At 65.4% G+C, this 68076-nt stretch overlaps 1 protein-coding gene and 1 long non-coding RNA gene across 9 annotated transcripts; one reads left to right on the forward strand and one right to left on the reverse strand.

The window, feature by feature from the left end:
• Positions 1-416: 416 nt before the first annotated feature.
• On the reverse strand, positions 417-57862 carry CACNA1H (calcium voltage-gated channel subunit alpha1 H). Of its 8 annotated transcripts, none has more exons than XM_047781021.1 (35): positions 57744-57857; positions 57130-57458; positions 24709-24820; positions 24465-24598; positions 23949-24046; positions 21418-21577; positions 20829-21147; positions 20623-20715; positions 18866-19637; positions 17491-17930; positions 15921-16072; positions 14764-14949; positions 14024-14141; positions 13693-13848; positions 13483-13573; positions 13118-13326; positions 11401-11817; positions 10897-10997; positions 10614-10737; positions 10469-10537; positions 10185-10369; positions 9856-9982; positions 9516-9641; positions 9195-9284; positions 8739-8970; positions 8191-8208; positions 6950-7101; positions 6122-6231; positions 5828-5961; positions 5561-5631; positions 4193-4271; positions 3419-3540; positions 2858-3281; positions 2646-2773; positions 417-2077 (listed from the first exon to the last, which is right to left on the reverse strand). In XM_047781021.1, exons 2-35 carry the CDS (start codon positions 57438-57440, stop codon positions 1094-1096), a joined length of 7044 nt encoding a protein of 2347 aa, XP_047636977.1. In that variant the 5' UTR covers positions 57441-57458; positions 57744-57857; the 3' UTR covers positions 417-1093. The 8 variants fall into 8 exon arrangements, 7 of the variants coding, with proteins under 7 accessions (XP_047636977.1, XP_047636979.1, XP_047636976.1 ...); XM_047781023.1 differs by having other exon boundaries at positions 8778-8970; positions 24465-24613; XM_047781020.1 differs by having other exon boundaries at positions 24465-24613.
• LOC125127655 (uncharacterized) lies at positions 35501-40099 on the forward strand. Its single transcript, XR_007135016.1, has 2 exons — positions 35501-35891; positions 36428-40099. It is a non-coding gene; the product is annotated as an uncharacterized LOC125127655 (long non-coding RNA).
• Positions 57863-68076: the final 10214 nt, after the last annotated feature.

Consider the following 68076-nt stretch of genomic DNA (forward strand, 5'->3'; position numbering starts at 1 on the left):
TGGCTGCCCACGCTCCTGGTGGGGAGTCTGTCCCCTGCTCCGCGGGCTCCCATCCCTCCCGGGAGCCTGGGCATAAACTCTTTCCTGTGTGGGATCAGACCTCATTTCTCCAGCACATGAATGATGCCACGTGGTTCCAGCTGCCATGGGAGGCAGGCTTCCTACCCGCCACCTGCCCCAGCCGGGGACGCACAGGCAGGAGGGGGTGGGCTCTGTGGAGCCCCTCGGCCCTGGCAGTGGTGGTGCCATCACCAGCTCGACCCTCACCAACGCCTCAGACTTGCTGCCCTCCCGTGCAGGGGACCGAGTCGGATGCTGGAAATCCAACATGTTTCTTAAATAAGTTAATATTTATTTGGCTCTGCTTTGCCCCCTCTCCTCCCCTTGACTTGAGAAGCCGCATTTTCTACATCAGATTATTGCAACGTTTCACCTGAATTTATAAAAGAAATGACATGAAACAGGGGCATCTGCTGAAACTCTCGGCCCCGGCCCAAAGGCCATGGGGGGCGTCTTATTGCCTGGTCCCTGGTGCCTGGCCATGGCCCAGGGACCAGAGTCAGGGTTGTTGTCTGGGACGCTGACGGGGGCAGAGCGGTGGGGGGTGGGGGGAGATGAGGCAACAAGAGGAGGTGGAGACAGACGAGGAGAATTCAGACTGTGAGCGACGTGAAGCGTGGCCTCTGTGGCCTTGGGGACGGAGCCGCCACCCAGAGGGCACACGTGGCCCCAAGCGTGTTCCCTAAAAAACTTAGTGGATGTGAGGGTAGGGCTCTGCCGGGTGACCTCCTGCCTCCTCTGCTCGTTTTCTGGTCCTTGTCCCTCAGATGCAGCTTTGTTACTGGACTGCTGACCGGGCCCCCGGCACGGCCTCGGACCACGGCAGTCACCTCGGAAAATCCCAAACCTGAACCGCGGGATGGAGGCTTCGCCCAGGGTAACATCTGCCCCATCTCCCTGGGCCGACGTCCTCCTGGCTCCTCTGCCTGCGGGGGGGCCCGAGCCGGGGCCCACGCACAGCCCCACTTGGTGCTGCCACCCCGCTGGGCGCACCTCACCCCAGTGCCAAGGCCTGTGGGCGCTGCACCCCGAGCTACACGGGCTTGTCTACACTGTCGCCTGGAGCAGGGGCTGGGGGGGGCCCTTTCTTCGGGGGGCTCTGTGGGACTGTGAGGTGCAGCCCCTCCCCCTCCTCTGGGGGGTCTCCCGAGAGCACTGAGGGCTCCATCTGCTGGGGTTCGGGAGGCACCATGGCACCAGGACAGGGTCTGGGTTCTGGGGTGACCCCATGGCTGCCATCTGACAACGGGTCCCCACCAGGAGCCCCCACGTCCAGTGGCTCAAAGGCAAAGCTCGGGATGGTCAGGTGGTCTGTGCGGCAGGGGGCCTGGCCCCACCGCTCCCCCTTGGCGGCAGCGTCCAGCCCTGCACTGTCCAGGGGCTCCAGGGGGTCCCTGTGCGGCGCGGCCTCGCAGGACGGGGTTCTTCGCCGGAGGGTGGTGCTGCCGCCCTCAGCCGCGGGGGGCCGGGCTGTGCCCTCGTCCTCTGCGGGGGGCTCAACAGAGATGCAGGGGGGGCTCATCTTCTTCTTCCTGCGTGCGCCCAGGGCCAGCTCAGCCTCCGGGGCCCGAGCCTTCACCCCCCCCGCCTCTGGGAGGCCATCCCCGCAGCCCTGCTCCACTGAGGGCCGCCTCTGCTCGTCCGCCCGGCCCGGCTGGTCCAGGAAGCCCTGGGCATCGACACTGTAGAGCCGGTGGAAGTCTGGCTCGTGGGCCGCGGGAGAGGCCATGGGGCCGCGGGCGGAGCTGGTGATGTGGCTGACCTCCTCGTCGGCTGGGTCCGGGGCCTCAGCCTCCTCCCTGCCTGGGGCCGGTGGCCGGCTGGAGATGCAGTGCTGCCCAAAAGTGTGCTTGCGGATGCGGACACTGGCAGGCCGCGGGGAACGGGGTGGGGAGCGCAAGGAGGCCCCCAGGGTCGCCTGCTTCCCGGGGGTCTTCCTGCCAGGCTCTCCCCAACCGGGATTGCTGTCCCCGGGGCTGCCAACCTGCCCCTCCAGGGACTGGGTGGCCAGGGCCTCCTGCAAAGACACAGGTCAGGTGAGCCCAAGCAGCAGCCAGGACACAGGGACCCCGTCCCTACCCTGATCTAGGGTGGGCTCCTGACCCCAAGACTGAGACAGGACTGTGAGATGCTAGTATGGGGGGGGCGCATGGCCAGGGTTGGTCACACTGGGGAGAAGCTGTGAGGAGCAGAGAGTTGGGGCCTGACCTCCTGTGGGCAGAACCTGTCACAGGGCCCTGGAGACCCTGCCCTGGAACCTGCCATGGAGGACTCGGCCACCGCCTGACCCCATGCAACACCAGCCCACTGAGGCACCCGGAGGCAGGAGAAGGGGAAAGGGGCTGAAGCCTCGGGCGGGGGTGGTGTGGGTACAGGCGAGGCTGGCCGGAACCGTTGCTGGGGATGCCTGGGGGTCCGAGGAGGAGACACAGGTTCCCACAGCCAGATGCCGACGGCATGGACTCTGGGTAACCCACCAACATCCCCAGCGTCCCTGTTGCTCATCCTTCAAAAGCCGGGGAGAGCCACGGGGCCCCCAGCCTCAGCTGAGAACCGGGGCGGGGGAGGGGGGGGGCTCCTCCTACCTGTCTGCAGAGCAGCCGGCTGAGACTTGGGGAGCGACCCGCATCCCTTGCAGGGGAGGATGGGGCCGACGGGACCTGGAGGGAGGTGCAGGACTCCGCGGGCGGCGAGTGGATGGAGGTGACTGGGCCTGGGGCAGGAGGGGCCTGAAATGCGCATCTGACCCCTCCGGCTGCCCCGCCTGCCCACATCTGCCCGCCGCCAGGGGCCTTACCTGAGGCGCCCGCGTAGCTCTCCATTTCCACGTCCTGTGGCGGGTGGGGGTGAGCGGCCGCGGCGGGCGCCACTGGCCGGAACATGTAGCTGTCGTTGGGCAGCGACAGCATTCTGGACACGGACACCTTGCGCACGAACAACAGGTTGGAGGGGTCCGGCCCCGCGCCCGGGCTCTGCGGGGCCGCGGGACTGGGGCGGGCGGGCGGCCTCTGCGCCAGCTCCAGCTGGAGTTCGGCGTCCAGCTCGGCATCCTCACGGGCCTCCTTGTTGCTCTCCTCAAGGTGCTTCATGAGCACGGCCACTACCACGTTGACCAGCACGAACTGGGCCACCAGCACAAACGTGACGAAGTAGATGGGCGAGATGGCCGGCAGGTAGCTGAGACAGTGCTTGTCCTCACGGGCGCACTCCCGCAGCGTGTCCTGCAGTGGAGGGCAGCCTCCACCTCAGTCAGCAAGGCCGCCCCCGCCCACCTCCGCCCGGCCCCGCCCATCGCCGCCCTGGCCCCGCCCGCCTGCCCCGCCCCCTCCGCCCCGGGCCCCGCCCCCCGCGGCCGTGCCTTCATGATCCCGTTCCAGTTGTCCCCGGTGGACACGCGGAACAGCGTGAGGAAGGCCATGCCGAAGTTGGAGAAGGTGGCGTGCCTGCTCAGGCCCTCACAGGGGTTGTCCTCACTGCACTCTGCCAGAAGGGACCTGGTCAGCAACCGGCTGGGGCCAGTGCACACCCGGGCCCTGCCCTTCCCCAGGGCTGGGCTCTGGCTCAGCCCAATGGACAGCTCTGCCCGCTCCCCAGGCCCAGCTCTGGGGTCAGCATGCCTTCGGGCTCGAGCTGCCCTGGGCCAGGAGCGGCAGTCATCAGGCCCAGGGTCTGGCACACCAGCTGCCCGGTCCAGTTTAGGGCAGACCCTAAACCGTGACCAGCACCTGAGCACTGCACAGGCAGGCGTGCTGGAAGCCACCGAGCCTTTGGTGACACTGAGCGGGAAGGGAGGGGGCTGCCACGGAAGAGCTGCACAGGCCCCTGCACAGACTAGCCAGAGACTCAGGCTGGGGGGTCCAGGAAAATCCTGGGGACAATTCGAAATTGCAGCAGTATGTCCCCTAGGGCCAGGTGGAGCTCAGGTCAACACCTGCGCGTGCGCACATGCTGTCCTCCTGGCCTGCCACCAACACGTGTGTGTGTCACATTCTGGCACCAGGCTTTTGCGTGTGCCTCCTATGTGGTCACCTCAGTCAAAGGCAGAGCCTGAACCGTCCTGGGGCCAGGTGAGCATGTGGGAAGCTGCACCTTCCGGGACCCAGGGTCCAGGGGGCAGGGCAGCAGCACTCACCAAGCCTCCCGAACAGCTCCACGCCCAGGGCAGCATAGATAAAAAACAGGAGCATGAAAAGCAGACCCAGGTTCCCTACCTACACGAGGAGAGAAGCAGAACGAGGTCAGAGGCCTCAGCCCCCCGGCACCCACGTTCCAGCCCAGCAAGGGGGTCCAACCCGTCCCTCCTGGCCTCGGAGCTCCCGTGGCCCCCAGGACTCTGTGTCCTGCCTGGTGCCCAAGGCCCCTCTGCGGCCCTCTGCCCCTCTTTAGCTCCTCATGCCCTCCTGCGCCCAGGACTCCAGCTCCTCCACTGCCCAGGGCCTGGGAGGCCTCCTGGGGGCTCCGGTAGGCTCCAGGTAGGGCCCGCCTCCAGCCTCAGGGATGCCCACAGCGGGGCGAAGGTGCACGCTCTGCAGCCTGAGCGAGGCCTGGCCTGGCCCCTGCTGAGGTTCTCCTGCCAACTCCTGCCTAGCCTCCCAGCACTGCTCAGGCTCACCCCAGGGTGGGGCGCCTCATCTTCACACACCTCCTGGGGCCCTGAAGTGGCCGCTCCCCCTCTTCCCCAGCACCTGCTCAGACCGCCAGAGGCATCGCACTGGAGCATGGCCAGCTGGTTTCCCACCCTCCCCTACCCCACCTCCCCCTCGGACACTGGGCAGGTAGGACCAAGTGTCAGGAATGCAGCTCAGGGCTGGGGCCCAGAGGGGAGGCTGGAGATGGAGGACACAGAGCCTGGGGCTGAGTGGGAGGCAGCCGGGCGGACAGAAACATGCTGAGCTGGTGGACAGACAGCTGGCCAGGAGGGCTGGATGGAGGATGGACAGACACGTGGGGACAGACACGTGATGGATGGGTGGACAGACAGCTGCGAGGGTGGCTGGGTGGGCACATGGCTGGCCAAGGGTTAGCTCCACGGACAGGTGGACACAGGGCTGGGTTTCTGGGTGGACTGGCGGGGAGCTGGATACTGCACAGGTGGGGCAATGAGTCACTTGAGGAGCCACAAAGGCTGAAAGTGGTGGTGGCGGGGGGGCACAGGACGTGAGCACACAGGGCCTGAAGCAGCTCCCAACGGGAGCGGCCATGGCCAACACTGGAGCCCTGGGTGCGGTCTTCCAAACTCGGACAGGCCCATCTTAGCCGGGGCGCTGCCCTCTGTCCACTTCCCACTGCGTCCAGAGCTGCACCCGGGGAGATGGGCCCTGGTGATGGGTCTTTCCCAGAGACTAGACTGTGGCCCAGAAGGCAGGCGGCCACCCGCCCCCACCCCCCGCTGACAGCGAGCCAGGCCTCCCTGCAGCCCTGTCCTCCTGGGGGCTCAGTGATGCCCACCCTGGGAACAGGGAAGCCGGACCCGGGCCAGGCCCCGGAGCTGCAGACCTACCTGGGGCAGCGCCTGAACCACCGTGTCCAGCAGGGCCCGCATGCCCGTGGCCATCTTGAGCAGCTTCAGCACTAGGGCCGGGAGCCGAGCGTTAGCGGGGGGCTGGGGCTGGTCTGACGCTCCCCGGGCTGGCCAGCCCCAGACCACCCGGCCCCAGGGCCCCCAGCCCCCATCTGCAGCACAGTCCCTGGGGAGCAGGGCGGACCCCAGAGCCCTGTCCGTGGACCCTCCCGACAGCGCCGGACCGGGGCTGGCGGGGCCGCCTACCGCGGGCAATGCGCAGCACACGCATGATGCGGATGATGGTGGGGTTGATGGGCAGGGCCGCGTTCATCTCGATCTCTTCCAGCGTGATGCCCATGATGGACAGCAGGACGATGGCCAGGTCCAGCTGGTTCCACCTGGCCGGCGGGCAGGCACGGCTCAGCGGAGGCCACTGCATCCTCCCCAGCACCCCCCAGCCCTTCAAGCCCAGGGGTCTCCACCCTGTGCCCTGTCACCACAGGGCAGCCTGCGCCTCCCCTCAGCGGGCCACGGCTCTCTCCTGCCCGTGCGACACACCTGTCCTTGAAGAATCTGCGGAACCCAAAGGCCACCAGCTTCAGCGCGGCCTCCACGACGAAGACGATGGTGAACACGTAGTTGCAGTACTTGAGGGCCTCGTCCAGAGACTGGGGGCGAGGGGCAGGCTTGCTGATCGGCGGGCCCCCTGCCCCGCTGCCCCTCCCCACCCCCTGGCTCTCCTCTGCGGACCCGGGTCCCTCGCGGGCAGGGGCAGGTCTCCCTGGGGCCCAGCTATCACTGGGTGGAGGTCTGTGCCAGGCGGGGGGTGGGGGGGGTGCAGGGAGGAGCTGCCTGGATTTACCTCCTGCCCCTCCCTGGACCAGCCCCAGCCCACAGCCCAGGGCGGGGGCGGGGGGAAGGTGGCCCACCAGCTTCAGCCAGAGTCCCAGGCTCTGGTATGCTGGGAAGAAGGGGCGTGGCCCCGCGTCTTTAATGAGATGCTAGAGATGCAAGCGGGGACACCTCCCTCTCTCCACCTGGCTGTCCCTGGACTGTGAAGTTCAGTCTGGGAAGCTGGACTTGGAGACACTCCCCAGCCAGCAGCCAGCATTTCCAGATGGAACCTCTCTTGGGGCTGGGAAGGCCCTTGGGGCAGCCGGCCCTGGGAATTTCCGCCCATTTGAAAGGAAGAACTCTTTGTTCCGACCCCACTTCCAGGTACCCCATAAACATGAGTGAGGGCTCAGACGTGGCTGCAGACCTGGGGCCCCAAGTTCACAGGGTAGTGCCATCCCACTGGGCAAGACCCCAGCCCTGGCCATCCCAGGGGTGTCTCCCTGCTTCTGCCCAGAGGCAGGGGCGGGTGGGTGGGGGGAGGAGCCCCACCTTGGGCTGGTTGTAGTGCTCCATGGACATGGTAATGACATTGACCCCGATGATGAAGGTGATGAAGAGGTCTAGGTAGTGGCTGGTGCACAGGGAGTGGATGGAGCGGCGTGTGAGTGAGTAGTCGGCATAGTAGGGCCGGCGCTGGGCCTCTGTGGGGACAGGGCTCCGGTGAGGGCTGGGCGGGCTGCCTCCTGGGGCTGAAGGGTCGGGGTGCTGAGGGAGGGCCCAGGCTCAGACGGGGGCCTCAGGGGCAGGTTGCCCGCTGACCTCCCTCACGGCGAGGGCCCCAGCCCCAGGGCAGACCCCAGGAGCGGGCCTGGAAGCTGAGACCCCACCTGGGCCCTGCCAGGAGCTCCCATGCCAGGGCCTGTGTGGCAGGCATCAGGGTTCAGAGCCAGCTCACTGATGCAGGGTGGGCAGATGAGAGCTTTCTTTGCAGACAAGGCGGGCAGGGCAGGGCAGCCCACCACATCCACCCATCTCCCCACCTCCCAGGCTGGGCATGAGCTGCCACTCCACTGCCTGCTCCCTGGGGCCTGCCTGATCTCCGGGCCATGTGAGGTGGATGGGCATGACCTGGGGGTGGGGGTGGTGCACCTGCCCCGACCCCCAGCAGGTCTGTCTGCACTAAATGATCCCCGGCCTGCAGTAACCCTTGAGGGCCGATCGCGCCTGCAGAGCTCCCACTGGATGAGGACAGAGCTGCCACCGCTGCACAGGGGACCCACCTCAGCCACAGAGCCCTGTGGGCGGGGACCAGGGAGAGCAGGGGCGGGTGGCAACTGACCCTTCCCTGGGCCCCGCATGCTCCTCAGTCTGGCATGCAGTCACTAGAGAGCCCTGCTCAGCTCTTGCAGTCAAAGGGGCCAATGGCCAGCCGGGCCAGACCAGCATGAAGACACGGAGCAGCCCCCAGCCCGCGGGCGTCCCAGAGTGTGGCAGAGAAGCGGTTGGGCATGCAAGCCGGGCAGAGGGACACACACGAGCTTGGAGACAGCAGCATGGACACCAGGCAGGCAAGCCCACAACCCTGCCTCGCTCCCCCGAGCGCCTGGCGGCCACCCCAGCCATCCCATGCCCACGGTGTGACGGAGCCCAGTGGGTTTGGCGCCTGCCTTCAAAGACCCGCCTTCCCTGTGGCAGTGGCAGTGGCAGAGGGATGGAGGCCGAGCCAGTCTGCAGCCCCGTGCAGCGGCTGGCAGAAGCGGGGCTAAGGCATGCGGGGCAGGGACAGGTACCTGGGTTGGGGAAAGTGCCTGGAAAGACAAGGAGACTGAGCTGGCCTCGGTGGGCGGGGCCAGGAGATCCCACGGGGGCGGGAGGCTCGGCAGCGCTCACAGGAAGCTCTCTTTGCTTCCCAGCTGGGTGGGGTTTTCCTAAGACCCTCTCTCTGTCTCCAGTGGCTTTGCTTCGCCCCTCCCGCCCCCATCCCCCATCGAGGTGTGAGAACTCACAGGGATGAGCCTGCCCATGCAGTGGTGGGGGTGGCTGCAGCCGTGCCCCCTGCCCAGGCCCCTTCTCTGAGGACAAGAAGGGCAGGTATGCAGAGCGGTTGGGCGGGGCCAGGCGGGGGGCCAAGGGCAGTGGGGCTGTGGGGCCCGACCGCTGAGCAGCTGCCTGGGTGCCCGCCGCACAGCCAGAGTGCCAAGGATACCCGGGCTTGGGCCCGCAGCGCCGGGTCTCCGAGCCGCCCCTCAGCGGGTCCCCGGGTCCCCCGCCGCCCTCCCACAGGCGAAAGGGGGCCTCAGGCGGGTGGAGGGGGCTGGGGCGGCGCACAGGTACCGACCCGCCACCGCCACCGCCACGGGCACCAGGGGCGCCTTACTCCTGCGTTTCCTCTCCAGGCGCCGCTGCCGCTTCTCCTCGCGCCGCCGCGCCTCCTCCGCCTCCTGGTGCTGCCGGCACTTGTGGAAGTTCTCGACCACGACGCCCACGAACATGTTGAGCACGAAGAAGCTGACGATGAGCAGGAAGGAGATGAAGTAGAGCAGCATCCAGGGGTTGTGGTTGGGCACCGGCTGCAGCACAGGAACGGCTTGTGGGTGCCTGCCCGCCGGGTGCCCTCCCGGGCGCGGCCCCGCCTGCAGCCGCGCTCTGGCCCCACGTGGACCTCTCCAGAAGTTCTCAGAAGCCAAAAGAGGCCTCTAGAGTGGGGCGCGGGGGAGGGGTTCCCTGAGATGAGCAGAGGACCCAGGAAGAAGAGTCCACTTGGAGGACCAGGGCTGCCCGCCACCCACCGCACCTGCTGGTCTATGCCCACGGCATCCAGCCCGTCGTACATGATGTTCACCCAGCCGTCCTTGGATGAGAGCACGAACAGGGACATCAGCGCCTGCAAGGCCAGAGCACAGGGGTTACGGCTCGCCTGGGAGACCCGCAAAGGACCACACGCCCTGCTCGGACCTGCCCACAGCTCACAGACCCACCCCCGCCTTGCAGACCTGCCCACACGCGCAAGGCTGGGGGCCGCTCCCACCTCTCAGGCGGGGGCAAGGCTAGCTGAGGTCACCTTGCCAGGCCTGCCCCCTATCCCAGCCACTCCCCCAGTCCCAGCCCTGCCCACCTGGCCCAGGTTGTCGAAGTTGTACTTGCGTCGCACCCAGCGGTAGTGCGCGGCCCGGCACTCGGCCTTCGTGGAGATGTTCCTGGTGTCTGCGCCCTCGCAGTAGTAAAACTTCCCCTTGAAGAGCTGACCAGGGCGGGGCGGTCACTCCCCAGAGGGTGGGCGCAGGCCCTACACACCCACCCTCCGGACCCGCCCACAAGGGGCCGCTCTGAGCAGCTGGGTAGAGACCAGGGTCTCTGCCTGCCTGCTTGGGCCTCGGCCCTCCCAGAACTGCCAAACTGCTGACCACAGGCCACTGTCCTATGACAGGACATCCAGAGACAAGCGGGCCACGCACCTGCACCCCCAGGATGCCGAAGATAATGAAGAAGGCACAGCAGATGAGGACAATGTTTCCGATGGGCCTAAGTGACGAGATCAGAGTCTCCACTACCAGCTTGAGGCCCGGGGCGCGGCTGATGACTCTGGACAAGTGGCAGAGGGAACTGTGATGCTGGGCCCGGCCAAGGGGGCAGCGCCCAGAACAAGGGGCCAAAGCGGCACAGACCCCGCCCCCGATTGGCCTCTGGCCCTGGCCCCGCCCCCGCCCCATCTTTCCCCAGGCCCCGCCCCGCCCTCTGGTTCCAGCCCCATCCCCCGGCTCCGCCCCATCCAGGCCCCGCCCACCTCAGGGGCCGAAGAGTCCGCAGCAGGCGCAGCACCCGCAGGATACCCAGGATCTTGGCGCCGCCGGCCGAGGCCACGGCGACGACGATGTCGATCAGGGACACCAGGACGAGCAGCCCGTCCAGCACGTTCCAGCTGCTCTGCAGGTAGGCGTGCTCGCCCGAGACCAGGCCCAGGGCCACCACCTGGGGGTGCGGAAGAGGGGTTGGCGTGGTGCACGGGCGGCGGGGCCGCAAGGCCAGAGCAACGGCCCCTGGGCTGCCCCCGCCCCCGCCCCGCTGTACCTTCACCGTCATTTCGGCCACGAAGATCGCCGTGAAGATGTAGTTGGAGACGCTGAGGAACAGGCGCTCCTGCAAGGGACAGGACAGTGGAAGGGGTCCGCCGCGGCCACGGGACCCACCCCTCCCAGGGAGGAGGGCGCCTCACGGTGCTGCCGGGGTCGATGTCCGGCCTCTCCAGGGCGATGGTGATGCAGTTGAGGAAGATGAAGACCAGAACGACGTGGTCGAACATCTTGTGAGCGATGATCTTCTGGCAGGAGCCGCGGAACCTGGGGGCCAGGGGTGGTGGGTCCGAGGCAGCCCGGGCCAAACCCTCGGAGCCTGTCCCGGAGGTCCCGCGGCGGAGCGCAGCACTCACCACCAGGTAGGGACACGGACCCAGAGGGAGGGGTCGGCTCCCGCAGGTGCCTCCCAGGTGCGCCCCTCACCTGTTCTGTGGGGAGAAGAGGTACAGGGCCCAGGGCTCTCGGCTCTGGCAGCACTCAGGCTTGTAGGGTTCCAGCACTTTCTGCAGCCGGGAGCAGCAGCTCTGGGGGCAGGGAGGAAGGGCCTCAGGGCCCCGCCCAGCAGCCTCTCCTGCCTTCACACCTAGCCCTGTGCACCCACCCAGACACCGAGTGAGGGATCCCAGCTGGGAGCCCCCAGGGCTGGCTGGGTGGCCAGACTTAGAGCCCACCCAGGTGGGCTGGCAGCCCTGCCTCCTCCCACAGACATCCCGGCACTGGCTGAGAACCAGCGCTCAGCCAGAGGCGGGGCTGAATCCACATCTGGAGTTCCTCACGGATCAACTTCGGGCCCACCAGCTGGGTCAGCTCCTGCCCGGCTTGCTCTGCTCCCCTCCCCCTTTGCAGGCCCCCCCCCCCCCAACCTGGGGGCCACCAGCCCACAACCAGAGGAAGGCGAGAGGCAGACGTGGGGTTCACCCTGCTCACATCCTCCACGTCATCGTCAAACTCCGCTGGGTCCTCCTTGTGGCTGTCAACGCGCAGGAAGAACTCGCTGGGCAGGGCCAACACCTGCCCGTTGCAGTCGTGGAGCTTGGTAGGCAGCAGGGTGGCCGGCCGTGGGGGCCGCAAGTCCAGCGTGCTGCGGTGGTCCAGGGACTCAGTGCGCCGCAGGGGCGTGGCACGCGTGGTCAGGGAGGCCCCAGGCCCGGGTCTGCCGTCCTCGGGCTCCTCATCGGTGCTGCCACTGCCCTTGCCCTCGCAGGACAGCAGCGACTCCCGCTCCCCGCACTGGCTCCGGCGCTTGAGGCTGGGTGCGCGGCCCAGGCTGTTCCAGCTGGAGCGCCGGCTGCTCCAGGCACTGTTGGGGCCCCAGTGGGCGCAGGGAGAGCTGCGGAGGCTGGACTGCGGGGAGGGGGCAGGGGTGAGCAGGGGATCCCCCAAGTTAGCCCCAAACACCCTGGTCTCAGGGGCACCCGGCCCAGGGGCTTTCCCATCTGGTTTGTCACCACGGACACCCATGGGTGACACCCATGGTACGCAGGTCATCTTTAAAGAGCAGACAGCCCTGCTAGGGAGATGCCAGCAGCACTGCACCTTCCAGGGATGCCTGGGACACACAGTGGCTTGACAACAAGCTGGAGACACAGCCAGCAAGTGTCAGAGCACTGGGTGGGCATTGGGTGCCTACTCAAAAAGGACCAGAGGGTGGGGAATGGTTATCAGAGGGCCTGGGACCAGCCACACAGATCAGGCATCCTCAAATGCCACAGAGCATCTGACCAGCTCTCCTTGGAGGGCCCCAAGCCTGCCCTTCCCCATTTTCAGTTCCCGGGTCCAGGGGGAGCTGAGCCAGGATCCCTAGCAGCTTGGCTGGGAAGCATCCTGTTGCTCCATTCCTCAGCCCACCCCAGGCTCAGTCCCAAGCCTTTCTGCAAGTTCACAGCCCTGCTTTCCCTCTGCAGTTTGCTCTGGGCCCTTCTGAGAAGTCCAGAAACTGGCTTTGGCTGCGTCTGCTGGGCTGCTATCCTGGGAGTGTGCGGAAACACCCCATGGGCCCGCTCCGCAGGCTGCTGTTGGTTGTGACACCAGACCCTCTACCGGGCGTCGGTCACCTGCTTCACATTCTCGGTTTTTTGTACTTTTATCTGTTCTGTTTTGCCTTCTCACGGACACTCTGGTCTCTACCAGCCCTTGTCTTTGGCTGCAGTTTGGAAGATAAGGCTCCCACCTGATGCTCTATCTGCGTGTTCATACGCTCCCCTAAGAACATTAGCCTTGGGAGTTCCCGTCGTGGCTCAGCAGAAATGAATCTGACCGGCCTCCGTGAGGATGCAGGTTCGATCCCTGGCCTCATTCAGAGGGTTAAGGATCCCGCGTTGCTGTGAGCTGTGGTGTAGGTCATAGATGTGGCTCAGATCTGGTGGCACTGTGGCTGTGGCGTAGGCTGGCAGCAACAGCTCGAATTGGACCCCTAGCCTGGGAACTTCCATATCCCGCGGGTGCAGCCATAAAAAAAGACAAAAAAAAAAAAAAAAAGACCACCAGCGTCTGGCTCCATTTCTAGAAAAAGAAGCAGTGGCTCAGGGATTCGCAGGCTCTGACTGGAGGGCGTGTGGGACCCTCATCTCTGGGGAAGGCCCTAAGGGTTGGTGGGTGGAGCCTGAAGGTGGCCCGAGGCCTCGGTGGGGGAGGGGGGCCCTACCAGAGACTTCTGGTCCCCCAGCTGGGGGTCCACGGAGCTGCTGCTGCCGCGCCGGGAGTCCAGGAGGCCGGGGGTGGCGTCCAGGTGTGAGGAGCTCTTGGGGGTGGGCATGGGTGTGGCTGCCGTGCGCATGATGAGGGGCGGAGGCAGGCTGCCCCGGCCCTGCAGGTGCCCGTTGGGGGTCACTGCCAGCGAGAACATCTTCAGCTCTGGGGCCGAGGAGGGGGGGAGAGGAGGAGGTGGCTCGAGTCTGCAGGGCTCCCCGGAAGGAGAGTCCGCCCGCCCAGGACCGGCCCGGGGGGTCCCGGCTGTCCCTGGACTGGGCGGGCGGTGCCCCTCTGCCCCGCCCCTGCGCGCTCACACACCTGTGGCCCTGAGGTCTCTGAACGTGTCCAAATCCTCCTCCAAGTGGGTGGACATCTTGTCCTCGTCTGTGTCGGACCTGGTGGCGTCGCCCTGTGCCCACGGGACAGAGGGCACACGTGAGAATCTCCCCGAAGCGGCTTGCCCCGGCAGGGACGCCGGGCAGGTGGAGGGTGGAGGCCTGGCCACCCCGTCCCCTGGAAGCCCCTCACCTCGGCCTGGAAGCCCTCCACCAGGATGGCCACCAGCAGGTTGAAGAGCACGTAGTTGCCAAAGGTCATGAGAGCCACGAAGTAGAGGGCGGCCCAGGACGAGGTGGAGGCCATGCCGTTGTACAGGACCACATTCCAGTCCTCCTGGGTCAGGATCTGGGGGGGGGGCAGGCGGGGCAGAGCCGAAGGCACCCTGGACGCACAGCCAGGCCCGGCCGGGGGGGCCGGAATGGACACCCCGCCCCCGACACCGCTCTGGCCTCAGCCCCACCGGGCCGTGCTCGCAGGGACCTCGGCCGATGCCAGGGGGCGGCCCGCCCAGCTGGCTCACCTGGAACACGGTGACGATGGCCCACAGCAGGGAGTCGAAGTTCTTTCTGTCAGGGACCGTGTCTCCGGTGTCCGTCTTCAGGCTGAACTTGCAGCCAAAGAGGTGCATGCCGAGGATGCTGGGCGGCAGGCAGGGGTGCGTGGAGGGTGGGCGCGGTGGGACCCCCTCCCGGCAGCCGCTCCCTTCCACCTCCCCGGCTGGGCCCCCCAGTGCTCACGACCGAGCTGGTCCATTACACAGGTGGGAACACCAGGGCTTTGGGGGGGGCATCCAGAGGCCACCCTGGCTTTGGGCAGTGGTGGGATCGGGGGTGCCTGCCTCCCCCAGCCAGCCGGGGCCATCCTCTGCCGGAGCCCCCTCCCCAAGCTGGCCCATGTCAGGGGCCCAGCAAACAGCAGCCGCGCTCAAGGAACTCCAGCCCGGCTGCCTGGCCCCTTCTCTGCCCCCCGTGGGTCTTGGCTTTTCTCTGGGCACAATCCCCCATCTGTCCATCTGTCTGGGGCTGGCCCATCGCCGCCCCCCCCGCTCCCCCGCCAGCTGCGAGCCATGAACGCCAAGCCCAGCCCGCTGGTGCTTCGCACAGAGATGCCCAGTCGGGGCTGTGGGAAGGAGCTGGCGACTGCGTTTCCGCTGCCCCTTTGAGGCTCCTGGCCCGGGTGCCAGGAGCACAGGGCCAGCACGGACAGGGGGGGCTGGCCCAGGGGCAGGCGCGAGCTGGCGCCGCGGGCCGGAGGACCCACCTGAAGATGAAGATGAAGAGCATGAGCAGCATGCAGAAGGTGGCCACGTTGTCCATGGTTTTCATGAGCACAACCAGCTGGCGCCGCAGTGCTGGCATGAAGCGCACCAGCTTCAGTACCCGCAGCAGCCGGAAGGTCCGCAGCACCGACAGCCCGCCGTCCGCCTGCCCGATGATCTCCCACACACTGTGGGTGGGCCGAGGGTCAGCAGGACCCTTCCCTCTGGCTGTGTGCCCCTGTGCCCAGCGGGACCCTGGCAGCCAGACATGCCAGCCTGGGAACCACGGTGGCCTCCATGCAATCCCATTCTGGGAGCAGGTTTGGCTGTATCAAGGCGCCAACATCTCTGAAGGTTCCCCATCTGCTGCCACCCCTGGGGGCTGCCTGACCCCTAGAAGCTGTCTGGTCAGCAGCTTCTCAATTTGAGGGTCTGTCCCAGTCCTGCATCTTTTTTTTTTCCTTTTTCTTTGTCTTTTTAGGGCCACACCTGGGACATCGAGAGGTTCCCAGGCTAGGGGTTGACTCAGAGCTGTAGCCGTGGCATACACCACAGCCCCAGCAATGCCAGATCCAAGCCGCGTCTGACCTTCACCGCGGCTCACGGCAACCCTGGATCCTTAACCCACTGAGTGAGGCCCGGGATCAAACCTACAACCTCATGGATGCTAGTCAGGTTTGTTTCTGCCGATCCATGATGGGCACTCCTGCATCTTTTAAGCTGTGCCTGTCTTGTCTGGTCTTGCCAGGGTGGGGGACCCCTTGACCCCTGAGGACCCTACTCACTCCTGGGGGAGAGAGTTCCCAGGCTCCTCTGTTCCTTTCTGTGTTGCTTTTGCTGAAGCAGATACCGCCCCCACCCCCCACCCCAGGCAAGCTGGCCTTCCTCACGGGCTGAGCCCAAAGTGGAGTCCAGCCGGGAGGCTGAAGGGCTGCTGAGTGCCCACTCTGCTCCTGCAGGGAACAGCTCCACGAGATTCTAAAAACTTCCACCTGAGATGCAGCTGACCCGTGTGTACCGACAGCGCCTGCAGGGGGATCCCACCTCCATTGCCTGGCATGAAATGCTGCCAGCAGCGCCTCTCCTGCTGGCTGGGGCTCCGCTGCCTGTGGGGGGCCGTGCCTGACACCGGGGCCTCCCTGGCTGATGGCCCACCCACCTGATGACCACGATGATGCCATCAAAGATGTTATAGGGGTTCCGGATGTAGCCCAGCAGGCCGCAGGCCAGCAGCTTCAGCAGCATCTCCAGGGCAAACATGCTCGTGAACACAATGTTGCTGATCTCCAGGGCGTTGGTCAGCTCATCGGGCTGTGGGTGGCAGAGGGGCTATCAGGGCCCGTGCACATCTCCCACTGCTCCTCGGCTAGGGAGGGGCCCCGCCCCACTAAATCAGGAGCAGGTAAGGCTGCCTCAAGGGGTCAGGGGCTGCGGCAGCCTTGCAGAAGCCCCATTGGCCGCTGTCTGGAGGAGACAGGAGCCCAGGGATGTCCCCTCCAGCTGGACCCCAGCCTGCCTGGCCCTCCCGCCCGCCTGGCGCAGGGACCCCAGGGCCCTGCCTGACCTTCCCCCCACCATGTGTGTGTCTCAGGGCTCTGGAGACCTACTGGACCCCGCGAGCACAGGCCTGGGGAATAGGGCCTGTAGAACTGGCACCAGGCTTCTGGGGTGCGTGTGGGTGTGCAGGGGAGCTGCCTCCCAACAGCCACCCTGATCCTTGGGAGCCTCGCACATCCCTCCTTGCCATCTGAAGATCCAGAGGCCACCTTCTCACTAGAGATGTGCTGGCCTACATGTGTGTGCCGGCGGGTGGCCTGCCTGGGTGCACACACAAGATTGCACCCACGCAGATACTTGTGTGTGCGTGGCCACCCACCGTGCATGTCTGCACATGTTCCACCCCGCACATAGAAACCCTGCATATGTTTATGTGTGTGGCTGGGTGCACACGTGCACGTGTGTGCATGCAGAGGCTCTTCCTTGCCACGGAGTCTCTCGAGGGGCTGTTGCTGTCCCTGCTCGGGGTCTCATCTTGACAGACACCCTCCCCCTGCCGCGCAGTGGGTGGCTGGAGGCTCACGCGGCTTGGCTCTTCCCTCAGTTCTCCAGGATGAAAGAACGTATGTAGCTTAAGCGACTTGAGCAGCCCAGAGAGCAGGAGTTGGCAAGGGGATTTAGTTGTTAAAGGAACACTGCTCCTCCCTGGCGAGGCTCCAGTTTAGGGCGGGGATTGCTGGGGGCCAGGCACACCCCCGGCTCCTCCCCTGGGGCCATTCCACACCCCTGGCCTCTCCCGGGCATCCGGGGGGACGCCAGTGGGCACAGCCAGAAGGTCTAGCTCGCGGAAGGGGGCCTCTGTCTGGGGGAGCTGGGCTGTAGGGGTCCCACCCCGAGAAGAGCACGGGGTGGTGTGGAACAACTGTGGCCCCCGGCTCAGATCTGAGGTGATCTCAGGCCACCCCAGATGGGAGGACCTCCGGGAGGGAGCCACGGTTTCTGTTCCCACTCGGCAGAGGTGCCGCCCCAGGACAAGAACGAGCATGCATCGAGGGACGGATGAACGTCCCACAGCAGCCAAAACCCAGCGTCCTGTTGCCCAAGCCCCCAAGCCCCTCTGCGGGCCAGGTGGGCTGCAGGCGAGGAGGCCCACGAGGGACGCGCTCCCGGGCTCAGCCCGAGGGCCGGCCACCAGCCCTGCGTCCCCTCTGGGGGCTGCGCAGGGCGCCCACCTGCTCGTGATACTCGACACCCATACTCAGCGTGTTGGTGAGAATGGCCACCATGATGCCGCGGTTGAAGTACTTGCTGTCCACGATGCGGCGCAGCTTGCTGCTCAAGGAAGCCCACACTCGGCCCGGCCCAGCCCGCTTGCCAGCCGCCTGCCACTGTGCCCGCCGCCGTGCGCTGCCCGGGCCCGGCGCGTCCGCCGCTGGGGGCGACCGCATGGGGTCGCGGCGGTCCCCGTGGCGCACATCCTGCGTGAACTCATAGACCCCGTTGCTGTCTGAGTCTCCGCTGTCTGAGCCGCTGAACTCCACCTCGGGGTCCTCCAGAGCGCTGGTGCAATATGGGCAGCTGCTCAGCTCACAGGTCAGCGTGCCCGCCTGGGGGCTGGGCAGGGGGCAGGGCACGCTCAGGCCCGACAGGCGGCTGGGGGCCTGGCCCAGTCCTGCGGGAAGAAGGAGGCGGGCGAGCTCAGGCGGCTCAGCCGCCACACCGGGCTCCCGCAGAGGTTGCTGTGGGGTGAGCTGTCCAGGTACGTGCTTGGGCACACATGTGCCCGCACACGCCCTACACCAGCGCTTTCTGATCTCGCAGGGACAGGGATAAAAAGAGGCAGAGACACACAGCCACCCTGGGCCACGGCATCCATAGCAATACAACATGAGCCACAGCTGCTCCACGCTGCCTCCCTGGGCGAGTCTTTGGGGCCTGGGTGACTCTGCACCTGCAGCAGCTCAGACTCACCAGCCAAGGGGCCCCAGGGCCAAGCTGCCCCAGGAGGGGAGCACAGGGCTATGGGCACGTGCTGTGACACATGGGTCAGAGCCTGAGAACACACACCTCTACCGTGCCAAGGGCACGGCAGGCTGTGCCTGGGCACACCACCTGGGGGCCTCAGTGTGCTCGAGGCCCAGATGCCTGGGGGCCCAGTGTCCTGCCTGTGCCAGATGGGAGGACTGGGTGTGCAGGTGGCACCCCAGCCCCCCTCTCCTTGGCCGTGGGGGCTCTGTGGCCTCAGCTTTCCCTCCCCCCTGCCCCAGCCTCAGTCTCCCCACCTGGGAAGCGATCAGGCCATGAACAGGCAGTTCGCTGCATGGCCAGGTGTGGGCAAGGTGACAGAGACGGGGGGCGGGAGGCGGGGGTATTTTCTTTGCCAACTTCAGAATTTTCATTTCCACGTGGCAAACACGTGTGCACCTGAGCCGTCAGCAGCTCGGGGCTTCAGGGTGGATGGAGGCATGGGGGGTGGGGTACCCTGTCCCGTCTAAGGTGCCCCCTTAGGGCTCCAAAGGAGAAAGCTGGGCTCACAGGAGCGCCCACAAGCAGGGACATCCCAGGGTCCCCGTCCCCCTACTGCTCCCCAAGGGGTGGGGTCCTTACCATGCTCTCCAACCAGGTGCTGGATCTTCTCGCAAGGGTCTGGGCTGCTCAGGGGGCTGTGTCCCCCGGCTCCCGCCGGCCCACCAGCCCGCTTCCCCTTGAGCCCGGGGTCACCTCTGCTGCCCCCCGCGGCCGAGGGCAGGATGGTGGGGTAGTTCATGGCACCCAGGCCGGTGGCCAGCTTGAGGCCGGCGGCAGCAGTGGCCGCAGCATGCACTGCCCGGGCCCTCTCCTGAGGCCCCTCCACGTGGCAGTCTGCGTGGTACACGCTGTGTACCGACTCGGTGTCGGGGGGCGCGCGCCCGGGCGAGGGCGGCACTCCGGCCCGCAGCAGCCTGGTGTCCCTGGCACCTGGCTCGGGGCCTGGCCGGCGCGGGCTGCTGTGGCTGAAGTGGTAGTGGTGGTGGTGGTGGTGGTGATGGTGGTACACCAGGTGGTGGATGGAGGCGGTGCGCCCGCCCACCCGCCGTGCCCGCCGCCCGGGGCCCTGGCCGTGCAGGGAGGCACTAGGGTCCACCTTCTTGCGCCAGCGGCTCTGCCAGCGGGCGTAGAGGCGCAGGCTGCGGCGCTTCAGCTTGCGGCACACGTGGCCCACGTAACGCAGGAGCTCCTCGTAGCAGCTGCCCGGCTCCGAGAAGCTGGCCAGGGTGCTGTCGTTGGACAGGTAGCGGGATCGCTGCTCCCGCATCAGCTGGTTCTCCCGCTGCTTCGTCTCCGAGAACTGCGTGGCGATCACCACCAGGCACAGGTTGATCATGAAAAAGGAACCCACCTGCGGCCGATGGGCAGGGGTGAGACTCCGGGTGGCCATCACCTGGCCAGGGCCTCAGGGAGGCGGGGACGTGGCAACACAGACACGGGCCGCCCTGGGAGGCAGGATCAGGCAGGGCAGGGGGCCAGGGCAGAGGCTGTGGTTCCTACACAATAGTCTCGGACGAGAGAAGCACTGAGCCTACTGCCTGCTACCTGTTCTAGGCTGTGGACATGGCCCGAGTGTGGCCTCAGGTGCCCTGTGATGGTGGGTCCCTGCCCATTTGACACTGAGCCCAGCTCTTGGAGTGGGGGCGGGCGCAGGTGCTTCTTGCTCCTCTGTGGACAGTTGGAGGCCACGTGGGGAGACCCCCCCCCCTTCAGATCTGACCCCAGCCAGACCTTTCAGCTCAGGTCAGGCCTTCTCTAGCCCTCACTGTCCTCCATGGCAGGATCACCAGGTGACACTACCTGTGCACGTGGTCTGAGATAAAGAGGGACAGCTGTCTGGTTCACTTCACGGCTGGTTCTTACAGACCCTCCCTGGACACCACGAGGCCACTGAGAGAACCACGTGAGGGCCACACCTGGGCTGCTGCGGTGGGTCATGCTTGGGGGCCCACGCACACTGTGACCCCAAGAGGTGATCCTGAGCCTCCCTGAGGGGCACACAGGCTTCGGTCCTCCCAGCTATGCCTGCTTCCTCCCCTGGGGGCTGGACAGAAGGCTCCCCTCCCCCAAGGGTCCCCGTCCTGGAGAGAACAGCCTGGGTCTCTGCGGCCCCCTCCCCCGCTCCATAGTTCCGTTCAGCTCAGGGACCTAGCAGGGCCAGCAAAGGCCAGGGTGGCACAGCCGGGGGCACAAGCAGCATGGTGCTGGACCTCAGAGGCAGGAAGACAGATAACAAGGAAGCTCGGGGATCTGCGCTCGCCTGTCACGACACGGAGGTGCCTCCACCTACTCGCACCCCACCCCGACTGTGCAGGCCCCCCCAGCCCCCCACTCACGATGATGAGCAGGATGAAGTAGATGAAGTTGTAGAAGGAGTGCGCATCCATGACGTAGTACATGATGTCCACCCAGCCCTCCAGCGTGATCACCTGCGCGGGGTGACAGGCAGTGGGGCTGGTGGGGCCGGAAAGCCCTGCCTGGCACCAGCCCCCCAGGCCCCGCCCGCTCAGCACCCGGGGCTGGGAGGAGATCGGGCGCCCACCTGGAAGATGGCAATCCAGGCATAGCCGATGTTGTCGAAGCTGACGGCCCCGTTGTGAGGGTTGGAGTCGCCCGAGCGGCACACGTTGTAGTACTGGTTCCAGTTGATGCAGGCGTGGCGGCCGGCGCCATCCTCGCCCTCAGGCTGTGGCTGCCCGTAGGCCTCCCAGCCCAGCGTGCACTCCACGCGCAGCTCGCGGCGGCTGGGGATGTGTGAGCACTTCCGCATGCCGTTGTCCCGGCGGGACGAGCAGATGAAGGGGTTCTCCTCCCCCTCCTCGGGCTGGTAGTACGGCCGCAGGAAGCTGAGGTTGCTGTTCCTGGGGCGAAGGAGACGGACACAGGCACACAGAGACAGGGACGCAGAAGCAAAACGTAAGAAACCACTAGTGCTCGCTCGAAGGGTGTGCCCTTGGGAGCAGGACCTGGAGGAGAAGAGCTAGGGGTGGAGCCTCTGGGGAGGGGCGGGGCCTGGAGAAGAGGCTCTGAGTAGGGAGGGGCGGTGCCTCCGGGTAGGGCGGGGCCTCTGGGGTGGGCGCTGGGAAAAGCTGGTGGGGACATGGCTTGCTGGGTGGGCATGGTCTGTGCACCTGGCGAAGGTACTGTCCAGGAAGCAGCGGTTTCGCAGCAGGCCAGCCCAAAGCTGGACACCCACGATGCCAAAGATGAAGAAGACAAAGAAGCAGAGCAGGAGGACGTTCCCGAGCATGGGCAGCGTGTCCAGCAGCAGCGTGACCAGGATCCGCATGCCTGCGGGTGGCAGGGTAGCAGGTCAGCACAGCAGAGTTCTCTTGGGGTGTCCCGGGGAGGGGGTCCAGGGGACCCAGACTCCTGCTGTTCAGACAGGCATCAGTGCCTCTGCTGGGGGCTTGAGCTGGGCCCCTCAACGTCCAGCAGGCCCCAAGAGACAAACACCTGTGAGCCAGAACCCACAGAGAGGAACAAGGCCACAGCCTGAAGGGGCTCAGCGCTGGCGGCCCCTACTCCTCATGAAGCTGGCCAGGACCATGCCCTGTCCAGGTGGACCCCCAGGGTGGCTGGCTGGGGAGCCCCATGGCCCCAGGAACCAGCATGGGAGCAGCAGCCACAGGGACCCCAGCAGCTCAGGCTCAGGGCTGCCTCCTGCACCCAGGAGCCTGGGGGTCTTGCAGCAGGTACAGCGTTTGGGGACCGCCGTTTCCTTCCATTCTGTGTGTGAATCAAAGGGAGAAGAATCCTACATTTTTTTTTGTTTTGTTTTTTTGCCATTTCTTGGGCTGCTCCCGCGGCATATGGAGGTTCCCAGGCTAGGGGTCAAATAGGAGCTGTAGCTGCCAGCCTATGCCAGAGCCACAGCAACGCGGGATCTGAGCTGCGTCTGCAACCTACACCACAGCTCAAGGCAACACCGGATCCTTAACCCACTGAGCAAGGGCAGGGATCGAACCCGCAACCTCATGGTTCCTAGTCAGATTTGTTAACCACCGCGCCATGACGGGAACTCCAAGAACCCTGCACTTTAAAGAATGGGGTTGTGTGTAACCCCAGGACAGGAGGTGGTCTTTGAGAGGCAGCTTTGATGCACTTATTCTTGGGTGTGTGATGGGCCGCGTGAATGCACACTAACCCCAGGAGTGGTCCGGCCAAGCCCACACACCTCTCGCTTGGTCCTGGGCCCACCCCCTCCCACACCTCAGCAAGAATAAGACCTGTTTCCCCAAATAAGCAAGGTCCAGGTTAAGGGTGCAGACAGAGCCCAGGGCTGGGGGCAGGGACTAAGGAACAATACCCCGGGGCCGCTGGATGGCAGAATGCGCCCCTGGGGTCACAGGGGGCGTCATGGCTGGGAGGGGCACTGAAGTTTCGAAAACAGCCTGGAGTCAGACTGATCAGGCACAAAGGCCACCCTGGCCAGATGGCAACTGGCCACAGACGATCCAGGGTTCAGAGTGGACCCCAGGTAGCCAGAGTGAGACACAGCCCTGGGCATGAGGAGCACATGGTCCTGTTTGGGATGGGGCATGTCTCCAGAGGGATGCCAGGCTGCTGGCGGCAATTCTGGCCACTGCAGGCACTTGGTCTGCAAAGCAAAGACCCGTCTTGTGTACAAGGCTGTCACTTCACACACTGAAAGGGGCCCAGGGGAGCAGACCGAGTGTGTGACGGTGCTGGGCACAGAGCTGAGAACCACCTATGACATAGCACCTTGAGGGGTCCCACTTGACCTGCATTCTCAGCTAGGGAAACCAAGGCTCAGAAGGGTGTAGTACTTGCCCAGGATCACACAGCATCTGAACTCTGAACCCTGAGGGTAGAGCCAGGTGGCAGGTTGCACGCAGGCCCGGGGGTCCCGCAGCACAAACCTCACTTGCCTCCCGTCCAGTGGAGCTGACAGCCCCAGGGGGAGGGGGTGCCCAGGGGGTGTGCCTTCTCAGGGGCGCTGCAGACCAAGCCCTGACCACCAGGACCCAGACCAGGTACCCAGACATGCCTACACGGTACACACAGACCCATGCGATCGTGTGTGTACACACACCTTACTGGGCAGTGCCCCGCCCCCAGCTCCAGGAAAATGAACAGCTGAATTCGGTCACAACACTGAGCTCAGAAGCCACAGAAACTCTCCAACAGGCCCCTATGTGGGCAGATGACCAGGTCACAGGACAGGTCACTTTCCAAACAAGCAGCCACATGACTTCGTGGAAGCTGCTCTGCGCTTCCCTGAGCACGAGGCCCCTTGGCAGAGCTCAGACGTGTGACTCGCTGAGCTGGGCCGGAGGAGAAAGCCACCAGGGCCTGCACGGCTCCTGGGCAGGACCCCGAATGCTGCACAGATGAGGAGTCCGAGGTTCTGAGTGGCCTCTGTCACTCGGCAACACACAGGGCATCAGGACTGCCCACCACACCCAACCTGGTCCAGGGGTGCTCTGTCCTCACCACAAAAGCAGCAGCAAATCCTCAGGGGCCTTGGCAGGGGACAGGCCAGCCCCCCTCCCAGCACTGGGTCTAAACTGGAGCCCGAGCACCCAGAAGCCACTCAAGCAGTGTGGCCTCCTGGTCCTGGGCCCCACAGGGCCCTTGGCGCTCTCAGCAGGGCTGGCGGGACACACCTGTCCCACGGCCAGGGTGGAGAGTCACTTACTGGGCACACGGTTGATGGCACGGAGAGGCCGCAGCACGCGCACCGTCCGGATGGCCGAGAGGCTCACGTTGTGTCCATCCAGAGAGTACTCCATCATGCTGGGGGAGGCGGGGAGGAGGCTCAAGGGGTGGCAGGTGCTCTGGGGTCAAAGCTGGGACAGCAGGCACAAGGCTCTCTGCAGAGCACTCTGCTAGCTGAGGCCGAGGGGCCCAGGGCAGGTGAGCACATGGCAGAGGCCTGGTGCCCACACCAGCCTGAGCCCTGAGGTGGGGGTGGTGGTGGTGGGGGCACAACCACTGGGGACTTCTCACCATTCACAGACCACCCCGAGCACCCTGTCTGTCCCAACACCCCTGGCGCCGCCGCCCCCCTCAGGGGCACAGCCGCCCCCCTCAGGGGCACAGCCCCCCGCCAGGGGCTGCCCTGGGGTCTGCGGAAGGCCGGGCTCTCAGCCAGGCCTGGCCCAGCTCGGGGGGCTGCTCCCGGCCGGGGCTGCCCGTACAGGGAGGGCAGTACCCCGCCATGACGATGAAGAAGTCCAGCCGGTTCCACGTGTCGCCCAGGTAGCACTTCTGCCCGAACAGCCCCAGGGCGACCATCTTGATGAGCATCTCGGCCGCGAAGAAGGCGAAGATGAAGTCGTCAAAGGCCTGGGGGAGGGAGGCCTGAGAGCCGTGCCTGTGCCCCTCTGCCCCGCCCCCCGGGCCGCCCCCGCCCCGCCCCCGGGGCCCCCGCCCCGCCCACCCCGCCGGACGCCCACCTCCAGGATGCTGCAGCGCTCCGAGCGGCACTCGACGTCCTCACAGGGCCGGAACAGGCCCAGGGTCACACAGTTAAGCATGATGACCAGCATGCTGACGTGCTCGAACCACGTGGGGCGGGCGCCGAGTCAAGGGTCCACGCAGCAGGCAGGGCGGCCCTGGGACCCCCCCCCCCCAACCCAGTCCCCCTGGCTGCTGCCCCGGGGCCAGGCCGTCAACACCCCCCTCTGTGCCCACCCTGCCCACGGGGCAGGACCCCCGCCACCCCGCCCCCAACCAGCCTCTGGACCCTGCTGCCAACACCCCCTTGGACAGCAGGACCCTGGACAGAGGCTGGAGGCCAGCTGCTGCCCCTTGGCCAGGCTCCCCCCAGCTCCAGTGCCCTAAACTGAGATCAGACTTGCACAGTAGTGGTCTCACAAGGTGCCCAGCCGGGACTCCAAGGACCGCAGACACTCATCAACCACTAGGGGGCCATGAGGACAGCCCAGGAGCCCCCTCCTCGTGGCCCAAACCCCCAACGACCCCAGCAAACAGAGGGTGCCCTGACCACGGCACTGTGATGCGAACTTAGCCCCCAGCTCAGTGCCTGGAGAACGTGCAGCCCTACTGAGTGCCTGGAGGAAGGGCTGGCGAGTGAGGCCAACCCCAGCCCAGAGCAGCCCTGGGAGGGGGAGCCGCCTGCCCGTGAAGGGCCTGTCCAGGAGAGGTGTCCATCCAGGACCTTGGGGCACTGGGCCAGCAGCCAGCACTTCACCCCATGTGCTGTATGATCCTGGCCACCCCATGGGGTCACCAACCCTCAGGATGAAGGGCCACCCACGACCGCCGCGAGAACTCCCAGCCATCCTGGGAGTGGCCACCAGGTGGCACAGTGGCTCCGCCAAGGCTGTAGCATCACTCTGGTTGTGGCCCCTCTGCAGCTGTCTGTCAGGGGTGCACCCCCGCCTACCCCCACTGGCTCATCAGGACATCCTGGGGCCCCATGGTGGGCTAGCCCTGTCAGGGGTGAAGAGGGGTCCCAACAGGGGCTATGCTGTGTGGGGGTCCCCAGCCGGGGGCAGGGGCTTCGCGCAAACCTGTGGGTGCAGGCAGGTGCCCCTCGCGCTGGAGGGCCCGTTGGCATTCCTCATACCCTAAATGCCACCTTCACATCAGGAGCCCCTCCCACCGGGCCCCACCCCCACCCTGTGGCGAGCTCTTTGTGGGGGCTGCGGCCTGCCCGGGGCTGGAGAGAGTGAGGGTGAGAGGACAGGAGGCCCCCACAGAGGCCTCCCCTGAGCAGGTGCCAGGTGGACGGAAGACTTTCTTAAGCAGAGAAGTTGGCATTGGTGAGTCCAGCTTGTCAGCAGACAGCTGAAGGCAGCTTGAGCTGAGACCCTGCCTCCTGCAGCACGGCTGGCCCAGTGCCGAGGGGGCAGAGGTGGGTGATGGGCCGGGACTCTGGGCTGCCACACGTGATGGCTGTGTGACTGAGCCTTGGGGGCCCTCTGCTCCCCCTGTGTCCCCGGGGTGGAAGGCAGGGAGCATCTCACAGACCAACAAGGTGACCAAAGCAGCAGGGCCCTGCCTGGCACGTGGCCATGCTCCCTGAAGCAGGGGTCAGTCCCAGGGCCCTGGGGGCTGCTCCGTGTTCTACCTTGTGTGGGCATTGAGGGGGGCTCCAAGCCGCCCCGCCTGCAAGAGGCTCTGACCCCCAGGACACCTGACAACACAGCAGAGGCTGTGCTGTGACCGGTCAGGAGGGACAGGCCTGGGGAGGATGGGGGCCTCCACGTCACTCAGGACGGGCCCCAGGACAAGGGCGGGAGGAAGGCCAGGCACGTGTCCCTGCTTCGCGGGGCCCAGCAGCCCGCCCTGCTCGCAGCCCTGGCCCTGCCTTCCTGCAGAGGCAGGGCCAAGAGGTACCGCCCTGCAGCCCTGGCCCAGGACAGTGTAGTGCAGTGCGGTGCTGGGCGCAGGGTAATTACACGTTCCCGCCGAGAGCTCCATAATTACACTTAATGGGTTCAGCGGTAACAAGCACCTTGGCCGTGATTTGGCTGCAGAAAAACAGAAATCAGCATCCTGCTAAGACAGTGCTGAGGGCCTGACCCCCTGGGCCCGTGACAGCGGGCCAGGCACGTGCGCTCCCCGGGAGGTGGCCGAGTGGGGCTGGCGGGATGACAGACCCTGTGGGGGGAGGCAGGGTCCTGGAGCGTGGGGTGGGGGACGACAGCCACAGCTGAAAGCTGCACCAAATACCCACCACGCACCTACTGCGTGCCAGCCCAACAGGCAGGCAAAGTCCAGGCCCCCCGGCACAGACTGGAGCCCTGGTGACTTGCCAGAGGGAGACAGGGGTCCCAGGCTGCATCACAGAATGCTGAGGCCACACACGGAAGCCAGGCCTCGACACCCTGTTGTCCCTTGACCTGCCGTCTGCAGCCCCTGGGAGGGGCCCCCTGTCTTTCACGGCTGTAAACCACACCCCTGGATGGGGGTGCTGCTGAGCTTCGCTCCAAGCCTTCCAGGGGTGGTGGGTTCTCACACAAAAGCTGTGGACCCCCTGCCTGCAGGACCAGGACCCCCCAGTGCCACTGGCAAGGGTGCCACGGCACAGCAGGGAGCAGACAGCTCAGCCTGGGTGGGCGATGGTCAGATGCTCCCCAGACCTGGCTGGACCCTTGCTCTCACAGATGCGTGGCCCCCAGCCCTGCAGGGAGGCAGCACAGGGCAGCCCCAGCCTCGGTTTGCCCACCCAGTCAGTGGGGATGTGGGGACCTGGGCCCTGGGTCCCCCTCCCTTGCCCCACTTCAACTGCGTGTGCTTCCACAGGGCCAGCCCCCACCTCCCGCACGGCAAACATCCCGCTCCAGTAGCGGCAGGGTCTCCAGCCCAGCCCGGCCCGCCCCTGCGCCCCCCGCCTGTCTCGTCTTCATGCCTCCCCCCATCTCAAACAGATGTCACCAGCCCCCTGACTTCTCCCAGGCCTGCACCCATGAAGACGACCCCCAGACCCCAGAACCAGTATTGGGCAGAGCTAAGGACCCTGACTTTCACCGGGGCCGCAGATGTGTCTGCAGCCACTGGGCTTGTCTGGGCCACGGAAAGCTACTTGATCAGGAGCTGGAGGGGCCCAGTCCCCAGCAGGAGCCACAACCTAGGCCCCCAGCAAAGTACGAAGACAGCTTGGCTTGAGGTCCTGGGTCAGGGTCCTACGTCAACACTTTCCCAGACCACTGACAGACTGAGGGCACCTACCCACCCCGCAGGCCCCACGGCCCTGCCTGCCCTGCTCCCCCAAGCACACCCTAGGGGCTCAGGACACCAACCACGGCTACAGTGACCTTGTGGGATGGGGAGCACGGGCTCACACAAGGTGGGGTGCCATCCGTGTGGCTGAGTGACCAACCCGGTCAGCATGGCTGGGGGCGTTCATCTGGCCGACTGGGCCCCCTCCCTCCCGTTACCATCATCGCCCCTCCCCACGCCCCACGCCAAACACCCAGGGAGGACGGGGTCCCAGGGTCTGCACACCTTGTCCATGCAAAGCGCACACAGAAGCAGCACGAGGAGCCGCCTGGCCCTGGGGAGGGTCCCATGGGCCCCGCCCCGCCCAGAGAGGGGCCACGTCGGCCCACAAGTCACAGCCATCCCGAGGTCACGCCTTAGTGGCAGCTGAGGACAAGCGGTGCAAACCTGACTCTCATCACAACAGCCAGTCACTTCCCAAGGCTTAATTACACAGATGGATTTTCTGGGTTTTAATTAAAAATCCTTTAGTTCTTGAACCAAATTCTACAAATTAGTCAATTTCCACTGCAAGTCCAAGGAAGCCAGGCTGCCCTGTGGCCGGGAAGAGGCGGCTGCACCAGCATGGGCCACCGAGGGGCCGCGGGTATAAGTCTCTCCCACGGGACCCCATACCCAGGAAGGCCCTGCCCAGGCCTGGAGGCTGAACGTAGGGAGAGATCCCCCAACCCAGGTTCCCTGACCACCTGGCCCTGGGTCCATAGGCCTCAGGGATGGCCCTCAGCCCACCACTGCCCCCGCCCACCCCCCCCCCCCGGCCCGGTGTCCGGCCTGGGCAGGGTGGGGCCTGGAGTGACTTTCTCCGGGCAGCCTGTTCCACACCCAGGCCTGGGGCTTATAATGAGGAACAGGCTCTGAGGGAGGCTTGGAGAGGGCCCTGGGCTGGAGACCCGACAGCAGTGGGCCAGTGGTCTCGTCTGTGCAGGGACCCCTCAGGTGCCATGTCTCCCAGATGTCCCCCACTCCAACTCAAGGCCTCTCAGCGTGAGGCCAGCCTGGGAGGGACGAGGTCCCGGCTTCGCACTCTCCTGGGGCTTGGCGAGGGCTGGCCCAGCTCCTACCCCAGCAGCCACGGCCGTGGGCCAGGTTCCCAGAACTGGGGCGGAGCAGAGACCCAGCCTGTCTTGAAGGCTTTGGTGCTGGCTCCGAGCTCCCCCAGATCATGGCAGTAATGCACCCCAAACAAACCGGATGCCAGGCCCGGGGCCAGGAGGCCGAGGGGATGCTGGCCGCTGTCCGTGGTGCTGAAGCGGCCCTGGCCCTGCACCCCGGGGCCCTGCTCTCCCAGGCCTGGGTGTGGTTGGAAACGGTCCAGCGTTTTCTGTTCCACAGCTTTCTCATTCGCAGCCAGACTCCTGACTGGTTATGAACAGCACACAAGGGCTGCTGGCCTGAGAGCACCCACCCCCGGGCCTGGGCACGGGGAGACCCCCCGCCTGGGGGGAGCGGCTCGGAAGTGGGGCCACCAAGGTCAGCTCTGCACTGAAGTTGCCACCAGATCAGGAGCTGGGGTGCGGGGAGTGTAACTGGAGTCAGAAGGGGCTCGGGGCCCCTCAGCACACGTCAGGGGCTGCCAGCCCCTCACTGCAGCCACGTCAGCAGGGCCATGGACACATCACGGCACAGCCTCTCACCAAGGACGGGGGCCTCCAGGGTCCTGGCACGGGGCAGGTGTCCCCAAAGCCTACATAATGCAGGATGGTGCGGCCCAAAGGGTGTTCCCTGACCCTCACCCCAGAACCAGATTCTCATCATCACACAGCCGCCCCCAGCCCACCCAGACCTACTGGCTCCGGGTCCCGGGGGCTCACAGCCTTGCGGTCTCACTCAGAGTCTGAGAATGAGAACCTGACCCCCAATCCTTCCACCACCCACCCTTTCCTCTTCCCTAGCCTCAGTGTCCCCACCTGTACAATGGGAGTGATAACAGCTACTTTTTGGGTGCCAAGGTTCACCCAGACCCCTCTGCACAGTGGTCAGCAGGCTCCAAACCCCCCACCCTGTCCCTCATTCTGCTCAATCCCACCCCCGGGCTGGCTCCAGACACACAGGGAGAGGGAACACTGGCTTTCCCTCGCGGAGGATGCAGGATGTAGTCTGTGGGGTGAAGGTCAGAGTGGGGACGCTTCCACCTGGGGACACGGCTCCAGGCCCCAGAGCCACAAACCAACGGGGACGCAGCAGCTCGAGGACGGAGGGTCAGGGTCCCCAGGATGGCTGCAGTCGGCCCCCTACAGTCGCAATGGCCCCCATGCAGGGCTGTATGGGGACGAGGCCCTGATCCCACAGGGTCTGCCTGCAATCACCAGACAGAGCTGCGAGGATCTGGGGGGAAGGAGAAGGCCCGACTGGCCGCCCTCCGGAGTAGCCTGCCTGTGGCCAGCAGCTCACTCAGACCAAGCCCCCAAGAGCCTGGTGTAAGTGTCGCTGGGCCCAGGTGGTGGGGGACAGAGGGGTGCCGACAGCAGGAAAAAGGGAACCCGCGCTGGGCGGCCCAGAGCTCCAGCTCCGCACACCCAGGTCAGCATCCGTGCCCTCCTCAGCCCGGCCATGGCCACTGCCCAGACCGGGCCAGGCTGCTCACGCTGGACGACGGCAGCAGCTTTCGGGCTTCCTGTGTCTGTCCTGCACCAAGCAGCCCCCACCCCGTCCTCCCCCCATGGCCCATGACTCAGAGGATAGAGGTGAGCCCAGGTGACTCCCACTCCTGGCAGACAGGCAGGGCCGAGCCAGACCCCCCATGGGAGGCGCTCAGGGGCTCACGTGCGGGGGTGAGGGGCTGGGACAGCTGGCCTCCAGCCCCCCACCCCAGTGTTCCTCCTCGGGTTCTGTGCTGTGCGGATAAGCAGCCTGGACAGGCAGGGAGATGCGAGGACCAGTGAAGGCTGAATGCCAGGCTGGTCCAGGGACACACGCGCTGGAGCTGCCTTCAAACACATAGCCCGCGGGAGCCCCTGGTGGGCACACCCCTCCCCGCCCTGGGGCGGCCCCTCCCCTGCGCCCCAGGCCTGCACGCCCCTGCTGGTGTGTCCCCAGCCCCCCTGAACCGCCTCAGTGGGGGAAGCCCAGCCCCTCCTGGGGAAGAACCACCTGCGAGCCACTGAGGAGGGGCGCTGACCCCTCCCCACCCACTGAAGCTGAACCACAGCCCGGCTGATACCCCACGTGGGTGGTGCCAGGCAGCAAGCTCAGAGAGCCCCGGAACCGGCCTCTCCTGGTGCAGTACAGCCTTCGGAACTGACCCCTCCGTCCACATGTCCATCCAGAACCAGGCTGTTCCCGGACCCACGGAGGCCAAGGCCCAGCTACCAAAGGTCCAGAGGCCACCTCACACCAGGCAGCAGTGTCTGTGTCAAGAGACCAGCTCCTCAAACCTTTCAACCAACAGGTGCGTGAAGCCACGCGGTGGGCTGTGACCCAATTCCTGCTGCCAGCCTCCAGGGGTGGCCGAAGGGTCCTGGCAGACAGACCCCAGCCTTGGGGCTGCCCTGCTGTTCCCATGAGGCCGGAACAGCAGGGCAGCCCCAAGGCAGGGTCACCTCCCCCCGGGGCTGGAGAAAGCTCTTCCACGCACTCCTGGCTAATTAATTCATTACTGAGGTAGTTCATTAATTAGGGTCCCTCCAGCCTTGACGGGGCCCAGCCAGGGATGGGATGTCTACCTGTAGATTTGGGGGCCTCCAGGCAGCGGGACAGAACAGGTCGCTGGGCCCCCTGGCACACGTGTGCGCACGCTCACTGGTGCTGGGGCATCTGGTGGGGCTCTCCTAGGCCAGGCCCTCGAGGACTGCAGACCGGAGCCGGCGGAGATCAAGTCCGTGTGGCCGAGGCTAGGAGGCTGACACCAGGAGTCCCCCAAGCTGACAGACGTCTCTGCAGCCCCATCAGCAGCCAGGCCAGCTGCCTCCTTCCCCTGGGGGCATCCAGGCCACAGACTGCCGAGGACAAGAGATCGGCCGGCCCCTGCCCCTGAGAGCATGTGACCCGTGACCTGGAGAGGTCCTGACCCTGGGGCCTGGGGGAAGCAAGGTCTCAGGACAAGCCAGCTGCCTGGGGCTCCAGCCCACCGCGCCATCTAGGCCTGCCTGGAGGAGGTGACAAACCACACCCAGCAGGATGCCGAAGCAGATGGAGCCCGCGGGGCTCCCAGAGCAGGGCTCGAGCACGGCTATCCGGTCCCAGGAAAGAGCCAGAGGGGTCCCTCAAGAGAGCCTCCAAGGGGAGGGGGAAGCGGCCACTCAGGGCCACAGAAGTTTCTCTCTTTCCCCTGAGGCTGTTGCCATGACGACAAGCTGCTGACAGGCGAGGAGGACCCCGGGGCAACTGAGGGCCAAGGAGGGGGCTCCCCCAGCCCGGAACCCCGTGGATCAGCCTCAAGTCTCCCCCTCCTGCCCCATGGAAAGCCACCGCAGGGTTTTAACTGGGGAAGAGGGTGGGTCCAGAGGACCCCACAGCGTTTGGGGAGAGGGAAGGGTGGGAGGGGACCCAAGCAGCCAGCGGGGAGCAGGGCGTGTAGCTGGGTGGTGGCTGCAGGGAGGCCCCTCCCTGCCCACAGCGGCTCTGTCGTGAAGGGCCCTGGTCTTCTGCAGGCAGCTCCACGCTACCCGGCCCTCTGCACCGTCGGGGACAGAGGATTGCCCACTGGCCTGGCCACTGTGGGGCCCCGCAGCACCCACCCCTCTCCTGCTCCAAGGGTTTTTTTGGGGGGCTGCCGTGGTCACTCGAGTCAGGGGCAGGACATGGGGACCGAGGCGGGTGAGGGCCCCAGCGTCGGGATCTTCCGGCCCCTCCAGGATGGTCCTTCTGCTCTGACCCCTACTCCCTCTGGGCTCCCACCCTGGCCCGACCCCTGCTGCAGGGAGCTGATCTCCCCCGCCCGCGCACAGGGCCTGGGCCTCATGACTCACTGGCTCTGCTCGCCGGGTGGAGAGCGAGGCGAGCCGGCCAAACATGGAGCTGTTTGTTCTCGGCCACAGCTCGAGGTCACCCGAGGGCCGGGGGTGGGGGCGGGGGACTCGGGGGGCCGGACTGGTCCTGGGAGAGCACCTCCCCCGGGAGCTGGGGGGCTGCGAGCCCACTCTCCACCCGAGCATGCCATCCGCCCCAGCGACGGGACCTCATCACCCCGCGAGCGGCTGGCCGTGGCCGCCAGAACGTCCTTCTTCTTCCAGGACCAAATCTCTGTTCTCCCCGCACAGCGGCCTGGGAGGCTTCCGCTGCTGTGCTCGGAGGCGCACCGGAAGCCAGCTCTGACCCGTCTGCACACCGCACCCCAGACCCCTGGGCACTTGGGCTGCTGGGGGTCCAGGGCCTGGGTCTCCGGCTGCAGTGGAGCCCAGTGCCTGGAACCGGGTCTCAATTGCCACATCGTTCCGGGCAGCTGGGGCACAGACGGCCACTCCCCGCAAGCAAATGTCTGTGCTAAGCCTGTGCCACAGGAGGGAGGGACGCGACGGCGGGCAGCCTCTCGACTCCAGCCAGGCAGGGCTGGGGGGCGGGCACGGCACGTGGCAGCCAGACCCTGGCAAGAGTAAGCCCGTGCCCCTGGCCCGAGTGCGCTGGGCGTGTGCGCATCTGGGTGCTGCCTGTCCCTCGTGCGCACACACACTCACATGCTCTTGCACACTCACGTGTGCATCTTCAAGGCCGTGGCCTTCAGACTTGGGGCTGGCGGTTGTATTTCTCAGGGAGGAAGAGCCCCGCTCCCTTGCTCGCGGAGCCGCAGAGCCGGAGCACATGCCCGCAGCTCCCTCTCATTGTGCCCGCTGCTAAAAACCGTGCTAATTAGGAAAAGTGCTAACGTCTCTGCTTAGCTCTTAATAAAGAGCTTGAGTCGGGGTTTTCTCAGGGTGCAACTGGGGAAAAGGGCCCTGTCTTCAGCTCCATCACCGTGACTTTGAGCAGCAGCCTCGGAAAGCCAGTGCCTCATGGAGACCCCGTCAGCCACTTGGTGGCAGCATGCACAAGTGCCCTGGGGGCCCGCAGCCTCCCCGAGGGGTGTCACTGTTTGAAAGTGAAGCCCACCCCCAGCCCCGCTTCGCTCCCTTCCTCCAGCTCTCTGGGCCGGAGCTCCTCCTCACGGCTCTGGGCTCTGGCGTGGTTCCCGCTGGGAGCCGCTGAGGCCTCGGGAACTGCCCTCTCAGGCTGGCTGTGTCTGGGACCGAAGCCTGGAGGGACCAGCCCTGCCAGGTACGGCCTCCTTCTAGCCACACCTCCGCCTGTCTTGGTCCCCAGACTCCGCAAGGGAAAGGCGTGGGCGGGGGCCCAGAGCCAGGAGGGGCCCCTGGGAAAGACGACCGCCCGGCCGTGGGGACAGGCTTCTGGGCAGGAATTCTCGGGGCCAGAAATAACTGCCTCAGCGCCACTGCACAGCTGCCCGTGGCCTGAATTAGCGGCCCCGGGGGACTGCTCGCTCCTTCCATGGGAACGCGGCCCGGAGTGCCCTGTCCCCCAGCAGGCAGGCTGCCCCTGGAGAGGGGGCCCGGGGTCTGCAGATGGCTGGCTGCAGGGAGACCTCCCCACAGGAGAGGTGGGTGAGCGGACCTGCGGCACCCCAGCGCAGCCTCCCCTGCTCTGCCCTCCAAGTGGGACCCCCATGGCCCGTCCCTCCTGCCTCTGCGCCTTGCCTGGTGACGCCAGGGTCTCAGTCTCTGTGTTAAGACCCAGCTCACATCTGGGACCCCCAGTGACGGTGATGGGCACGCGCTCCACGTGCGGACACACGTTTCTGCACGTTGGGACCTGACACCCCAACAGCAGGTGCACGGGCCAGCAGCCCCGTGGCGGGCAGTCCCTGGGCCCCACCCCACGCAGGCGGCTCCCTGCAAATCCGGCTTCCCCACGACAACTGGCAACTGGGCATTTATTAAGAAGGAGGCGGGCCTGGCCTTGCCACAGTGCGCCCGCCGGGCCTGCCTGCTGTTCCACGGGGCACGGTGCTTCCCCACCCCTGGCTCCCCTCAACTGAGGGCTGGGCCAGCGAAGGGCTCCATCTGGGGTATGGGGACAGGAGAATGGTCCCTCGAGGCTGAGGCCAGGGAGCCCTGAGTCCAGCACCGCCCCTGCCTCCCCCGCAACATATGGGACCAGACCCTCTCCCCAGAGGCCTCCGGGTACTTTCCCAAACTTTCCTTTTTTTTTTTTTTTTTTTTGGTCTTTTTGCTATTTCTTTGTGCCACTCCCGCGGCATATGGAGGTTCCCAGGCTAGGGGTCGAATCGGAGCTGTAGCCACTGGCCTACACCAGAAGCCACAGCAACGCGGGATCCGAGCCGCGTCTGCAACCTACACCACAGCTCACGGCAACGCCGGATCGTTAACCCACTGAGCAACCTCATGGTTCCTAGTCGGATTCGTTAACCACTGCGCCACCACGGGAACTCCCCCAAACTTTCCAATGGGTGAACACTGGATAAAAATAGACACCCCCCCCCGCCCCCGCTACCCAGCGTAGGGATAGCGGCAGGGAGCCCAGACACATTTTTACACTCTGGCATTCATTTGCCACCAGGCGCCAGGACACAGTAGCAACTCTGCTAGGAGTGGTGGGCCCTCCTGCAGGCTAGGAGCTGCTTATCAGGGGAAACAGGTCCCACACGGTGGGCAGCATCCAGAACCTTCCAGATGAGGTTGTGGAGGGGGGGTACCAGTAGTTACGGTGGCCTTCCCTCCCTCCAGAGTAGAGCAGCCCAGGCCCCGGTGGGCCACGGAAGAACAAACACCGGACAGAAGCTGGACGCTGAGGCTGCAGTCGCCAAGAGCCCCACAGAGCAGTGACTTCCCATGGTGATGAGAGGGCTCGTGCAGAGCAGGGGCTCAGGCTGGCCCCAGGAGCGTGGACAGCGTGGGCACCACTGACCGGGCACCTGCAGACCTGGGACCGCAGCAAGGTGGGGAGAAGGCCTTGGAGGCTGGCTGAGAAGCAGGAGGTGTGCCTTCTGCACAGCCCAAGGGGAAAGCTCGCTCCCAGAATCTCCCCTGCGGGCCTATGGGGAGCCCTTCTGGGGCCCCACCCTGAGCCTGGACAGGGCAGGACCCTCTTCACGGGGAAAGGGGGAGTCCAGACTCGCCCTGTAGCACCTTCCTCGGGCCCTAGATCCAAGGGCAACCCCCAGCCCCACCCCTATCTCCAGGTATCCGTTCTGATCCAGGATCCCGGGGGACCTTCCAGGCCACATGGGGAAAGGCTGCGCCTCTCTGGGCCTCGGTGCCTAAGGCAGGGCCCCCAGCAGTCCCCAGGGGCACTGCCCTCCCGCCCCCAGCCCTGGTGCAGATTCCACCTCTGGAACCACTGGCTTGGCCTGCCCGAGCTCTGCTCTTCCTGCCCTCGGGTGCACAGGCAGCCCGGGACCCACGCACGCAGGGGGCAGCGCGGAGCCTCTGAAAAGACCTAGCCCTTGAGGGAGGTTCCGATCTCCCTTCACAGACCACACAGAGGCCCAGAAGAAGCTGGCTCCTCGTCATGCAGAGACGCCAAGGCCCAATGGGTCCCTGTCTCCCGGGGGAATCTCTCTACCCATGCCGCGGAGCTGGGCACAGGACCCCGGCCTCTGGAAAGCCTTGCACAGCCTGCCCACCCACACGGAGCGGGTCCCCAGGACCCCGGGCACCCCCGAGGCCCGCGGGCCAAGGAGGCTGGAACACCAGGCATCCCGCCCCAGCCCTGTCTGTGTCACTTAACAGCAGTGACACTTAACAAGGACCCAGGCCCTCAGAACGCCAATTTCAAAGTGAGAGTGGCTGGACCTGGGCTCCGCGTCCCAGGTCTGCTGTGCCCCCACCAGCACGTGACCCTGACATTTACAAGCTGCCGCTGGCATCCTCAGAGATCCTGCCTTAAGTTCAGGGCCAGGGGTCCGTGGTCCCCTGTTGCTGGGGGGCGGGGGGGTGTCACAGTTCTGACGGTGACTTGGGGTCACTCACGTTCACCTCACACGCGAGGGCCACCTTCCCTGCCCGGCCGCCCCTCGAGCCGTTCCAACTCAGTCTAGATCCTTCCGGGCCCTAGGCCTCAGCCCTTCCTGGTGCGGGCTGTGCTGTGTCCCCTGGGAATTCTTATGCGGAAGCTCCACCCCCAAGAGCGCAGGATGCGACCGTCCCTGGAGACTAAAGAGGTAATGACGGCGACGGGAGAAGATCGGGTGCTTCAGACTCCAGCAGAATGTCTCCCTACAAAAAGAGCTGATGGGGGGGGCACGGGGGCACCGAGGGAAGGTCCCTGGAGGACAAGGATGGGGGACAAGCCTGGTGAGGCCTCGGGAGGCCCCGTCCCGAGCGGGGAGGAAACGCACGCTTGCTGTTTGAGCGGCCCTGGGTGTGGTGCTTTGTCACAGCCACCCCGTGCAGACGAGTACACCCCCAAGTACCACCACGTACTTGGGGGACGCTCCCTGTGCCCTGGTCGGTCCTGTCTCAACCCCCAGCCGGGCGATCCCTGGAGCCGGCACAACCCTGATGCCCTGTTCTGTGAGTTCTGTTGGTTGGGGGATTGGCTGGGGGAGGGGGTGTCTGGCTGCCCAGGCAGATGTACAGTGGGGACTCCCCTGTCAGGCTGGGCCCCTCCCATGTGCCCGCCCAGCATGGCAGTTTTCCTGCTGGATCAGCCAAGGCTCAGGGCCCTTCCCCTGCCAGGTCACAGAGAACCCAGGCCCATCTGACCCCAGGCCCCAGTGGACGCTCAACCCTGTGTCCCTTGTCCCAGGTTCTCTAGGAACCATCCCCAGACACGCGGCTTGGCTGCTGCTGGCCCTGATGGTCCGGCTTCCTGCCAGCCATGGGTGGGGGCCCCCCACCCGCGGCCCCCCAGCAGCAGCCTGGGGCCTCCCTCCCCAGGTGCCCATGCTGTCACCTCCACATAAATCCCTGCAGCTTGCGTCTCACACACACAAAGGCAGGTTCCCAGTGCTGCTGGAGGCAGGAGTGGCCGGCCACCAACTCTGCAGGTATAGGCATCCAGACACCAACTCTGCAGGTATAGGCCCCCAGACCCAACAGAGACCCAACCTGGGCAGAGGGCGCACAGCTGGGCCCTTGGAGCTTCCAGAAAAGCCCCCAGCACTGGCAGGCAGGGGCCAGGGCCAGGCGTTTCAAAACACCAGCAAAAGTGCTCAGCCCCGAACCCCTAGACAAGAAGGAGAAGACAGTGAGGGATGTAGGCACCATCGGAAGCTAATTACAACGTCGGGGGGCACCCCCTGCCCCCCGCACAAACATGTCTAGCAACCTGGCACTGGCATTTAATGGGCTGCAATTCTTTAAGCTGAGAGCCCAGCTGAGCCATTACGGCGGCCAATTTGCAGGGAAGTAGAAAGCACCGCACGGGAGCCGGGAATGGGGTCACCTCGTGACCAGAGGGGCAGCGGCCCAGGCACAGGGGCATGGGCCCCTGGACAGCCACCAGGATGCCCCTGAAACAGCAAGCCCGAGGCCAGGGCAGTCGGAGGACCACACTAGAGATGCAACCTCCTGAATCCAGGCCCGGTACGCCTTCACCCGCAACGCCTATCCACCTTCCTGCCTTGGGAAAACTCCTATCCACCCCTCAAAACCCAGGCTGAAGGCTCCCCCACCACACAGTTGTTTACCGAACGCCTGCTGTGGGCAGGGACTGCTCTATGTCCTTGGACCGAGTGAACAGACAGGCAGCCTGCAGGGAGCCAGCAGAGGACAGCGAACAAGGCACGTGTAGAGCAGTCACATGTGCCAGCGAGGATGTCAAAGCAGCGAGGGGGGCTCCAGGCCTGACCAAGGGCAGGGGGGGTGTCTCTTGGCCACCAGGGCACCCCAGCATGAGCCCGGGGCTGTGACACCAAGTCAGTGAGGCAACCCCTGGAGACCCGCTGCTCACCCACCCCCACACCTGGGGTGTCCTGGGTGGGCGCACACCTGCTGGGTGTGGGGCCCTCCCGGGATCACACCCTGCTCACCCCCCACAGAAGGGCGGTCCCTGGAGAGACCCTTGCACACAGCAGGGCTTCACTCCCAGTGGACTCACACCCTCAGCGGGACCTCAGATTATGTGGGGCTTGGACTTAGGCCCGGACACAGAGTAGGGCCGCACTCAGGGGGGGCTGTGGGCCAAGACCGTGCGCATGGTGGGATCATGTCCTCTGTCACGAAGGAAGGATGGCCTCGCCAGGACCTGCAGGTGTGCACAGGCAAACGCACAGGCCAAGCGCACAGTAGGTCCTGGTCCCCTGTGGCCCTGTCCCCCCCTAAGCTGGCGGAGCCCCCGGAGCAGGGCCTTGGCCGTGCGGCGTGTGGATTCGCCCATTCTGGCTCCCCTCCAGCCACCTGCATCTGCATCGATCTCTGAATAACTCGATCCATTATGCTGGAAGAGAATTCTTGGAAACCGGCAGGAAAAGGAAGCCTTCTGTGAATCGTCTGAGTCATTTTTTTTAAACTAACAATGGGATGCCTCTCCCTCCCCAGCGCGGTGGGCTGTCTACGCTTGCTGCAGCCGCTGCCACCAGGGGTCCAGAAAGGTGCTGGTGCCCCCACTGTGGGAGGGGGCCACAGGTGCCGTGGGGCAGGGCCCACAGGCCGGGCTGGACCCCCACGGCCTGGCCGGGGCATGGTCTTCCCTGCCAGGGCTCACCGGCCCGTCCGCTTTGCCACATCACAGCTTCCCGTTCAAGCCCTGCCTGGCCAGGTACTCGGGCCCTCGAGGGGGGAGCGGGCTGCTGACACCCCCTCCAGGAGGGAGACAGTGGGGCTCCCGCAGGCCAGGGCGACGCGCAGTCTGACTGCCACGGCAGGGGGAGCAAACGGATTGGAGCAGGTGGCCAGGGCTTGGGAGCGCTGGACGTCCCCTCGCTTGGAAAGTGGGGACCCCAAGGGCACCCCCCAAGAGAAGACCTTCCAGAAGGAGCCTGAAGAACTCTCCCTGCGGTGGGCGCTGCTGCCTCAGGCTGGCAGTCCTTGGCGGAGTGGGATCCACAGGCACGAAGAGCAGAAGGGGTCCTGCTGTTTCTGCTTCTTGCATCAGGCCAGGCAGTCGCCAGACTTGCAAAACCCTGAAACGCCCCTTGTCTGGCTAGATTTTTATGTCTTGCAAGACAGAGGCATTTTTAATAAAAGAAATGCTACGTTCACACATAATGAGTTTATTATTGTTTTAAATGACCAAACAGCAATTTCTAAATTTCTCAGTTTTAAATTCCAGGAAGATAAACAGCAAGATAGAGTCCTGTGGCAGAAGCTCCCTGGGCCTCAACAAACGGTGAGGCCCTGCAGCTCGGAGACCTTGGCTTCAGGGGCTAGAGGACAGGGCAGCTGGCTCGTGCCAGGGCCGCCCAACTCTGAAGAATGTCCTCTCCCCACCTGGGGCTCAGACCCGCCCCTGTCACCTGCTGGGGCCCCCCCAACCATGGCCCCAGGCCCTGGACCTGCCCCCTCCCAAGAACCCCTGACAGGGCCCAGCCCCTCCACGGGCTGCCCCGGGCTCTGATCGCCTGGGAACAACCACGCCTCACTCACCCCAACAGCCACAGGTACGGAAGCACTTCCGGCCACACCCCGAGCTGCCCCAGGACCCCCCCTGCCAGCGTCTGTGTCTGCCCACGGCCAGTCACCCACCACGAGGCTGGCTGGGCCCTGTGGGTCCCAGACATACTCCCGCCCTGCAAGGCCCTAAAGGGGCCCCTCAGGGCTCGGCAGGCTCCTCGTGGGGGGAGAAAGCCCATCCTTCCCATGGGGGGATTCTCCAGGGGCAGGGACCCCCTGCATGCAGCCCACCCGCCCTCGCCCCCACGAGGCTGCTGGGCTGGAGGCCGACGTGTGCCTCTGCGGCTGCAGGAAGCCTGCACCAAGAACGCCGGCGTTTTCCTAATAAATCCTCTAATTAGGGAATCCCCGCGCTGCCCGCCGAGGGCTACCTGCTGTTCCCACACTCGGGCTCCCCACGCGCTGGTGCTGGCACACGTGCTGCCTGGGGTGGGCAGGCCCTGCTGGGAGAGGGGGCTTGGACAGTGGCCCGGGGGGGGGGTGCCAGCAGAGCCTTTGCCCCTGGACACTAAAAACACGTTTCAGGGCCCCTCTCCCATTCCTGGAAGCTTCTAGGAGGCCGAGGTGCAGGGGCGTGGGGGCTTGGAATCTGGCGGCGGGTTCCAGATGGGATGGACCTCAGGCCTGTGCCCAACAGGTGAGCCGAGAGGGGCTCACCGCCCGCAGTCTGTGGGGTCTGCAGAGCCTCCCTTGGGCCAGGATGGGCTCCCACCCTCCAGGTAGCTTTTCCAAGTCACCAGCACCCTGGGTCTGGGCCTCACCCACACACCCCGACCCCGGGTGCCCTCCTGGATGGCTAACACCCTACACAGGCCCATGCAGCCCCCTCCAGGCCTCTAGACCCCAGGGTGACAACACATTGCCTTCTGCGGCCTGAGGGGTACGCTCGGCCCAGTACCTGTCCCCCTCCCCCGCCCCCCCCCCCCCGTCCCCTGCTGTGAGTTCCCACCATAGCCAGCAGGTCACAGCGCCCACAAGCAGAGAAGATGCAAACACAGGCTCCCAGCCATGGAGGGTCCAGCCCAGAGCCCCTCTGCAGAGGACTGCGGGAGGGGACAAAAGAAGGGGTGCACACCGGTTTCCATGGCAACTGGGAAGCCAGCCCGGCCTCAACCAGATCATCATGGCTGGAGAAAGAAATCTACATCCTAATTAAACCTGGAGAGGCCACCGTGGGGCAGTCACGAGTGAGGCGGAGGGGGCCGGGGGCAGGGAGCGACACAGGCTGGCTTCCGCCCCCCTCCGGGTCCCCCCTTCCCTCGCCCCGTGTCCCCCGGGCCCTCTGCCTTCTTTACTCTCTTGTACAGTAAAACTCAGGCGAGGCTGCAACTCCGTCTGGGCCAGATGCCTCACAACTCCCAGTCCCGGCCGGGAGGTGTGGGGAGGGGGCCGCCCCTGCTGGAGAGTGGACGGTGCCCCCGAGCAGCGCGGTGGCAGCAGCATCAGCAGCAGCCGTGAGGCCCCGTCCAGGAAGTGGGGAGGGGCGAGCCCCCCACCCATGCCCACCGGGCAGCTGGAGCGCGTTGGAGGCGGAGGCGCCTGGGAGGGCGGGGGCGGGGGCACTGTCTCTCCCCGCCCGCCCGCCTGCCCGCCAGGCCTCAGAGCTCTGCAGATAAACAGTCTAAATTAGGAATTAAAACACTGCCTGCTCCCCCCAGCCACAGGCCGGCCGTATTTCAAACGTGCAGGAAACACCCTGGCCCCTGCCTGGAGCCCCCGCCTTCCCCACGGGGTTCTGGAGGGTCGTGCCATGCCGAGGGAGCAGGCCACCACAGGTCCCAACGAGGCACAACCACTCACCCTGGGGCCAGCACCAGGCCTGGGAGAGACGGACAGAAGGGCAGGCCTCCCTGGGCCAGAGTCATGCCACCCTGTCCAGGGCTCCCGTGAGCCCAAGGAGGAGGCTGGCACACGGTGGGCGAGGGGAGCCGTCGGTGGGGGCGTGCAGTGCTGGCCCGGTGAGCACCCTGCCCCTGCCCCGGGAGAGGCCTTGGGGGCACTGGACTTGGCCTGGACACTGTGGAGGGCAGGGCAGCACCCCCGCCCTGAGCTCCAGGGCGCATCCCCAACTTCCTGCTCACCCGCTCCCAGGGGGGCTGCGGGGGGGCTGGCCTGGAACAGGGTGTAGCCCTGGACAGCGTGCGCTCCGTGGTGGAATTCCAGGCATCAGACAGTCAACAACTCAGGACCAGGCCCAGGGACTGCCCCCTCTGCCAAGGCTCAGCCTGGGGCCAAGAAGCCAGTCCAGAGGGTGCCACCTTCCTGGGGGGGTCTGGGGAGGTGACTGGGGCTCAAGGCCAGTGGAAGCAGGTGTGTGTTGAGAGCTGAGAGCTGGAAAGGCCAAATTAGCAATGACGGGGAAGTGCCCCCTCAGCCCCTCCCTCTGTACCGTGCACCCCGCTCGGCTGCCGTCTTGCTCTGCCCTCGGCAGGGAGGAGCAGATGCTTCCTGGGGTGTCTGCTGCCACCCCCCCCCTACCCAGACCCCATGAGGCCATGTCTCTTTGCTTGGGAAGGGACCCCAGCCTCCTCTCTTGTCAGAACAACAGCCGCCCCCCAGCCCCACCCCAGCCCAGCCTGAGAAACGTCCGGTCCAGGCTGGAGGTCCCCACCACCCAGACCCCATGAGGCCATGTCTCTTTGCTTGGGAAGGGACCCCAGCCTCCTCTCTTGTCAGAACAACAGCCGCCCCCCAGCCCCACCCCAGCCCAGCCTGAGAAACGTCCGGTCCAGGCTAGAGGTCCCTGGACAGAGGGACACAGCCATGGGCCGGGCCAAACTCCTGCCCTCTGTGCCCCCGCCAGGCGACGGCTCTGCTACCTGGAATTACCTACTGCCTTCCCTCCACTTCCCCAGCTACCCGACCCTGTGGACGTGCAGAGCCTCAGGCCCAGGGCACGTAAGCCCCTCAGCCTCCCTGGGACAGGCAGGGGCACAGGGGTTCCAGGCCGGCCTCCCCTTCACTGGGGCCCCAGGGGTGGGGGATTTAAGCGCAGGGGCAGCACCAGGACAAGCAGGGCTCTGAGGGCCTTGTTTCAGGCCTGTGCTTCAGACCCTCACAGGCCAGCAGTTTCAGAGTGGGCGCTGCCAGGGGCCCACCCAGGTGTGCGGCTGGAGGCACCCAGGGGCCTGGGACCGCTTGTCAGGTGGAGAGGGGGGAAGCTCCCCCAGGGGCCCTGCCTTGTGCTGGGGGGTGTGGGATGCGCCCTGGGCCCCGAGAGACCAGAGAACCGGGAGACAAAGGCAGGGCTCAGCCAGCGGCCGGTGCTCCGGGAGATACCGCGGGGCCTTCCCTGCAAAGTCCTGTGTTGCAGCCCAGCCCCCTGCACGGTGGTCGTATTCGCAGGTGGGGTCTTTTGAGAGGCGATGGAGGAAAAGTGAGGCCACAGGGCAGGACCCTGATCCAGAGCACATCCCAGTGAGACAAGAGCAGGACGGGCAGGCACAGAGGGCAGAGCCACAGGCGGAGGACAGGGGCCCGGGAGGAACCAGCACTGCCCACCCCCAATCTGGATGTCCAGTCCCCAGGACTGCAAGAAACACATTTGTGAAGTTTAAGCTATCCATCTGCGATGCGCTGCCACGGCCACCTGAGCGGGCTGCTTCAGAAGGCATGGTCCGGGGTGTCCCAGGGGCCCCAGGACAAACAGCCCCTGAGCAAGGGGTGGGAGAGGGTGTGCTCAGCAGTCTGAGGGGTGGGTACTCCCAGCAGACTCCTGAGCTGGGCACAGAGGGGCTCTCGGGTCCACAGATATACTGGGCATCACCCTGACAGGAACCCCCATTCCCACCCCACTGCCCTCAGGGCCCTGTGGAGACCACCTCCTCCAGGAAGCCCTCCCGGCCTGCAGCTATGCGCGATGACTAGGGAAGGGCCGCCTGCCTCCTACCCAGCACCCCTTTCAGCGGCTCCAGGGTGTCCCGCAGCAGCTGGAGAGAGAGCTAAACCCCCAAGTCCAGTGGCTTCTCCGCCCAGACTGGGGAAGCCCAGAGCACACTGAGCCATGGCTGACCCAGTCCTAGAGCTGGGCCCCCGGGGCAGACAGAATCTGTCCGCTTTCCATCCCCACGCCGGCACCTGCCCCGCAGGAGCGCCTCAGATACCTGGGCCAGAGCAACTCACTGATGTCCGCCTCACATGCCCACTGTGTGCGGGCCCCGGTGCCCGGCTAGCGTCAGAGGAGACCGGACACGTGGGCTCCTCGGGGTGGGCCAAGGGTATGGAAGGTCCCTGCAGGATGTTCCCAACACAGGACACGGTGGACACCAGCCTCACCTCTCACCTTCATGCCCCAGGATTCTGGTCCACCTCTTGGGTCCCCCCACCCCCACAGAGCCCGAGGCAGACGGGCGTGAGCACTGGCCTGGAAATGAGCAGCCAGCTCTAAGGCCCGGGGGCCCTAGGCCTCCCAGGAACAAGCCAGATCCCTGGCTGTGACCACTCCAGCTGCTGCTCCCTCCGGCGTTCTGGGAGCACCTGCTGGTGCCAGGCCTCCAAGCACCGCGCACATGGGGGGCCAAGACAAGATCCCACCCTCTGTGCTTTTTTCCTAACAAAACGCCACAGACTCTGGCACCTCTGCTTTCTGAGTCTGGGGAACCCCAGGTGCGACTGGTGGAGGGGGTGGAGAGGCAAGTGGCCGGGATGCCCTGGAGACAGGACTCCCAGGCTCTCCGGGTTGGGGGCCGGGGGGTCTCCAATCCGGGAGCAGCCCTAGATGCACGAAATCGCTTTATGTAACCCAGGCCAGGCGGGTAAAGCAGGAGCCGGGCTGGGGATTAGTGACAGGCGTTGCCATGGCAACCTGATTAGTCGGAAACGTCGTCTTTGGGAGTGCTCGGGCTGCGCAGCTCTGCAGAGGTAAAAGGAGACCCCAGAGATTCATTAGCAACAGGTTCCCATGGCAACCGCGCCAAGCTCATTAATAATTTTTTTTTATTCCTCGTGTGGGTGTTGAAATTCTCCAGAGGGCTGATGGAGAGATGGATGCCAGGCAAACACACGCCAGCTACTCCCACCCCCAGGCCAGCACCACCCGGCCCTGGGCTTGGCCCCGCCCCACCCATGCACTGTCTGCGCACCCACCTGGGTGCCAGGATGCGGCGCCTGGCAGGCCACATGGCTCTGACGGTCCTGCCTGGACGGTCCATCCCAGGGGGATTCAGTTCAGAAAGGCTGCTCCACCCAGGAGGCCGCCAGGCAGGGCCCCTTTTCTAAGCCAACTGGACAGCCCTGCCCACCTCCCAGTGGTCACCCTGGAAGCATCTATGGGTGGGCGCGTCCTGCTGGCTCAGGGGGCTCAGGCTCGGGCGGGGTGGGGTCCCTCCCCAGGGACTAGCGCCAAGGCTTCTGCAGACCACTGGCTCAGAGACCCGAGTTCGGGGCGCACGAGGCAGGAAGGAGGTGCTGTCTGGGAAAAGGCTCTGGCATCTCCAACGACAGGATGCATTTCCCCAGAGCCCAGCAATTCCGCTCCTGGACACAGCCCCAGCAGAACTCGGACTGCTCACGGCAGCACACATCACAGCGGCTGAAAGGTGTGACCCGCCATGGCCACCACCAAGTGAACAAGGAACACGAGGTCCGCCACATCAGCCTAAAAGCAGTGACGCACCATCGTGCTCCGGCCTGGACGGGCCCTGAGGACACCGGGCTCAGAGAGGGACACCCGACACACAGGGTCACTTACGTGGGACTCCCCTTCTACGAAAAGTCCAGAGCGGGCACACCCTGAGACAGGATGCCGACCGGGGGCGCCGGGGCCAGGGTGGGGCTGGGGAGGGCTAGCGGCTGACAGGGACGGGACTCCCTTCAGGGTGATGGAAAGGTCCCGACGCTGACTGTAGTGACAGGCGCACAACTACAGCAAAGAGCATGGACCCGGGCGCTCCGCGTGGGCTATACTGATGCGCGTCACACCTCGCCAAACTCGAAGGGGACAGTGGGCTCCTGGGGGGGACGGCCTGCACGCCGGACCCCGGGGCCTTGCAGGGACCTGCTCTGACCCTCAGTTTTCTCAACAGTAGGCAGAAGTCGGTGCTGACACGGCTGCCTCAGGGTCGAGACAGAGCAAGGGGCTCCCCATGGCAAACGGGTGAGCCTCTTGGCCACTGTTCCCCTGGCCTGACGTCAGAGGTGCCTGGGTGCCCTCCCACCTGCCACATGTAGGAGAGTGATCCGGGGCCCAGCATGGCCTCCCAAGGGGCACCCCGGGAAGGACTTGGTGATGCCCGAGTGAGAAACCACACAGGGACTCCCTGCCTCTGGGTCCTGGTCGCACGGACGGGACACGCGGCCTGGGGCGCCTGTGAGACGCTGAGGAGTGGTCGCAGCAGAGGACCGTGGCCGTGGGTGACGCGAGCAGCCCAAGGCATGCTCTGAGCCCCTCGCGCCCCAGGAGGTGAGGCCGCTCTCACACCCAGGGGGCAGGTCCAGCCTTGACCTCAGGAAGGAAGGGAGACCTCGGCAGGCGAAGTGGGAGCCAGGTGGGGATGAGAGCTCAGCCAGGAGGAGCTGGCTCCCTGAACCCTGGGCCCAGGCACCCCCTCCCCGACCCCAACGCCCAGGAGTCCATGGTCCAGGGATGTGCTTCATGATCCTTTGTGCCCCAGGTCCCCAGTTCCACCCTGCTTCTAGAATGTTCCTCAGGCCCCACCTCTTGCTCCTGCATCCAAGCAGCGCCGCGCTCAGCAAATGGGGGTGCTGGGTGGGGTCCTTCCCAGGGACCCCAAGTCTCCACGCTCGGCCAGCCTCCTTCCACCTCGACCCCACTCCAGATGGTCCACCTGCCGCCACCCCTCATGTGTCCCACCCTGTGCCCCCTCCCCACACAGGTCATTGTCACCTTCTGCCCCTCCCCCGCCATGTACCCAGTGTGGCATCCTTCACGGCCCAGAATGACCCTCAGAGCAGCACTGGAAGAACGCCACCCCGGGCCCGGAGCAGTAGGCCTGCTGTGCCCAGGGCACAGCGCACGCGGACAAACGTGGCCGGCTCGACATCGCAGCAAAGTGGCAGGCCTGCTCTGTGGCCCGAGCCAGCGGCTGCCCTGCCAGCAGCCCAGGGGACACGTCCTCGTCCATCTCGATGAGGCGCTAATGCAGGCTGACTCATCAGAGTGCAGCCGCCAGGTGACCGCTTGAAAGACAAAGGGACGGGATGCGGGACCATGTGGCTCCCGCCTGGCCTGGCCGGAAGAGCCCAGGACCCTCGCACCTTCCTGCAGGCTCCCAGGCTGCCCAGGGGACCCTCCCAGTGCCCCTCCTCGGAACAGCACTCGTGGCACTCCCACCTATTGTCAGATGCCCCCACACCTGTCCCCTTGCCTGAGCCCCACCCTCCAGGGCTCGCCCACCTGGCCTCAGCCGCCCCCAGCAGCCCGGGAGCAGCCACACTGCTCACACCCACGCCCTCGGCCTCACACCCCAGCCCGCCCCAGACACTGTCCACAGGGACCAGCACCTCTGCTGCCACTGGGCCGGGATCTCCCTGTCTGCCCGTCCTGCCCCAAGAGCCGGGCCTGAGGCAGGATGCCCACCACACCTGCGAGCGCCTGGGGCTGGGCTTCAGGCCTCTGGGGGAGCCGCCTCGCCCCCAGCCACCTCGGGCAGTGCCTCCTAGAAGAGGACACAGGAGCAGCCTGAATCCAGACACCTCCAGAGCCCCTGCTGCCACAGCGGGTCTGCAGCTAGGAACGCGACCCCTCACCCGCCAGCCGTCCGGGCTGCATCCTGCAGGACACCCTCGGTCGCACCAGGCACGGCCAATGCTGGGCTTCCTCCAAGGCTGATGCAGTCAAACGACCCCCCAGGAGCTGCAACAAAGCCCCCAAGGGCCAACGGCACAGGGAACACTCGCTGAGCAAGCAGCTCAGCCCTGCACAGGGGATTCTGCCGTCTCCATCCACCCAGAAGGCACCCGAAGGCCCGATGTCCTCACGGCACCTCCTCCAGAAAGCCCCCCAGGATCCCCAGTGACACGACCGCTTGGGGTCTGGCCAGGCCTCCAAATGACCGATTTTACGGTTGGTTTTCTGTCTCCCAGGAGCCCTGCTCCTCGTTGGAAGGTCTGACATGGTTTCCCCCAGTGGGGCCTGCCTCTCCCAGGGGACGGAGACAGGCCGAGGGCGAGAGACCAGGCACCACAGGCCGGGGGCTTAGGCTACAGGAAGGCTTCCTCTCTGAGTCCAGAGGCCAGGAGCCCGTCGGCAGGCTGGTCTGTCTGGGGCCGTGAGGGCGCTAGTCCCAGGCAGGCCTCTGTGGCGGCTGCAGGAAACCCAGGGTGTCCTGGGGTGTGGCCGCCTCGCCCATGTCTGCCCCCACCCTCCCGCGGTCTCCCCGTATCTGCACCTGCTCCTCTCGGACTGAGGGCCCGGCTCAGGCTGACCTCATCCCAACCTGTGTCCCCAAAGACCGCACTTCCACATGAGGTCACCTTCCGAGGTCCGGGTGGACGTGAACTTGGGGACACGCTCAAGCCAGTGCAGTGGCCTACACACGCCGGCCTGTGTGGACGACGAGCAGAGCCACACCTTGGACGCTGCACGCCCAGCCAGGTGCGGTCCCCCTGACACTGCCTGCCTGCCCGGAGTGCCCACCCTGCCAGGACCCCCTCTGCGTAGTGATGCCGTCTATAGGGCAGGGCCAAGTCCCCAACACTGCCACTGTCACGTCCATTTCTTTGTCCCCTTCGTGGGCTCCCTGGAGCCAGCACCGAGAGCAGATCCTGGGAGGTGTGTGGCTTCAGGGGCCTGACCCGCTCTGTGCCAAGCACACGGAGCTCCGGGGGATGTGGGTGCCCAGACCCGCCGACAGGCAGGCCCCTTCTTACAGCCGCAGGCAGCACAGAGATCAAGGCCAAAACGGGCCCATCTGGTCCCAGGCCTCCCGGGGTGCCTGGGAGGGGCTCAAAGGTCACCCTAGTGGCGCCAAGTGGGCAGCCTGGGCCTGGCACTTGAGAACCTGGGGGGCAGCTCCCTCCACGGGCACTGCCCAAGAGCTATCGCTGCAAGGGAGGCCCAGAGGAGTTGACAAAGCCCTCCTCCAAAGAGCCCAGGCTGCCAGCCCAGGGCCCAGCAGATGGTCCCAGCTGCCCCATCTCCCTGGGCAGGATGGGGATGGCTGCCCGTGAGGGGTTGAGGGGCACAGGCCTGCCCCTCGGACCAAAACACTGGGGTCCAGAAGGCGACCTGTCCACCAAGGCCCCTCAGCTTTGGGGTGGTGGCCCTCATGGCCTCTACCTTTGGTGCAACAGGACCCCGCCTCTGACACCCTGACGGGGCCTGGGCCGGGCCCCGGGCTCAGAGCCAGCCCCCACCTCACTGCCCTGGACTCCAGGGACACACACTCAGTCCATCCCGGAGGCCCCACCACCTTCTGGAAGATCCCCTGGGCCTCCCCCCACCCCGTGAACACACCCAATGCTGCACACACCCCCTGCAGGCTGGGGCCAGAGCCCGGGCACCCTCAGAGCTGCTCCTGGGGCCAGGGCTGTGTCTCGGACAGGCCTCCAGAGCCCCCGCTGCATGGTCCCCTCACCAGCCAGCTGGACTGGGCCCTTCACCTCGGGAACCGGGTCTCAGCGGTGGGAAAGGAAGAGGTGTTTTTTTGTTTTTTGTTTTTTTTGCATTTTTGCCTTTTCTAGGGCCGCTCCTGCAGTATATGGACATTCTCAGGCTAGGGGTCTAATGGGAGCCATAGCCACCAGCCTACGCCAGAGCCACAGCAACGCGGGATCCGAACCGCATTTGCAACCTACACCACAGCTCACAACAACACTGGATCCTCAACCCACTGAGCGAGGCCAGGAACCAAACCTGCAACCTCACGGTTCCCAGTCAGATTCGCTAACCACTGCTCTGGAAGAGGTGATGTGAATGAGAAACAAAGGCACAGGCGGGGCCACCACCCAGGCTGGGGGACAGCAGCCACACTCCCCTCCTGTGACCAGGAAGTCCTGCCCGGCCCCCCTGGTGGGAGGGGCTCAATGAATCCAGGGGCCGCACCCCCCAAAGGGGCATCAGGGTGCCCCCAGCCCAGCCCCCACCCAGTGAGGGGCTGAGACACAAGGGCCTCTTGCCGGGGACTCCACCGGGTGCACGTGGACAGGTGGGGAGAGAGAGATGATGGCCACCCAGAAAAGGGGCGCTGACCTCCCAACCCAGCACCCCGACCTCACCTGGAGGCCAGCCGGGAAGGGGCACTGGCAGAACTCAGAACAAGGAGAGAACAGTATGACAAATAGGCCAGTCGCCTGCCAGGCACCTTGGCACTGATGCTGGGTCAGGCTTTGCCCAGTTCCAGGCAGTGGGATGGGGGCCATGCCCACCCAGGAGAACTGGCCTCCTCCCTGTGCTGCCAGCCTGCACGCCGGCCCCGAGCACCCAGCCCACTCTGTCCAGGCTCAACCACAAGGGCTTTCGTTAACATCTGCTCCCTATGCGCCCGCGCCCCAAGCAGAAGGAAGAGCTGACATCGCGGGGCTGGTACCCCTGCACCTGTAGAGACCCGGTGGGGGAGGGGTCCCCTCTCCCCCAGGGCAGCCCTACGGAGGGTGTTCGGTCTTCTCACTGTTGGACCTGCCCGACTGTGGCAGAGAGAGAAGCGATGGGTGAGGCTGAGCAGGGGCCGTCCTGGGACCCGCCTTGGTCCTTGTCAGCATCGTGCTGGGGGGGGGGGTGCTTCTAGAGCCCCTGAAATCCCACGCATCCAAGAGCCACTCGGGTCCTGGAGAGGCGGGCTCACAGCATGAGGCCCCTGCCCCCCATGGGCAGCTGGGAAGGACCTCTTGGTCATGGGAGGGGAGTCTAGCCACTGTCCCCAAGCCTGGGTGGTGGCCCCCCCCCCGTGCCTTTGGGGCGGGGGGGGGGGAGGCAGGGCCCTCGCTCACACTCCAATTTAACACACTCATCAACCATCTCCACTACTCAGGCTCCCTCCACAGGGAGCCCTCCCTGCTCGCCCCAGCAGAGGGGCCAGCGTGCTGGCCGCCAGGGGCCCCGGTGTCCTCGCGGCCTGCCGTTTGGCCACGCGAGGCGGGGCAGCCTCGCCTCGAGATGTGCAAGTGTGTGTGTGCACAGCGGGGCCCCTCCCCAGCAGAACGACACCAAGCCGCTCCTCACTCTGCGAAGACAGCGCAGCCGAGCAGCCCCCATCTGTCATCTGCGGCGGGCGCAGTGCTCTGGGGACGGTGCCCGAACCTGCTGCCAACGCGTTAGGCTGGGCCACTTCCCTCTGAGACCCATCCCATCCAGGTGGGGGAACAGGGCCCTAAATCACTCTGCGTCTGCCACCGCGGGCAGGCGCCACCACTTTAACTGCCCGCTGCTCGGGCGCACGTGGCTCAGAGATGTTTCCAGCTCCGTCAAAGGCAACCGCTCACCAGTGCGGGGAGCGCGCAACTAGTCTTTTGTGTCAGAGTTAAATACCCACTTACAAGAGAAGAGAGAAAAAAATATATATTCCCAACTTGGCGGCGAGGGCTGCCACCCCCTTCTGGGCGGTCTCTGGTCTCAGTGCGACACCCGCGTAAATGAAGGTAACGTCTTTCCTGCCTGACCTTGACTGCCAAGGCCAAGGTCTAGACTCTGGAGCCTGACGGGCTGCTTGGATTCATCCCGGGATGTTTGACAGGCTGGCCCATCCCCCGCATTCCTTCGCATCCTGACCCTGGAACGGGGAGTCCCGCCAGCAGCTCTGGGGAGCCGCTGCCTCGCCTGCTGCCCCGCCTGCTGCCCCAGGAAGGGGCGAGGAGCACCCAGACCACCTCTGAGCTCCTGTCATGCCAAGGAGGGCGCCCACAGCATCCCGCAGTCAGGATGGAGACTGGGCGGTCAGAACGTGATGCCCGCTGCATCTGAGAGCTTCCTTTGAAGGCTGGCACTCGTAGCCACGTCTTCACCTTGGACCCTGCCCCTGCGGTGCCCTCCACCCTCTCCTTGACTTCTCCCCCAGCCTGGTCCCAACACAGCTCTTCCCTTGGAGAACAAGCCCCAACCCAGCTGAGGCAGACCCCCACCCCCCCACCCCCCCCCCCCCCCCCCCCCGCACCCGACGGCTCCTCCCTTGCCCTCACAGCATGCCCCCACCTGCTTCAGCTGCACCGACACATTCCACCAGCCTCAGGGCCTATGCGCAGACCGTTCCTTTGCCTGGGACACGGCTGCTCCACGCCCACCCCCTCCAGGTCTCTTCCCCTGAAGGGTCCCTGTGTCCATCAAGCAGAGAGTCTCCCTGGCTCCCCACCACCACCCCAAAGCCTCCATGTGGCCCATCCCACCCACCCGAGCACCCCCACCATGGTCAGGCCAGCCTCACCAGACACACACTGGAAGCTCTGCTGGGAGAGCCTGGTGGGCCCAGCACAGCGCTCAGGCCAGGAAAGGTTTGTGTAGACAGACCGCCCTGAAATGAGTGCTCGCAAGAGCCCCTGTCTCACTCTACGTGGCTCTCCCCACCCCCACAACGTCCCCACGGTCCAGCTGGGCAGCAGATGTGGTGGCCAGGGCCACACTCGGCCTTGCCATGCCACACATGGGGCATTAATCAGTGCTTTCTGGCCTCTGCCAACTAATCAGGCCACCGAGCTGGAGGAACACCAACTGTCTGCTCAGATCCCAGATCGTACCCATAGGTTCCTGGGTGGCAAACGAGGCAGGGCTAGAAGCCTAGGCCACTGCGGAGAGGGGACCTCGGCCAGGCCCCTCCCTGGGCAGCATCACAGCACTGACCGTGACACAGACACAGCCAGGGCTCTCCCAGACGAACGCACCTCAGCTCGCACGAATTCTCCCTTCTACACCCCCCCCGCCCCCCCCCGCCGTCCCAAGGTCTTCCTGTTCCTTCTCACATCCACCCAAATGGCCCAGCCCAGCCTCACCTCCTCCAGGAAGCCCTCCTGAGCCCAAAAGCCAGAATGAGGACACATCACAGCCCTGCTCTCAACTTGGGGACCAATGGGAGCTCAAGCCCATGTCCAGGGACCCCGAGGGGCAGCCACCCAGGGACAAGGCTCCCCCAAGCCCGCCTCCTGCAGGCCTCCTGCCGGGGAACCCACTGCTGATCCCCAGGAAGCCTCCCTGCCATGGACTCTGATCTCCACTGCCACTCGGTGGGGGAGGATCTTTCCTTGGCTCCCCTCCCCTCCCCTCCCGCGGGCATACAGTCGGTGCGCAGCATGAAATCGTGCCCCGGAGGGAGCAGGAGGTGACAGGGAGGCCTGGGGCTGCAGGCCACTCGGAGCCCTGTCCCCCATCCTTTGTCTTTCAGAGGAAGCCGGGCAGAGCCAGGTACTCCAGTGAGACACACGGACGCACCGGCCAGGGGGCAGCCTGGGGATTCTAGGTCCTGAGAAATAAACACACTGGTGTCGGGATCGGGGTGGGGGGTGGAGGGGAGGTGGAGGAGGCGGCAAGGACAGGACAGGGACGGGGGGCGGGGGGGGGCGGTCTGTGCTCCACAAAGCGCTCAGGGGTCATGGCCACAGGATCAGGAAGGTGAGGACACGAGACCAGCCACTCATGTCCGGCCTTGTGGGGCCAGATGGGTGCTGGGGGGCAGGCGAGGGCAGATGGGGGCCCGACCTTTGCCACGTCAACGCCCCTCATGTCCCCGACAGGACGCCCACGCCCACTGAGGGCCCAGACGCTGGCAGCAACCACCGAGCCCAGGGCATGAGTCTGGGGCCCTGACGTCCAGGAGGCGCTTTCAAGGACCTGGGCTCACCTCCCTAGGCTCCCTGCCGGCACAGCCCTGTAGGTCCTGCAGACTCAGACTCAAGAGCCAGGCTGGGCTCACCCTGCTCTACCCTCGTGACCTTGCCATGCCCTGCGTCCTCCCTGGGCCCTGCGCCTGGGGCTCTCGGGGCCCAGCCTCTGGGACACACCTCCTGGAGATGCCCACCACCCCCAAGTGCCCCCGTGGCTGCTTCCCAGTCCCTACACACCCCAACGGGGCCACAGCCGGTCCCCAGGCTCACATGGAGACCGAGACAGGGCCCCCTTCCCAGCCTCCAGCATCCCTGGGAGGCCCCGCCCGGCCTGGGTGCCAGGAGGAGGCAGCTGCATCACAGCCGCGCCAAGGAGTCAGGAACCCCGGGGGAGCCCAGGCAGAACACAACCCAGAGCAGCTACAACACACAGATCCCACCCACCCTCCTCTATAAATAAGCCTGTGTAGGAGAAACAGCGCTCGCCCCAAAAGTTCCAGCACAATTATATTTTCCAGAAGCAAAGTAAATCAATAAGGAAAATGCCGTCCTTGGAAGCTCCTTCGCTGTGAATCGCGTGTCCCTCAAGGCAGGGACGGAACGCACGTGCTCCCTCGTGTGGGGGGCCATCCACGCGGGGGTTCTGGAAAGTCCGGGCCTTAAGGAAGGCCTCGTCCTCTGTTCCAACCGCCGATCTCGTCCCAGCTCAGGGCTGGGCTGGGCGGACCGCCTGGGACTCTGCCAGCCGCCGGGGAGCGAGGAGCTGCTTTACGGAGTGTGGGTTCCAGAGCAAACCCCATCGTCCCACTTCCCTCTAGGCAAGTTTACCCTGGGCAGTGGGCAAGGCTCCGGAGAAGGACGGCAGGGCTGCTGATGGGACAGCCACCTGCAGGGAGGGACGCCGAGGCCCAGGAGCACCCTCCAGCCCAGAACAGACGCCACCGGGTCCCTGGAGAACCACAGCCCCCGCCTCTCACAAGCTGCTGCTCCTCCCAGGAACGAGAGGCTCCGAAAGCCTTGCTGAGACCACGGGGTTCCCCGAGGGGCTGGTCCCCACCTGTCCGGGCCCACTGGCCTATTTTAGGCACCTCCACACCAGGGCCTGGCATCTGCTGGAGGCGAGCAGCCGTCCCCACACGCTGGGGCCCACCCCGCTCGACAGATGCAGCTCCTCCACACCCCTGCCAGCCCCAGCCCCCGCCCCAGCCCCTTGCCTCACCCCACTTGCGCGTGGCAGCGCCCCACCTCCCCTGCGCCGAGTAACACAAACAACCTTGCGAGCCGTCCCAAAGGACGCAGCCTGCCCGGAACAGCCAGAACACAGGGTCAGCCTCGGAAGACTCTCTGGGCCGCATAGGGACAGAGTAGCCAGACGTGGGGGCTGTCAGGAGAGAAACTGCAGGCCTGCTCCCCTCCCTAACTGGTCCCGCGAGTGCTTGGAAGTGACCTACACATGGGGGGCGGGAGCCTCCTGTCCCAGGGCCTTAGGGCACCCACCCCATCACCCACCACCTCCCCCAAGTCCGGCCACCTTCCCGCCAAAACGAGGTGGTCTGGCCATCTCCAGGCGGGGATCTGGACAGAGGACAAGCCTACAGCCACCCTGCAAGCTCAGCCTGGCAGGGGTCAAGCCCAACCAGGGGCTGGGCCACGCCGGGGGGTGGGGGTGGGGGGGCCCTTGGGCCCTGGCCCCTCCCTCAAGCCACCATGGCTCTCTTCACAACCATAGGGGTCCCCTGACTCTGCCCAGGTCTGGACTTCAGGGAAGGAACATTCGGCGCTTGTTACTTTCCTGGTACAAATCCCTCTTTGGGGTGTGATGTCTGCACAGTTAAACCCACAAGGTAGGAAAGACACACGCAGGCCTCCCTCCCTCCTGCCTCTTCCACGCCAGCGTAAGTTCACATGCGAGGTCCCGCCTGGCAGCCTCCTCTCCTCAGCACCGCACCTCGCTGTTGCACCGGATCCCCTCAGGCCATGGGGTGGGAATGCCCAGCGCCCAGAGCTCAGCCACTTGGCCACCACCTCCACAGACCAGTGGGAGGACTAGCTGGGACCCAGCCAGCCAGGGCCCGCTGACCATCCCCAAAGGCTACCTGCTGGGGGTCACCAGACCTGCTACCAGCATCTCAGAAATGCCCCCTGCTCCACCAGCTCTGCTCTAGAACCTTCTCCAAAAGTCAGCGTTGCTCTCACCAGGAGCAGAGAGGGTGGCCCCCTTCCTCTCTGGCTAGGGAGGCACTGGGAGAAGGGAAGGGGCACCAGCGTGCCACTGTGCGGTGCCAGCTGCCTCCCTGCCCCCCCACCCCCCACTGCGCATGACTTAAATCAGCCCCAACAGCGAGTTCAGCCGGGAAAGGCGAGTTCACAACCAACGTCCCCGCCTCCCTCCGCGGAGAAAGACCAGCGAGACCGCACAGCCTCCCAGCCCCCAGGGTCTCCCGGGCTCTCCCAAGCGCAAGGCGCTGGAGGAAAACTTTGCTCCCTTAGTGAGGTCCCGGCGAGGGTCCTGCCTCAGATCACACATGCCATAAACCCAGAGAGAATTCCCGTCCTGACCGGCACCCATGGGGGCGGAGGGAGTTCCGATCTCCTCTCCCTGCCGACCCCTCTCCACCGCAAGCCTGCGGTGGCCTCGCTGCTTCTCTCCCCGCCCCTCCAGTCCTGAGCTGGTTCCGGAGCCGGGACACCCCATTCAGATGGAGAAAGCCGCCCCCGCTGCCCGGCAAAGCTCGGCCCGGGGCCGCTTCTTTCGGAGGAGCGCTGCCCTCCTCGCGCCCCTGCCCTGCGCCCTCCGCGCAGCCAGCCCATGCTGGGTCCAAGCAGCCCGAGCGTAGGAGGCACACGTGGAGAGGGTCCCGTGCCCCGGACCTCCATGCCCCCGATCCCCGCACCCCGGCGGCCCGGGAAGGATATGGGTTACAGACCAGCCGGAGACACCAGCTGCGCGGCCGCGTGGTCTGCCCGAGGCAGAAAAAGACCGTGGCCGCCAGTGCCGGGTACGGGACGGGCTGCTCCTCGTCGGTGCCCAGCTCCGCACCACGTTCGGTCGCTGGGCTCTCGGGGGACGACGCACTGGGCCCCGACCCCGGCTCCGTCTCTGATCCCGGCGCCCCAGGGCTCGCGGGGGATGCCGCCGCCGCCGCCGCCGCCGCCGCCGCAGGGCCTGGGGCTGGCGCGCCCAGGGGCACTCGGACCTCTTCGGCCGCCAGCGCGCCCTCGGTCATGGTGGCGGCGGGCAGCACCTGCGGGGGACAGGCAGTGACCAGGTCCCGGGAACGACACTCTCGCCTGCCTCGGGTGGAGCGGATCCGCGGGAAGAGCCACTGCCACCGGGATGTCTTTGTCTTTTCTCATTAGAGACACAGGCACCCCCCGCCCCCGCCCGCCCCCTCCCTCCGGCGAGGGCTGGGCGGCCCCTCCCCCACCGCCGGGGCGGGGGCAGGCGCACGAGGGGCTCCCCCGCCGGCTGCCTCAAGTTGAAGAGGGTCCCGGCGCGCTGTGGGGCGCGCATCCTCGCCGCGTCTCACCTCACTCCGGCGGCCGGCGGCGTCCCTGCGGGCATCGCCCGGGTGGAGTGGTCACCGCGTACCCGGCAGGCGCTCGGCCCCGGCTGGAGCGCCGCCGCCCCCAGCCCGCGCCCCCGGCCCGCGCCCCCGGCCCGCTGGCTCCCGCTCCGGCTCCCGCTCCGGCTGGCCCGGCGGCAACGGCAGCGGTCCGGCGCAGAGGGGTCCGCGGGGCGGACTGGCGCGGGGCACGGGGCGCGGGGGGCGCGGGCCGGGCGGCGGGGCTGCGAGCGAGCCCAGAGCCCGTCCACTCGCGGCGCAGGAAACTTCGGAGTGAGCCCGGGCGGGGCGGGGGGCGGGGCGGGGCCGGCGCGGGGGGCGGGGCCGGGCGGGGGGCTCCGGAGGGGCAGCTCCCGCCCCGAGGCGCGCGCGCGGGGGCGCGAGCGCCGCCCCTCCCCCGCCGCGGAGGTCGCCCCGACCCCCGCCCGGGAAGGCGGAGCCGGGTCGGCCCGCGCCCCCCGTCGCGCCCCCACCCTCCTTCCCGGGCGGGCGCTCGGGGCGCCAGGGGGCGCTCGCGGAGAGCCTTGGCGGGGGAGGGGGAGCGGCGCCGGCGTCCTCCCCGCCCCCAGCTGCGGGGGCGGCCGGAGCCGCGGAGGCGGGCCCTCCTCCTCCTCCCCCCGCTCCCCTCCGCGGCGCGCGCCCCGGCCCCTCCGCGCCGCGGCCGGGGGGTCGGCGAGGGGGCGGGGCCAGCAGGCATGGGCGGTGCGTGGCGGCCTTGGCCGCGGGCCCCTCCCCCTCCGATGTGTCGCCTGGGTGTGTGTGTGTGTGTGTGTGTGTGTGTGTGTGAGTGTGTGAGAGAGATGGGCTGCCGTATCCGTGGGTGGGATTCTGGATGCTCGTGCAACCGCATCCCCCAACACGCGCGCGCGCATTCCCAAGCGCACCTCAGGCAGCTTCTTCGAACTTGTCTCTCACGCAACCCGGTTCCGGTTCGAGACCTGTGGGATCCCGGGGAAGGGCCAGGCCCTCCCGCACCCCTCCGCTCTCACACCGAGATGCACGGGGGACAGAGCTCAGACGCCTGTTCTCCGGGGTCCCACCCAGGTGGGCTCTCTTGCCTAGCTCTTCACGCACGTCCCCACAACCACAGTCTTCTGGCTCCGAGTGCCCAGGGGGGTTGGGCAGGGAGAGCAGCGGGGAGGGGCCGGCTCCCCGGTGGAGGAGAGACCTCACCTCCTCTGGACAAGAGAACGGGGCAGCTGGTCCACACAAGCTCGCTCCAGGGGTCTCAGGCCTCAGCAGATGCTCAGGTGGGAGGGCTGGCGTGCAGACCCCCTCCAGACCTCAAGAGGCTCTGGCAAGGTCACCGCCAGCCGGGGCTTTCCCATCTGTGCGGTGGCACTGCAGAGAGTGTGACCAGGTCGGGGTGGATGCGCTGTCAAGGGCAGAAGGAAAGGGCCTGGGAGGCGCTGTGCCCTCCAGCGCGGGGCCCTGGGGTGAACACCACGCTGCATGCAAGACTGTGGTGGCTCCCACGCAGGTCCCAGGAGGTGTCCTGCACTGGGCTGATCACTGCTCAGCAGCACCTCCTCTTGTATATGTGAACTTTTCAAGAAAAGGAAAACATTTACTCTATTTTAATGCTGCTACTTAGCCGTGAAGGGCCATGGCCGGTAATTAAGGCCCTCAAAGAGCAATTAGTGCCCCAGCCACCTAGGAGGGGGCCTGGGAGAGCCCCAGGCCTAGGTCGCAGGAAGCTTGCAAGGGCAGGCAGACAGGAGAGCCGCAGCAGGGGCTCACGCAGGGCCCTGGACCTCCTGGTCCTTTTCACATGGCTCATCTCATTAAAAGTGAAGGCAAAGCTTGAGATTGGTTCTTGCTGGGGGCTGTGGTTCGTTGGACAAAAATTACTGAGAGTTGACAGCGTGCCAGGTCCTGCATGGAACTGGGGTGCGGTGGCAGTGACCAGTACAGGCCCTGTCCTTGTCCCTTGGAACTTCATTCTGGCAGCGAGGTGGCCACAGACAAGTCTGTGGGTAGAGGATGAAAACAGTTACAAGCTGTGCTAAGCGCCGTGGAGAGCCAGGATAGGGGCCGAGGGTCTGTTTGAGGACAAGGCAGAGAAGCAAGGGGTTCTCTCAGCATGGAGAACAGACTGTGCAAAGGCCCTGTGGCACAGAAGGGAGCCGGAGACTGGGAAGCAGCAGAGCCAGCCCGGGCTGCCCGCACAGCAGTGGGGTGTGCTAAGGTTAAAGAGATAAGAGACGGCCCTGTGGTGCTGGGAATTCTAAATGTGACAGACTGCCACCCTCTGTCACACTCTGCCCTGCAGACATCTGCCGCAGAGAAAGGGCCAGGGAGTTTCTCAGCAGGCATTGTTTTTTAAAGAGCATCTCTAAGCTGACAAAGATCTGTAGCCTTCAGGAGTCCCAGGGCCCGTTCAGAGACCCGTGATGCTACACTGACCATGGCAGGGCCTTGTCCACCTCAGAGTCTTGGAAGACCTCTTCCCAGCACCTCCCACGCCATCCAGCACATCCGAGAACTTTGTCCTCCAAGGCTCCGCGTCCCCGGAGCTGATCCTCACTGACCCTGCGTCCGCGGCAGCGTCCGATGGCACCGACCACACAGGGCAGGCTCGGCTGCGGGGCTGAGAGTGACGTGGCTCAGGCCTGAGCGCTTCACGGGTGGGGGACTGCCCCACGCAGGGGACAGGAGGTGAGGAAGAGGTTGGGGGTTGATACGAGAGAGAAAACGGCGTTGGAATCAATGAAGCTGGAAAGGGACATTGCAGAGCTGAAGCACAGGACAATTTGGAAATTGGCATTAAAAGTATTTCATTAAACTGTACAGAGTGTTCAGATTTTTTTTTTTTTTTTGAATCCTCTTGGCCTCTGGAAAATTTGATTCTGCTTTTTGCTATTTCCTCCTTTTTTTTTTTTAAGGGTAAAGCTATTTTTTTGACATAGATGGGAGTGGGGGTGAACAGCCTGTGGGTTCAGCCCGAGGGAAACTGGCCCAGGAGTGGCGCTCCTGCCCTGGGGGCTCCAGGCTGCCTTGGGGCCCTCCACCCTGGCGGGCTGGGCCTAGGGCAGTGGGCAGCATGGCCACCTCCATTAGACTTGTGGGTGCCTGGCCCAGGTCACCACCCCCACACAGCCACGCTGCTCTGTGTCCATGCACCCTGTCCACCCTCGCGCTGGCTGGAGCCCACAAGGCCCCTCTCACCGCATCCGTCCTTTCTCCTGCCCTTCACCTGGCTGCCGCCTCCCCTCTCCGTCCATTTCTTTATTTTCTTTTTTGTCTTTTTAGGGCCACATCCGCGGCATATGGAGGCTCCCAGGCTAGGGGTCGAATCGGAGCTGTAGCCACCGGCTTCCACACAGCCTCAGCCACGCGGGATCCAAGCTGCCTCTGCGACCTACACCACAGCTCACGGCAATGCCAGATAACCCACTTATCAAGGCTAGGGATCGAACCTGTGTCCTCAAGGATGCTAGTCAGATTCGCTTCCGCAGCACCACGGCGGGAACTGCTCTCCATCCATTTCCCTCCCCTCACACGCCCCCATCCGTCCAGAGGCCCCACTGGTTCTGGGCTCTGGGTGGAGCCTCCTCAAGCAGGCACAACCCGCTCCTGGGTGCTAAATCCAGCCTGCCCCTGTCCCTTTGGTGCACAGACCCCCAGCCAAGGGGCCCCTCTCGGTCCCGGCCCTGGCCCTGCAGTGCCCACTGCTGGGACGCCCCTGCGCAGCCCTCGCTTAGCCAGCCCTTCAACCATCAGTGCCCGCTCCAGGGCGTCTCCGCCCCCACACAGCTCCCCACAGCACTCTCCTGCCGTCTTCAGGCCAGCCCCGCACTCCCGAGCCAGCATGGTGTCATACTTAATGTGCCTGTGATGCCTGGCAAGTCCCTGTCCCAAAGGGGTGGCCAGGAAACACGTAGGAAGTGCAGGAGCTGTAGGAGCAGAGACCTGAACGAAGGTGGGAGACGAGATACCAGTCATGCAGCAGGCGAGCATGTCCGGAGGAGTGGAGGCTGAGCCCGCGTCACCCCGGCCACGCCGAGCCCACCTAGGCACCCCCCTGGGGGTACTGCAGAGGGATCATGCCTCAAAGGAGGGGCCCTGGGCCTAGCACAGGAGGTGATCCACCTCAGCCACCCGCCCCCACCCCCGAGCCCACCTTATGCCTCTTGGATGGGCCACCATCACTGGCAACTCCCGGATGCCTAGAAACAGGGGCCAGAGGTGCTCCCTTCAGCGTGCGTGGGGCTGGAGGCAGCCCTGGCCAGGCTCTGCAGGCAGCGGCCTGCCCTGAAGGGCCAACACAAGCCTAGACCCCTGACCAGCTGGGATGCCTCCAGCGACAGGTGCCTCACTCCCAGATGCATGTCTGCCTGGGCCTGAGCGTCCCGGGCTGTCACCCCAGCTCAAGGGCCGCCTGAGATTTGGGGGTTGCCTGGCCCCACTGGCTGTCCTGGGCAGTGGCACCTTTCCCAGCCCCCAAGACAAAGCAGCAGTGAAAGTCTCGTTCGAAACTTGCACCCCCCATTAATGCAGGTGCCCAGAAGACAGCGTTTGCTCTAATGCTTAATGGTTTCCTCTGCATTTTAGTGGCCTGTTCATCTTTCAAGCTGTCCCCGCAGAATCTGCCCTCTCTGTCTCTGCCAGTGTCCCAGACAAGCCACTTGGCTGCCCCCACCCCACCTCCACATGGCCCCCGCTCCTCTGCCTCCCGAGTCCCCACGGGGCAGTGCTAGACCAGGGATGGGAAGGGGAGGGTGCCCTGGGCCTCAGGCCTCCATCCATCTCTGAGTGCAGAGTGAGCCTGGTCCACTGCTCACAGAAGCCTCTGACTTAGCAAGGAAAAAAAAGTTTTCCTAGTTCATTTTGAATTTCATTCACTGAATCATGTTTAGTGTAAGTATATCCCACGCGATATTTGGGATATACTTAAAACATTGGTCTGGGCGTTCCCACTGTGGCGCAGTGGGATGGGTGGCGTCTCTGGAGAGCCAGGACGTAGGTTTGATCCCTGGCCCAGCACAGTGGGCTGGGGATGGGGCGTTGCTGCAACTGCTACTCGCATCTGATCCATATGCCACAGGGCAGCCAAAAAAAGAAAAAAAAAATGGTGTCTGAAAAATGGTATCTGAGCCGCATGTTTTGTATGTTATCTCGTGCCCCTGCCTGGGGCAGCGGGACGGCTCTGTGAAGGGCTGGGAGGGAGGGAGGAGGCCAGGCCCAGGCCAGGCGTCCGCTGCAGGGCCAGAGTGAAACAGCAGGTGTCCAGGGGGTATTGAACAGGGATAAGGGGCACCTGAGCGTGGGTGCTGTGTGCCCAGCACCCTGCAGGCTGGCCCTCACCTCCTGCCTCTCCCCATGGAGGCTCAGAGGGTCCGGGCGGGCCCCAGGCCAACCAGCTCAGGTTCCCTCTGGTCAGCATAGGAGGGAAGGGGGGGGCTCCAGGGTGTGACCTTTGAGCCCCCAGACTCCAAAAGCAGGGTACAGTACATAGGTCACTCTGGAGCACGGAAGCTTCTAGGCCTTCATTCTCCAATTGCGCAACAGCGTGGGGCTTTGGATGCGAGACTCTGGGGGGCCGAAGAGATGGGTCTCTGCTACAGGCACACAGTAGGTGCTACATGAGCACATGCTGCCGGGGTCTGTGGGGCCCGGGCTTGCCTTGAACCTCAGCCCCAAGCTGTGCTGGGAGGGGTGGCTCCCACCGTGGGCAGGGGCCTGTCGGCTACTGCGTGGTCAACCCCCAGCCCCCAGCTCGCAGAGGGGGCTGCTCTTCCCTGGGGACCTCACACATTGTCTGGAGTCTTAACTCAGCACTGGCAGTTTTGTTACGTTTCAACCAGAAGAGCCTGAACCTTAACAGCAGCGAGTGGAGAACCCTTCCACCGCACCACCGCTGGGTTAAAAACACCCGTTTCTGGGAGTGTCTGTCGTGGCTCAGTGGTTAACAAACCCAACTGGTATCCATGAGGTCACGGGTTCAATCCCTGGCCTCGCTCAGTGGCTTAAGGATCCGGCGTGGCCGTGAGCTGTGATGTAAGTCGCAGATGCAGCTCGGATCCTGCGTTGCTGTGGCTGTGGTGTAGGCCGGCAGCAACAGCTCTGATTGGACCCCTAGCCTGGGAACCTCCATAGGCCACGGGTGCAGCCCTAAAAGACAAACAAAAACCAAAAAACCACCCGTTTCTGGAAGCGTCTAGACATTCCCGCCACGCTTTATGTGAAAATTGCCCTCTCTCACCTTGGCTGTCACTTGCGAAGCCTGAGCCCTGCTCCGCTCCCCAAATCCAGGGGGCCATGGGGACACTTGGCTAGGGGACACTTTCCTGCCTGGGAAAGGGACATAGGCCACGGCAGGGCCTAGGGGGCCACGTGTCCCAGCTCACCAGGGCGTTAGGGTGTTTCCCCAGCCCTGATCGGGATCTGGGCCACCCAGCGGCCAGGGAAGTGGGTCTCGTGGGGAAGGGGCTACGGGAGGACCTTGCCGTGTGCTTCAGTGTCCGCCTCCGTGAACACCCCACCCCCCCAGAGGCTGCCAAGGGGCTGCGGCGCAGGCAGTGCCGCTGTGGCGGGGGTGGCCCCGTGTCCACCAGGAGGGGGTGAGGGTTGGGGGGAGGCTCAGGGCCTTCCTCGGGTTCTGCAGCTGCAGGGCCTGGGTTCGCATCCCAGCTCTGCCACAAGTTGGCTGTACGGCTTTGGGCAGGTGTCTTGACGTCTCTGAGTCTTAGATTGTCTTCATCAGGTGAAAAGCGATAGTGAGCTGGCTGTTGCTCTCAGGTGGTTGAGGCCAGAGTTACCGGGCCACCAGCAGTTCCCAAGCCCACCCACATCCAGCCCTTCACATGCATGTTCACAGCAGCGGCCGTGACTTCAGACCAAGGCGAAACCACCCAGGTGTGGACAGACACGCGGACAAACTGAATGTGGTCCTTCTGTGAGTCCAGCTCAGCCCCAGACAGGAGCGATGCTCAGACACAGCTGCCGCACGGCCAAGTCTTAAAACCATGAGGCCGAGTGACAGCGGCCAGACACAGGGCCAAGCAGTGCAGGATCCCACAGGATGCCCAGAACTGGGGAGACCACAGGGTGCCACGGGGCAGGGGGAGGGGAGCTCAGATGGGTTGTCCTTTTGAGGGGGCTGAACACATTCTAAAAGTTGACTGGGGGGCGGTGGCTGCCCAGCTCTAAATATCCCCAAATCCCCGCACCCTGGTGGCCGTGGGAACCACATCTCCACAAGCCGAGAGGCAGCAGCGCTGGAGGGATGCCCGTGATGACAGTGGCGCTGCCCCAGGAGGGGTGGACCCGAGGGGCCAGAGCCCGGCCTCCGAGGTGCTCACTGTCCTCGGGGGCCTCAGGCACCGGGCCCTGGAAGGCCACCTGGCAGCAATGTCAGGCCGAGCGGGTGCCCGTGCGGGAGCTGAGCCACCGCCCCAAGGAGTTAGGGCAGCCCTCCAGGACCGGCGATGAAGGGGTGTCTCAGCTTTGAATCCAGGGTACAGCCCCTCCTGCCCGGGCCGCTGAGTGCTCCCCAACAACAGGAGGGATGGGGCTGACCTGGGGGGACAGGGAGCCAGCCGGGTGCTCCCAGAGGACCATGAAGGTGCCGCGGAAAGTGGGAAGCTGGAGGCAGATGTGGCCCCTCCTCATCTCCACACGGGTTCCCTCCATAGCCCCCAGCTCCACCTCCCCCATGCCCACAGGAAGGCCTGGGGCTGGCAGATTCACTCACGAGGTCTCTTCCGAGGCTCAGCAAGGCCCCTGAAAAGTCGAATCTGCTGGCCCCTCAGACCTCAGGCTCCTCCTCGGCCAGCCTCCCTACCTGCCCCGCCTTGGCCATCAGTGACTCTGCCCCGGGACCCAGACAAGGCCTCCCACTGGGTGGTCTGCATGCCACCCTCTTCCCTGGCCCTCAGCCCCATGTGCCAGCACTGGAGCTGGGACCCAGCAGGGCAGAGACCCTCAGAGCAGCAGAGGACCAGGGCGGGGACAGAGAGAGGGTGGGAGCATGACATCAGAAGGAGGGTTGAACGAGCCCTGGCCTGGGCGGTGACATAGAGGAAAGCCTGGGAATTGTCCCCTGGGAGCCAGGGCTGCCCTGACATCACCCCTGTTCTCTGTAGCACCGACGAAGGCGGTCACCCATCCACGGGATGCTGGGGACCCGGCTGGGAGGTCCTGCCTCCTCGTGCTCATTCACATGGGGTAGTTTCCACCTTAGTGGTTAAATGGGTCAAGCTGTCCACTGCCGCGTGTGAACAGCCCCTCCCAGCTGTGACGCGGGCCGGGGAGCCTCCGGGCTGCAGGGCCGGGAACGGAGGCGGCAGAAGGGGTGCCCTCGCACCCCAGCCACCACTGGGGCCCGCCGACAGCATTTACACAAATCATGGTAAACAGTTCCTGTTTGTTGAATGTTGATTCCACTTAACAGTGGCTTCTCCTGTGCCCGCGGGCGAACACTGCAGGCCGGTCACATTTTCAGGGAGGGGGAGCCGCTCCCAACCGAGGAGACAGCAGGCTGCCCGCCCACCTGCACCACGGCCCTCGGTGCCTCAACCACCCAGCAAGCCCGGCGTCCCTCCTGGACAGGGGCCCCTGCCTCCCCTGGAAAGAGTTTCGGAGGCTGCGGGCTCCTGGGAGCACCCAGACTTGGGAGCACGGATTTCAGACAAGCTGCAGTCTGGCCCTCGCCTCGGGATGTCAGGCTTTCAGGGCAGCCCGGGTCCCCTGGAGGCACACGGTGTGGCCACATGGGCCAGAGCAGGGCTGGGACGGCCCCCCGGATGGGGTGGATTAGGGCTCGCGGAGCTGAGGAAGCAGGAGCAGGAAGTGCAGGAGAGACCCACGCGGCCGTACCTGCCCCGAAATGGAGGCGGGAGGGGGACACCTTGAATTCCCCACCTCGTGTTCCTGAAAATCCAAGTCCCTGAAGCAAAAGTGGGCAGTCTGCCGGCCAGAAGGATTTCAACCCCAAGAGATTTTCTGACTTTCCACGTCTGGACTGTGGACGGTGGGCCTGCACCTGCCTGGCCAGTGCCAACTCCCGGCCGATTCCCATTGTGTCTGCAGCTTCCGTGCTTCGCTGCTGGTCTGGGGAACCCGCCCTAGGGCCCAGGGTGAGGCGGGGTCGGTCAAGATGTGAGGGTGACCACGCACCTTCTCCTCGCACCCAGGGCCTTGGTGAAGGGGTTGGGGCGGCTCCTTGGCTGGGGCAGGTATGGAGACCACATGGCTCGGGAGAGGGACGTGTCACGCGGATGAGGCAGCCTCAGAGTTGAAAGGACCTGAGGATGAGTCCCGTAAAATGATAGGCTCGCGGAGGTCCTGTCATGGCGCACTGGAAACGAACGCGACTAAGAACCATGAGGTGGCAGGTTCGATCCCTACTTTGCTCACTGGGTTAAGGATCCGGCATTGCCGTGAGCTCTGGTGTAGGTCGCAGACACAGCTCGAATCTGGCATGGCTGTGGCTGTGGTGTAGGCTGATGGCTACAGCTCTGATTCGCCCCCTAGCCTGGGAACCTCCACATGCCGCGGGTGCGGCCCTACAAAGACCAAAAAATAAGGGATAGGTGCTGCCTCAGGTTGGCTCCCACCATGAGCTGGGTTTGCTCCTGGGCAGATGGACTTTCCGGGGGCAGCCAGGCCTTAGTCGTGATGGGGACCCCAGGCATTGGGTACATCACAGACCGGCATCACTTGCTGCGGGGTGAGGGAGGGCAGTGTGTATCCACTTGCTTCTGTTACTGTGGGTGGGGGGCGGGGGGACCCTGTACAGCTGGGTGTCGCCCTTGCTCAGCCAAGCCTTCCAGGGTTCAGACGTCCCAGTGCAGACCTCAGCATTTTGCGAGCCTGCACTGTGCCCTGCCAAGCCCGGGGCCGCGGGAGTGGCTGTCGGACCCCTGCCCTCCTCCCCCACACATTCCGCAAGCCCAGGGCGGGGGAGGGACAAAAAGGCTGCTGCCCGTGTCAGGGGCGCCCTCCTGCCTCGCCGAGGGCCCTTGATGGGGGGACATGGTCCGAGCGGCGGCTCCAGCTGGCCCTTCTGTCACCCTCGGGCTCAGACGGCAAGGAGGGAACCCCGGCTTTTCTCCTTCCTGCTGTTGTCAGTAAATCATCTTCTAACTTTGTCGGAACAGGTGAAGGGAGAAGAAAGCAGCAGCTTTTGCCATTATGGCAAGTGTACCTGGCAGCGTCCCGATAAGGAGGGCAGTTGTCATCGGGCCGGCACATTCCTCGCTGAGCTTGGTGCCGTGGCCTGGGGTCCGCGTCTCTGCCTGCCACCACGCAGCCTGCGGGGCATGTGGCCTGGGCCCTGCTGAGCTGATCCAGC

The sequence above is a fragment of the Phacochoerus africanus genome, chromosome 5 (genome assembly GCF_016906955.1).
Source record: "Phacochoerus africanus isolate WHEZ1 chromosome 5, ROS_Pafr_v1, whole genome shotgun sequence".
In the NCBI taxonomy this organism is placed as follows: domain Eukaryota; kingdom Metazoa; phylum Chordata; class Mammalia; order Artiodactyla; family Suidae; genus Phacochoerus; species Phacochoerus africanus.

Bases quoted from the DNA above. Each gene is read 5' to 3' on its own strand.
- CACNA1H (XM_047781020.1), bottom strand. From the start codon at position 57,440: ATGACCGAGGGCGCGCTGGCGGCCGAAGAGGTCCGAGTGCCCCTGGGC. The intron at 24,821-57,129 runs ATATCCTTCCCG...CGCCCGCCCCAC, and splicing joins CTCCGGCTGGTCTGTAACCC to GTGGTTCGAGCACGTCAGCA. The intron at 16,073-17,490 runs GTGGGCGCCCTG...TGCCACCCACAG, and splicing joins GTGTCGAGTATCACGAGCAG to CCCGATGAGCTGACCAACGC.